At 56.8% G+C, this 53,440-nt stretch overlaps 3 protein-coding genes, 2 long non-coding RNA genes and 1 pseudogene across 13 annotated transcripts; 4 read left to right on the top strand and 2 right to left on the bottom strand.

Annotated features, from left to right (window-relative positions):
* The first annotated feature begins 4,507 nt into the window (after positions 1-4,507).
* On the top strand, positions 4,508-6,483 carry TMEM141 (transmembrane protein 141). Of its 3 annotated transcripts, none has more exons than XM_001162853.7 (5): positions 4,508-4,650; positions 4,937-5,003; positions 5,173-5,256; positions 5,477-5,584; positions 6,045-6,483. In XM_001162853.7, the coding sequence occupies exons 1-5, from the start codon at positions 4,597-4,599 to the stop codon at positions 6,056-6,058; spliced, it is 327 nt and encodes a 108-aa protein (XP_001162853.3). In that variant the 5' UTR covers positions 4,508-4,596; the 3' UTR covers positions 6,059-6,483. The 3 variants fall into 3 exon arrangements, with proteins under 3 accessions (XP_001162853.3, XP_016817663.2, XP_016817662.2); XM_016962173.4 differs by having other exon boundaries at positions 4,543-4,650; positions 4,856-5,003; XM_016962174.4 differs by lacking the exon at positions 5,173-5,256 and having other exon boundaries at positions 4,539-4,650; positions 4,856-5,003.
* A 2,899-nt stretch (positions 6,484-9,382) lies between these two features.
* CCDC183 (coiled-coil domain containing 183) lies at positions 9,383-20,641 on the top strand. Of its 5 annotated transcripts, XM_063787377.1 has the most exons (15): positions 9,696-9,824; positions 12,034-12,101; positions 12,452-12,573; positions 13,097-13,174; positions 13,386-13,553; positions 13,773-13,877; positions 16,050-16,172; positions 17,412-17,537; positions 17,672-17,726; positions 18,257-18,357; positions 18,978-19,138; positions 19,404-19,572; positions 19,657-19,767; positions 19,870-19,966; positions 20,472-20,641. In XM_063787377.1, the coding sequence occupies exons 4-15, from the start codon at positions 13,169-13,171 to the stop codon at positions 20,588-20,590; spliced, it is 1,341 nt and encodes a 446-aa protein (XP_063643447.1). In that variant the 5' UTR covers positions 9,696-9,824; positions 12,034-12,101; positions 12,452-12,573; positions 13,097-13,168; the 3' UTR covers positions 20,591-20,641. The 5 variants fall into 5 exon arrangements, 4 of the variants coding, with proteins under 4 accessions (XP_016817672.1, XP_009456023.1, XP_063643447.1 ...); XR_010148528.1 differs by lacking the exon at positions 12,034-12,101 and having other exon boundaries at positions 9,383-9,824; positions 19,695-19,767; XM_016962183.3 differs by lacking the exon at positions 12,034-12,101 and having other exon boundaries at positions 9,383-9,824.
* Positions 18,548-20,472, bottom strand: LOC107976827 (uncharacterized). The gene is made up of 3 exons (XR_001721107.3): positions 20,161-20,472; positions 19,729-19,863; positions 18,548-19,437 (listed from the first exon to the last, which is right to left on the bottom strand). It is a non-coding gene; the product is annotated as an uncharacterized LOC107976827 (long non-coding RNA).
* Positions 20,642-20,806: 165 nt separating the features above from the next.
* Positions 20,807-53,199, top strand: RABL6 (RAB, member RAS oncogene family like 6). Of its 3 annotated transcripts, none has more exons than XM_016962178.3 (15): positions 20,807-21,218; positions 36,114-36,248; positions 38,513-38,560; positions 41,225-41,277; positions 42,122-42,213; positions 44,451-44,591; positions 45,009-45,114; positions 47,784-47,887; positions 49,363-49,679; positions 49,883-50,036; positions 50,935-51,147; positions 51,248-51,512; positions 51,720-51,891; positions 52,173-52,228; positions 52,338-53,199. In XM_016962178.3, the coding sequence occupies exons 1-15, from the start codon at positions 21,089-21,091 to the stop codon at positions 52,536-52,538; spliced, it is 2,187 nt and encodes a 728-aa protein (XP_016817667.1). In that variant the 5' UTR covers positions 20,807-21,088; the 3' UTR covers positions 52,539-53,199. The 3 variants fall into 3 exon arrangements, with proteins under 3 accessions (XP_016817667.1, XP_016817671.1, XP_054514578.1); XM_054658603.2 differs by lacking the exon at positions 20,807-21,218 and adding an exon at positions 37,822-37,975; XM_016962182.4 differs by lacking the exons at positions 47,784-47,887; positions 49,363-49,679; positions 49,883-50,036; ... (3 more) ...; positions 52,173-52,228; positions 52,338-53,199 and adding an exon at positions 45,766-46,064 and having other exon boundaries at positions 20,820-21,218.
* On the top strand, positions 22,151-22,887 carry LOC134807618 (uncharacterized). Its single transcript, XR_010148529.1, has 2 exons — positions 22,151-22,325; positions 22,586-22,887. It is a non-coding gene; the product is annotated as an uncharacterized LOC134807618 (long non-coding RNA).
* On the bottom strand, positions 25,512-28,446 carry LOC129135990 (nucleolin-like; annotated as a pseudogene).
* Positions 53,200-53,440: the final 241 nt, after the last annotated feature.

Raw genomic sequence — 53,440 nt, 5'->3', positions numbered from 1 at the left:
ACACCCCAGTTTGTTGCGAGGCCTGAGGCTGGCCCCTCTTCCAGTTTTGCCACAATGGTTGCCCATTTTTATCAAATTTAGAACGACATTGATTAGCCCAATGTTTTCCTTTTCCACATCTTGGACACAGGCCAGGTGGCTCTTTATTTTTGGCTGTAGTCGTTTGATTTGTTATATTTTGTTTATTTAAGACTGGGCAATTCTTTTCTAAATGACCAATTTGACCACAATTATAACATTTTCCCTCAAATGTTCTAACTTGTCCTCCTAAAGCAACCCCAGTTTTTGCTGGAGCCATTAGCATGGCTTTATGCATAGCCCCTCCAATTCCATCATAGGCTTTTACATACTCTGAGACTACATCTGACCCTGCTGGGACATTCCCTTTTCATGGCTTAATGGCTGATTGACACTCAGGATTGGCGTTTTCATATGCCATCAACTCCACTATGACCTTACGGGCATTCTCATTGGCCATTGACTTTTGAGCAGCATCTTGGAGCCTTGCCACAAAATCAGGGTAGGGCTCTTTAGAGCCTTGTCTTATTGTATTGAATGAGGGGCAGGTGGTTCCTGGGTCTTGGATTTTTTTTCCCAGGCTCTAAGGCAGATAGCTCTAACTTGCTCAATGGCCGCATATTGTATTATTGCTTGTTGATTAGTAGTGCTCCAATTTTGACCTGTTCCTAATACTTGATCTGCATCTGTGTTAACTGGAGGATTGGCAGCCCTATTTTTTCGGACCTGTTCTTGTGTCCCATCAATCCACCAGGTCTTAAATTGTAAAAATTGAGGTGAGAGTGATGATTTGGCCAAAATCTCCCAATCATAAGGAATGAGTCTATGTCCATGAGCAGTGGAATCTAATAATGTTCTTATATAAGTGGAGTTGGGTCCATACTGTTTTACTCCCTCTTTCATGTCTTTTAGCATTTTCATAGAAAAGGACTCATTTCTGGCATCAGCTCGGGGAGGCGCTCCCTCTTGGGCCCCTTTTCCAGGTGGTATCGGCTCTAATATTACCGGGGTCTGCCACGCCTCAATATCTCCATGTTTTGTCTTTTCAATAATTTTATGTAATGCATGACCCTGTCCACTAGGTGGTGCTGTAGGATTACGTCTCATAGTGGGCGACTGCGGCTATAGCGCCCTGCCCTGCGGTGCTGGAAACATCCTGGCTGTCCATACTGATACTCTGGGGGCGGCCGATACTGAAGTTTGGCTGGCGGCCAGTATTGATAGGCTACCGGCAGTTGGGTCTTATTTTCTACCAGCTGATGTTGTGGATACTGTATCTGGATTGGCATTGCTGGGATAGAGACTCTTTCCTTTTCTATTTGATATTCTCTTGGGGTTTGTACTTGTCTAACCTGCATTTGAGGTTGTAATGTTACAGGCATCTGAACCGCGGGAGGAGGAGTTGATGGCCATCGTGGTTTAGACTCTGATGGCCCCAATAATTCTGGACCTTTTCCCCCCAATTTTAATGGTTCAGAATATATTACCTCCTGTAATTGATTGTAGTCAACATTTTGTGCTGACCGAGCCATTACAGACTCTGCTACATATTTACAATGTGAACTTTCCATTCCTTTCTCAAATTCTATCCCTGCCTCTTCTTCACAATCTATTACACAGCTTTCAGGGGCATCAGAAACTGAAACGCTATCTTCTCCTGTTTGAAACGATTCTAAAGCTGCTTTAATAATGGCCCAATCATTCCATACTGTAAGTGGGATGATTTTACCTTCCCTATTTGCTTGTTTTAATTCTTTGCCAATTTTTTCCCAATCTTTTAGATCTAAAGTTCCTTGTTTTGGAAACCATGGGCAGAATTGTTCTATTGTTTGAAATAGTGTAATTAGATTTTCTGTAGAGGCTCTACCTCCCCCTCTTCTTAAAAGAATTTTAATGAAGCTGAGATAAGAGGCATATTTACTTTCAGTTTGTCCCATTGTTATCCTGGGTTCCTCTGAGCGCACGGACGTACTCGTTTTGTCCTCAACTATCACACCATAGCGTATGTTCACCTTACAGAACGGAACCCACGATGGGTGCCAGATGAAGGGGGCCTGCCCCTCCACGCCTGTGGGTATTTCTCACAAGGTGGAGGCGAGAGACAGAGAAAAGGAAATAAGACACAAAGTATAAAGGAAGAAAAGTGGGCCCAGGGGACCGGCGCTCAGCAAGTACAGACCTGCGCCAGCACTGGTCTCTGAGTTTCTTCAGTATTTATTGATCACTAGCTCTACTATCTCGGCGAGGGGGATGTGGCAGGACTATAGGGTAATGGTGGGGAGAGGGTCAGCAGGAAAACGTGAGCAAAGGACTCTGTGTCATCTGTGTCATAAATAAGTTTAAGGCAAGGTGCTGTGCCTGGATGCGCACGTAGGCCAGGTTTATGTTTGACTTTACACAAACATCTCAGTGCAGTAAAGAGCAGTATTGCCGCCAGCATGTCTCACCTCCAGCCACAGGGCGGTTTTCTCCTATCTCAGTAAATAGAATGTACGGTCGGGTTTTACACCGAGACATTCCATTCCCAGGGACGAGCAGGAGACAGATGCCTTCCTCTTATCTCAACTGCAAAGAGGCCTCCCTCTTTCACTAATCCTCCTCAGCACAGACCCTTTATGGGTGTCGGGCTGGGGGACGGTAAGGTCTTTCCCTTCCCACGAGGCCATATCTCAGGCTGTCTCAGTGGGGGGAAACCTGGACAATTCCCAGGCTTTCTTGGGCAGAGGTCCCTGCAGCTTTCCGCAGTGCACTGTGTCACTGGTTAATGGAGAATGGAGACTGGCGATGACTTTTACCAAGCATACTGCCTGCAAACACATTGTTAACAAAGCACATCCTGCACGGCCCTAAATCCCCTAAACCTTGAGTCAATACAGCACATGTTCCTGTGAGCACAGGGTTGGGGCTAAGGTTACAGATTAACAGCATTTCAAAGCAGAAGAATTTTTCTTAGTACAGATCAAAATGGAGTTTCTTATGTCTTCCTTTTTCTACATAGACACAGTAACAGTCTGACCTCTCTTTCCCCACAAATGGCATTAAATTATTTCCATATATTATAGAGTAGGTCCTTCCACATTTTGGAGAGTAGCAAATCTAGCTTTTTTGTACAGACTTAGAAATTATCTAAAGACTTCAGCCTTTTTTTTTTTTTTTTTTTTTTTTGAAACAGAGTCTCACTCTGTCGCCCAGGTTGGAGTGCAGTGGCACGATCTTGGCTCCCTGCAACCTCCGCCTCCCAGGTTCAAGTGATTCTCCTGCCTCAGCCTCCCCAGTACCTGGGATTATAGGCACCTGCCACCACGCCCGGCTAATTTTCGTATTTTTAGTAGAGACGGGGTTTCACCATCTTGGCCAGGCTAGTATTTAACTCCTGACCTTGTGATCCACCCGCCTCGGCCTCCCAAAGTGCTGGGATTACAGGCGTAAGCCACCGCGCCTGGCCAAGATTTCATCTTTTTACCTCATATTTCTTAGGAATTTAATGGTTATATGTTGTCTTTTTTCCCATGCCTTTTGGCTCAAGCAACACGTGTATCAGTGTTGACTTTTTCTTTCTTTGATCTAGTTAAAAAAAAAACCACATAATAATTCTTTGAAGAAAGGAAGGGGTTAATTTTTTCCCCTAGCACTTTCTTGAAGATCAAGGACTTTATCGATGAAAAAGTAGTAAATAGTTATTTGTAACCTGTGTGAAGCAGCAGCCTGACTTGAAGTCGTCCGTTCTTGCTAATGGTTACACCAGTGAATACTAGTGGAATTGTTTGGGCTGATTTTAGTTTCTCTTAATCAAAATTACTAGATGATAGAATTCAAGAACTTGTGCATGTTATTACTTGGTGTATCGATAATTATTTAAAAGTAAAGACTCTTTGTCATGCAAAACAAAAGGAGTTTGAGGCTCAGCTACTAAGCTGCTGGTTACAGAACCACTTTGCTAAACAGTAATTTTATACATCCCCACTCCGTGGTGGCTTATGAGAAATTCAATCCCTGATTGTAGTCCTCAAGCAAAATAACTCTTGACAATCATTAGGCCTCTGCAAGTGTGGGAATGAGGCCCGGCCGGGGGGAGGAGCGCACGCTCTCAGCCACGCCCCGCCCGGTGCCCGCCTTCGCCCCGCCCAGTCGTCGCCGGAGGTCACAGGGCCCAAGCTCCTAGAGGCGTGGCCAGGCCCCAGGCCCCACCCCTCTCCCCTGCGCTCTAGCAGGCTCGATCCATGCTCCGCCCCCAATCCAAGGCCCTGGCCCCTCCGCCTGCACCTGGCAGGCCCCGCCTCTTAGAACCCGACACCTCCGCCTGCGCAGGCCCGCTCCCCGGTCCTGTCTCTCAGGCCCCGCCCCCAGGTCGCGTCTCCAAAGTCCCGTCCCTCAGGCCCCGCCCTCAGGCCCCGTCTCCTAGGCCCCGCCCCCTCCGCCTGTTCCAGCGCGCGCCCGTCCCTAGGCCTCGCCCCCAGATCCGGGCCCCACTCCTCCGCCCGCAACTGCGCAGGCCTGTCCTCTAGGCCACACCCCCAGGTTCCCGCCCCGCCCTTCCGCCTGCGCCTGCGCAGGCCCGCTCCCCGAGCCCTGCCAACCATGGTGAATTTGGGTCTGTCCCGGGTGGACGACGCCGTGGCTGCCAAGCACCCGGTGAGAAGGCCGGTCTGGGACGCGGGCCTCAGACCCCACAAGCTGACCTGAGCGAGACGGGGGGCTGGGGCGTGGGGGTGCCTTCGTCAGGGAAGAGTGGCGGAGGCTGGGGGCACTCTCTTGCTAAGGGGCTCAGGGCGTCCGGGTTGGCATCGGGGAGGTGGGACGTGTCCAAGTGCCCAGGGTCTCACTCCTCCACAGCCAGGGTGTGCCCAGAGGAGGGACAGGAGAGGCGGTGAAGGAAGAGGGCAGGGGATCGAGCCTTCACCCGCCTCTGCCACCCCAGGGACTCGGGGAGTATGCCGCATGCCAGTCACACGCCTTCATGAAGGGCGTTTTCACCTTCATCACAGGTAGGCTGCGTCCAGGTGTCCTGCGGCTGGGAGAGAACGCACCCTCCTGCCCTGCCCTGGCTCCCCAGCAGGGGGCGCCAAGTCACCTGCCCGCAGGTGCTGGGGGCCTGGCAAGGTGGGCCCTGGCCATCCCCGGGTACAGGTTGATGGGGACCTCGGCTCTTTGCAGGCACTGGCATGGCCTTTGGCTTGCAGATGTTCATTCAGAGGAAGTTTCCATACCCTTTGCAGTGGAGCCTCCTAGTGGCCGTGGGTGGGTACTCCAGGGCCCCTGCCTGGGCTCTTTGAGGGGTGGGTTTCTGCTAGGGTTGGGGCTGTGGTTCTGCGTCCCTGACTCTGACGTGGAGCCCCAGGTCTCGGCGGGAGCCCCACCTGAGCCCACCCACCACGTCTGTCAGGAAGTAGCCTGTGCCCGGTTCTCTTAGCCTGGGAAGCACAGAGGCCCCAGCCCTCTTCCATTTCCTGCTCCACAGTTGCAGGCTCTGTGGTCAGCTACGGGGTGACGAGAGTGGAGTCGGAGAAATGCAACAACCTCTGGCTCTTCCTGGAGACCGGGCAGCTCCCCAAAGACAGGAGCACAGGTGAGAGAGCCTGGGGGTTAGCGAGAAGTGAATGCCACAGCTCCAGCACCCAGAGTTTTGGGCAGCCAAGCCTGGGTGCACCATGCGATAGCCTAGACAAGGTCCCTCCCTCTGGCCCAGCCTCCTCAGCATGTGACTCCCAGATGGGTTGGAGCTGGGGGTGGGCGCAGTAGACAGATCTTGGAGAGCTCCCTTTGAGGAGAAAGAACCAAGAGGGGCTGGGGTGCCCCTGAGATTGAGAGGAAGGGTACAGAGTGAAGGGTGTGGCAAGGCCACAGCAACCACGTGGGCACCCAAGAGGAGTGAGGCTGGACTGAGAAGCCCCGCATTGGACCCAGGCCTGGCCCCCACTGCCTGTTGTCCTTGTTACGGAACCCAGTTTCTGCCATGATAAAATGGGCACAGGGATGCCAAGCCACGATGGATGTGGTTCGAGCTTGTCTCTCTTTGCCTTTTACAGATCAGAGAAGCTAGGAGAGCTCCAGCAGGGGCACAGAGGATTGGGGGCAGGAGGAGTCTGGAACACAGCCTTCATGCCCCCTGACCCCAGGCCGACCCTCCCCACACCCTAGGGTACCCCAGTCGTATCCTCTGTCCGCATGCGTGGCCAGGCCTGACAAACACCTGCAGACGGCTGCTGCCCCAACCTGGGACCTGCCCAGGAGGTTGGAGCAGAAAGGGCTCTCCCTGGGGTGGTGTTTCTCCTCTAGGGTATTGGGATGCATGTTCTGCACTGCCAGCAGAGAGGGTGTGTCTGGGGGCCACCACCTATGGGACACGGGGTAGAAGGGGCCTGTACACTCTGTCATTTCCTTTCTAGCCCCTGCATCTCCGACAAGTCCAAGGTGACAGCTGGTGCTAGGGGCGTGGGGTTAATAAATGGCTTATCCTTCTCTCCACCCAAGTTTCCACCTGACCAGGTGAAAAACAAATCAGAAGGGTAAGATGATGACAGGTCACATGAAACCTTTATTACCCTGCAGTTGATACATGAGGATCACATGCAAGTTACATACTGAGGATGTACAGGGAAGTTCCCAGCGCTGAACCCCAGAATTAGACGTTCGCACCAGCCCCGTAGGCCACGTGACACCACCACAGCCTCTCTGTATGGGGGTCTGCCTCTGTAGCACTTGGCATGTAGGGGCAGAGCAAAAGGGGCCAGGCTGGCCAGAGCCCGGCTGCCGGGAGAGGAGGGACTTGTGGGCCACGCCCACCTGCCTATCATTCCCCACTCATCTATTAGCCAAAGTCACTCCCCAGAGGCAGAGCTAGCCTGTTGTAGCCGTGTCTGTGTGGAGGGAAAGCTTCTGAGTGGGCAAGCCTACACACAGCCCCGAGCCCCAAGAGGAGGAAGAGGTGGAGACCAGACGGAACCTCCACAAGTCCATCGTGGTTACAGCTGGCTTCCCCGCAGCACCGCTGACCCACAGCATGGGCCCTGCTGCCCCCGACCCAGCTCAGCTGCCACGCCTCACCTTGCCAGACACTGGAAAGAAAGTTTATTGAGTACCTACTGGGCCTTCAGAGTGACAGGAAGCTCAAGGTGACAGTGGCTTCAGCAAGATGGAGCTTTATTTTTCTGTTTTTTGTGTTGTTGTCGTTGTTCTTTGGAGACAGAGTCTCGCTCTGTCACCCAGGCTGGAGGGCAATGGCGTGATGTCGGCTCACTGCAACTTCCACCTCACCAGTTCAAGCCATTCTCCTGCCTCAGCCTCCCAAGTAGCTGGGATTACAGGCACCCACCACCACGCCTGGCTAATATTTATTTATTTATTTATTTTGAGATGGAGTTTCACTCTTGTTGCCCAGGCTGGAGTGCAGTGGTGCAGTCTCAGCTCGCCACAACCTCTGCTGCCCGGGTTCAAGCGATTCTCCTGCCTCAGCCTCCCGAGTAGCTGGGATTACAGGTATGCGCCACCATGCCCAGCTAATTCTGTATTTTTAGTAGAGACGGGGTTTATCCATGTTGGTCAGGCTGGTCTTGAACTCCCAACCTCAGGTGATCCACCTGCCTCGGCCTCCCAAAGTGCTGGGATTACAGGCGTGAGCCACTGCGCCTGGCAATTTTTATATTTTGAGTAGAGACGGGGTTTCACTATGTTGGCCAGGCTGGTCTCAAACTCCTGACCTCATGTGATCTGCCCACCTCAGCCTCCCAAAGTACTGGGATTATAGGCGTGAGCCGCTGGGCACCGCGCCGAGCTGAGCTTTATTTTTCTTTCATGTAAAAGTCCAAGTGAGTGGTCCAGGGTTGACAGGGAATCAGGGACCAGGCTCCTTTCAGTCTGCTCCCTGCTGTAGTGGTCTCTGTTCCCAAATCTGCCTCATGGCCCCAGGCGGCTGCACCAGCTTCGGCCATTGTGTCTTTATCTCATTTAAGAGGCAAGAGAGAGGGCAGCTGGCCTGCCACTGCTGCTCTCACTCTGTTGGCCTGAACGAAGTCATCAGGCGCATCCAGTGCCAGGATGCTCAGGAAGGCAGAGTTGCTCTGGGCAGCCATGCGCCCACTAAAATTCAGGTGTTTTGTATCTGAGGAAGAAGGACAGCAGGTAGGCTCTGCCTCAGCTAGATTCCAAGCCTGGCCCCCAAGAACGAGGGGGAGGTGAGCAGACCACACCCTTAGCAGGAAATCCCAGCACCCTGAGGGGGAGCTCCCGCCTGGGTGGGAGGGAGAGAAGGGAGAACCTGGAGTTTGCCTGGACTGGCTTTCCAAAAACAGTGACCAGAAAGGGAAGGGATCTATGTGACAGCACATGGGCAAAGGCCATTGTCGGGCTGCCTTGGGTCCCCTCAAATTCCTGTCCCCCAGGACCTCTGCATGTCTCTGTATTTGAAGACAGGGGCTTTCCAGAGGTCGTTAAGGTAAAATGAGGTCATTGGGGCGTCCTCATAAGAAGAGGAAATTAGGACACAGACACACAGAGGGACGGCCACGTGAGGACACGGAGAAGACAGCATCTGCAAGCCAAGGAGAGGGGCCTCAGGAGACACCAGCCCTGCTGACCCGTGATCTCAGCCCCCAGCCTCCAGGCTGCTGTTCACATCCCCCAGTCGGTGGTGCCTTGTTTTTTTGTTTTTTTGTTTTTTGTTTTTTTGAGATGGAGTCTTACTCTGTCATGCAGGCTGGAGTGCAGTGACGCGATCTCAGCTCACTGCAACCTCCACCTCCTGGATTCAAGCAATTCTCCTGCCTCGGCTTCCCAAGTAGCTGGGATTACAGGCGCCCACCACCACACTGGGCTAATTTTTGTATTTTTAGTAGAAACAGGGTTTCACCATGTTGACCAGACTGGTCTTGAACTCCTGACCTCAGGTGACCCACCCACCTCAGCCTCCCAAAGTGCTGGGATTACAGGCGTGAGCCTCCACACCTGGCCGGTGGCACCTTGTTATGGCCGCCTGAGCCTACTAAGGCAAGGCTGGGAAAAAGTACCCCATCTCGTGTGTACCCCATCTCGTGCATACGCCACAGAGTTCCAGGCTGCCTGGGGCTCCAGGCACTCCCCTCTAAGGGAAGGGTGGAGGGGGTGCAGAGATGGAGAACGCACCCCTTTTGGAGTGACACATGAACCCAAGACCCAGTAATTCCCAAAGGAAAGTGGGGGTGAAGCAGGGTGGGCTCCAGACAGCACAGAGAGGTCAGGGACAGAAGTCAGAAGAGATAAGGCGGGGGTGTCCCAAGAGCCAGGTTACCCAGGGCATGGAGCTTGGACTTGGGGCTGGAGGTGGGGGGTGCAGAGGGAGGTCCCGTAAGGCAGTATCAGAATCGTTTTAGGAGGCTCGTCCTGCTGCTTTGTGGAGGATGGCTTGGGGCATGGGAGGGGCCAGGGAGGGAACCCAGTGCAGGCGTGAGCTGCTGGTGCTGCAGACCCACCACAAACCTCCCCCTCAAAGAAAGCACATCCGCCCGGCAGAGCTCCTAAGCCTCGAGCAGCTGCCAGGAGACTCATTTCAATTAGGACACATGTCTGGAGGCCACCCCAAGGTGGCTGGGGGCAGAGTAGGGCAGGAGGCCCTGCAATTCCAGGGTTGCCCAGGCACTGAGAATCCTGGCTCTCATCATAATGGGCTGAGGTTCTGGGGACAATCTGAGTGGCAGCTCTGAGCAAGCTGAGCCCAGGGAGGCTTTGAGGTACACAGGGTCCCTCGGGGGGCCTGAGAGCAGCCATGAGGAGGCACAGTGAGACAGATGTGGAAGAGCAGACCCAGGAGCTGAAGACCATCACTCAGCTCCAGGGTGAGCCTGCACCGCCGTGACCAGTCTCCCTTTCCCGTCTAGGGGTTTCTGGGTGCACAACTTTTTGTGGGGAAAAGAGAGATCAGATTGTTACTGTCTATGTAGAAAAGGAAGACATAAGAAACTCCATTTTGATCTGAATAAGAAAAATTGTTTCTGCTTTGAGACGCTGTTAACCTGTAACTTTAGCCCCAACCCTGTGCTCACAGAAACATGTGCTGTATTGAATCAAAGTTTAATGCATTTAGGGCCGTGCAGGATGTGCTTTGTTAACAATGTGTTTGCAGGCAGTATGCTTGGTAAAAGTCATCGCCATCCTCCATTCTGGATTAACCAGGGACACAGTGCACTGCAGAAAGCCGCAGGGACCTCTGCCCAGGAAAGCCTGGGAATTGTCCAAGGTTTCCCCCCACTGAGACAGCCTGAGATATGGCCTCGTGGGAAGGGAAAGACCTTACCGTCCCCCAGCCCGACACCAGTAAAGGGTCTGTGCTGAGGAGGATTAGTGAACGAGGGAGGCCTCTCTGCAGTTGAGATAAGAGGAAGGCTTCTGTCTCCTGCTCGTCCCGGGGAATGGAATGTCTCAGTGTAAAGCCGACCATTCCCATTTGTTCTATTCTAAGATAGGAGAAAACCGCTCTGTGGCTAGAGGCAAGATATGCTGGCAGCAATACTGCTCTGTTACTCTTTGCTACACTGAGATGTTTGTGTAACGTGAAACAAATCTGGCCTACATGCACATCTGGGCATGGTACCTTTCCTTGAACTTATTCATGATAAAGATTCCTTTGCTCACGTTTCCCTGCTGACTTTCTCCCCACCTGTTGCCCTGCTACACTCCCCTCACCAAGATAGTAAAAATAATGATCAGTAAATACTGAGGGAACTCAGAGACCAGGGCTGGTGCAGGTCCTCGCATGCTGAGTGTGCCAGTCCCCTGCGCCCGCTGTTCTTTCTCTATACTTTGTGTCTTTTTTTTTTTTTTTTTTTAATGAGATGGAGTCTTGCTCTGTTGCCTAGACGGGAGTGCAGTGGTGCGATCTCGGCTCGCTGCAAGCTCCGCCTCCTGGGTTCACGTCATTCTGCCTCAGCCTCCCGAGTAGCTGGGACTACAGTCACCCACCACCATGACCGGCTAATTTTTTGTATTTTTAGTAGAGATGGGGTTTCACCGTGTTAGCCAGGATGGTCTCGATCACCTGACCTCGTGATCTGCCCGCATCAGCCTCCCAAAGTGCTGGGATTACAGGCGTGAGCCACCATGCCCAGCCTCTGTGTCTTATTTCTTTTCTCAGTCTTCATCCTACCTGACGAGAAATACCCACAGGTGTGGAGGGGCAGGCCCCCTTCACTTTTAGGGGATGTTTGTTTGGAGACAGAGTCTCGCTCTGTCACGCAGGCTCGAGTGCAGTGGCATGATCTCGGCTCACTGCAACCTCCGCCTCCCGAGTTCGAGCGATTCTCCTGGCTCAGCCTCTTGATTAGTTGGGACATCAGGTGTGCGCCACCACACTCAGCTAATTTTCGTATTTGTATTTTTATTTATTTATTTATTTTGAGACGGAGTCTCGCTCTGTCACCCAGGCTGGAGTGCAATGGTGCAATCTCAGCACACTGCAACCTCCACCTCCCGGGTTCAAGTGATTCTCCTGCCTCAGCCTCCCGAGTAGCTGGGATTACAGGTGCCCACCACCACGCCCAGCTAATTTTTGTATTTTTAGTAGAGACGGGGTTTAACCATCTTGGCCAGGCTGGTCTCAAACTCCTGACCTCAGGTGATCCACCCGCCTCGGCCTCCCAAAGTGCTGGGATTACAGGCGTGAGCCACCGCGCCCAGCTTATTTATTTTTTTGAGACAGAGTCTCATTCTGTCGTCCAGGTGGAGTGCAGTGGTGCAATCTCAGCTCACTGCAACCTCCACCTCCTGGGTTCAAACAATTCTGCCTCAGCCTCCTGAGTAGCTGGGACTACAGGCACACACCACCACACCCAGCTAGTTTTGTATTTTTAGTAGAGATGGGGTTTCACCATGTTGGCCAGGCTGGTCTTGAACTCCTGACCACAGGTGATCTGCCCACTTCGGCCTCCCAAAGTGCTGGGATTACAGGTGTGAGCCACCGCTTCTGGCCTAGGACTTTTAGTTTTAATACAGGGACAATCCAGGACATGGAGGGGAAAACAGACCCCCCCACTGCCCACTCCCTGACAGAGCTGGGAGAAGGGATCAAAGGGACCTGCATGGAGGGACTAAATCGGAGAGAGGGGCTTCAAGGAGACGTGAGCATAAGAGCAACACGGGCCCCAAAGCCAGAATGGACAGGAAAACACCCGCCTGCTTCCATGGGCAGCAAATCTGGAAGGGACCACAGGACCCTGCCATCCCTCTCCTTTGCCTCACCCTCCCCACCTGTCCACCTCCCCGCACCTGTCCACTGAGAGCCCTTCAGACAGCTGCTGCTGGGCAGTGGAGCGGTGTCCCCCAGGACAGGGCGGGAGGAGGGATCTTGGCCATGGAGGTGGCATCCCCCTGGACCCTGGGGCCTCCCTGATGCGAGCCTCCCCCGGGGAATTCCAGGCCAGGCCCTTGGCCCAATCCTGGCCACTGTGTCCCCTCCACCTGCCCACAGAGCAGTGTCGGGCACTCCAGATCCAAGGCGTGAAAGAGAATACGGACCAGAACAAGGCCACGCTGGCCCTCCTGCGCAGCAACATCCGCCGCGGGGCCCAGGACTGGGCTTTGGCCAAGAAGGTGCACAAACGCCGCCCCTCCCCTCTGCCTGGCAAGCAGGGCAGGAGCTGAGTACACACACACTGGGAGGGCGGGCACCGCCTCTCCACCCCCACCCCAATCTTTCGGGCACCTCCTCTCCACCCCCACCCCAATCTTTCTGGATCCAGGGGGCATGTGAGGAGGGGCTCTGCTAGGACCTGTGCCCTGGGCTCCAGTCACCCCAGCATCCGGTGGGCAGGTTTCCCACCACCCAACCCAAGGGCTTGGCATCTGTGAGCCCACATCCTGCAGCAGGGGCCCCCTCTGGCTCTCCGGCCAGCTAGGGGACACCTGGGCCCTCCTCTGCATACCCCCCTTCCACGTCGCCTCCGAACTTGGATGGCCAGGATGGGGTCCCGCGGCTCTCTGCTCCTCGTGGGAGCAGGGATCTCGCTACTGGGCTAGCGTGGGATACAAGAGGCCCTGGGGAGAATGCCTGGAGGAGCCAGCGGCTGCGGGTGCGCAAAGGGCCCGCTCTAGCTCAGCCGTCGCCGCTCCGCAGTATGACCAGTGGACCATCTCCAAGGCCTGTGGGAAAAACTTGCCTTTGCGACTGGCGCACTGCCGCAGCACCATGGAGGTAACCAGGCAGGAGGGGCCTCGAGACCCAACCCTCCCCACCCCTGCCAGCACCCCCCCACTAGATGTTGCGGAGCCGACGAGGGACGGAGCAGGTGCCCAGCCCCAGGTTCCCTGTGGGGTTGCCACAAGCCTCCACCCGCCCGCCTGCTGGCGGGCTCCATGGCGGCCCCCTACGCAACCACGAGTGGGCGGTGCCCTTCCCGACCCAGGTGGTGCAGGAGAAGCTGCGCAAGTGCGTCTTCGACCGCGTGAACATGCACAACCTACTGATCCACCTGGTGCGGCGGCGCGGGCAGAAGCTGGAGAGCATGCAGCTGGAGCTGGCCAGCCTGCGGAGCCAGCCCGACGCCAGCAAGGAGGAGCTGCGGCTGCTGCAGGTGGAGAGGCGGGGCTGGGAGGGCGGGGCGGAGTCCACTGGGGCAAGACTCACGGGAGGGGCGGGGCCACCGGGGGGCGGGACTTGCGGGTCCCCTGGGGAGGACTCACGGGGGGGGCGGGGCTAAGAGAGCACGACCCTCTCTGGAGAAAAGCCAGCCCCGACACCCTCCGGGCGGCCGGTCCCCACGCCCTCTCACTGCGCCCTCGGTCCGCCCCAGATCATCCGCCAGCTGGAGAACAACATCGAGAAGACAATGATCAAGATCGTCACCAGCCAGAACATCCACCTGCTGTATTTGGACCTGCTGGATTATCTGAAGACAGTGAGCCCAGCGGCCCGGGAAGGGCGGGGGTCAAGGGCTGGGATCTGGGAGGGGCGGGAGCGTCCTGGGGCGGAGCCGCCCCGCACCCGCCAGGGAGAGGGAGCTCTGCCTGACCACCGGCTACGCAGGACGCCGAGGCATGTGGAAAACGTTTTTTTAAACTTCATTTTTGGCTATTCCAAAAAAGCATATCGTGGGGTATATCAGAATTCTTCGGACTTTCTTGCACGTATTAAATGATTTGGTATTGTTTGTACCTTGCTTGTCATTTTCTCATTGCCTGGGCCTCTGAGAGTCAGACAGGTCCTGCACCCTCAGAAAGTCCTTGCACCTTTGAGGGTCCGCTGGGCCTGTAAGCAGGGCTTGCTGCCATCCCAGCCAGCCCACCCGCCCTGCTCCCTGCAGACGAGGCCAAAGGCAGCCAGCAGTCCGATTGTGAGGGAAGACCCCCTTCATGGGAGGCTGAGCACCGCCCCTCGGGCTGCCAAAAAGCAGAACCTACTCCAGATGGGCTGTAGATAGGGAGGGAGAGCACAGGAGGTGCTAAGAGGAGCAACCTGTGGATGGGGCGGGGAGCCAGCTGGAAACACCCTCACCCTAAGACTGGGCAAAGGGGAGCTCTGGAGAGCCATGCTTCGGGAAGGTGACAGCATGGAAGTGCAGTTTAGGAGGAGTGGTGGACGGGGGCTGCATCGCAGCTATTTCCTGCTGCGGTCCCAGCCCAGGTGGCTCTCAGCACCGTCCTCTGCTTGTCCCTCTTGCCTTGGCCCCTGGTCCTATTGGCTCACCTGGAAGCCCTGCCCCTCTATCCTTCCTGGGCCCACCCCTCTCCCCACCCCTCTCCATGCCCCTCCTTCGCCTGGGTGCTTTCTGTCCCCCTGGTAGCGCCTTCTTCTGTTTAGAACATACACACTTAAAAAACAATTATTCCCGGCCTGGGCATGGTGGCTCACGCCTGTAATCCCAGCACTTTGGGAGGCCAAGGCAGGCGGATCACTTGAGGTCAGGAGTTCTAGACCGGCCTGGCCAACATGGTGAAACTTCATCTCTACTAAAAATACAAAAAGTAGCCTGGCATGGTGGTGCGTGCCTGTAATCCCAGCTACTCGGGAGGCTGAGGCACGAGAATCACTTGAACCCAGAAGGCGGAGGTTGCTGCAAGCCGCGATCGTACCATTGCACTCCAGCCTGGGTGATAGAGTGAGATTCATTCTCAGAACAAAGGAAAAAACAAACAATAATTCCCATAGTCATCCATATTTTTAAAAATGAAGATTCTACACTTGTAGTTTTGTTTTTTTGTTTTGTTTTTTGAGATGGAGTTTCACACTGTTGCCCCAGCTGGTGTGCAGTGGTGAGATCTCGGCTCACTGCAACCTCCGCCTCCCGGGTTCAAGCGATTCTCCTGCCTCAGCCTCCCGAATAGCTAGAATTACAGGCGCCCACTACCACGCCCGGCTGATTTTTTTGTATTTTTAGTAGAGACAGGGTTTCACTATGTTGGCCAGGCTGGTCTCTAACTCCTGACCTCATGATCTGCCTGCCTCCGGCCTCCCAGTGTTGGGATTACAGGCGTGAGCCACCGCACCTGGCCTATACTTGTAGTTACAAAAAACAAACCACTATAGGAAAGCTATCCTGAGCACGTATGTACCTGGTTCTGGGCTAAATAATTCCTTTTACACTCAATTCATCCTGATGGCAACCTTCTGAACGAGCCATCATCTTACAAATGGGGACACTGAGAGAGATTAAGTAACTTTCCCAATGTCACACAGCTAAGCTAGCTGGTCAGAAGCTGCCTTGGCCTTGAATCCTGACTCTCTGACCCCAAGCCCATGTCTTGAGCCCCTCTGTTTCACTTCAAAGCAGAGCTGTCCCCAAACCTCCCCGGGTTTCAGTCAGCCTTTTCTGCAGAGCATTTCATCACAAACTCTCTCAGTCTCTCTGGGTTGTTGGACCCTAGGTGGTGAAAGAGTCCACCAGGCCAGCACTGTCCACTCCCTGTGAAACACCTTTCATCAGCGTTGTGCCCAGCGGGGAGTGGGGGAGGTGGCTGGGGCCACAGAGCAGAACCTATCACTGTTCTCAGGGCTCTTAGTCGGGGGATAAAAGCTCGGGGCAACTGCAGCCCACTCTGTAGGGGCCACAAGAGAACCCCATTCAACACAGGTGCTGGCAGGATACCCCATTGAGCTGGACAAGCTGCAGAACCTCGTGGTCAACTACTGCTCAGAGCTATCGGATATGAAGATCATGTCCCAAGATGCCATGATGATCACGGATGGGGTCAAGGTGAGCTCAGGGCCCAGGGCTGGGGGCCCTCCAGGGCTGGCTCTCTTGTGTCTTCCTGGCCAGGGTCTCTCAGGAGACCCCCATGCCCACACTGCCTACAATCCCCGGAAGGATCCAGTGGCCAGCCCGGCCAGCCTGCTCTGCTCACCCACTGGACAGAGCGGGTCCCATCCAGCACAGGAGCCATGAAGTAGAGGAGAGGGAGAGAACTGGCCGGGCCAGGGCGGGGGTCACCTATTCACCCAGTCTGTGCCAAGGTCCCTGCAAGGCTCTGGGGATACAGCAGGGACCGGGACAGGCAGACCCTGTCCTCCTGAAGTGGGTGGCACTCATCCAGTAGTCCATGAAGAAATGCCACACAGCCCCTGAGCCAGCTCGGCAGAGACAGGTGGGGTGGCAGATGGCTTTCCAGGAAGACAGTGCTTGAGCTGGGCTGAGGGATTGAACCTGCAAAGGTCAGGTGTGGCCAGGGCTAGGGAGGAGGAGGTACAACTTGGGAAAAGGCCCTGGGCTGGGAGGGGCGTGATACATGGAGCAGCGTGTGGCCAGGGCAGTGGAGGCTGCAGAGGCACAGGCCCCAGGAGTCCACGGAGGCGGCTGGGCTGGGGGCCCAAGGACTGACCTGGAGCCCTGGGAGGAGGTGGAGGAAAGATGTGACCAGGTCTGTGCTTCAGAAAGGGTGTACTCAGGCTGCAGGGACTGGAAGGTGCCAGGGCAGAAGCGCTGATCACCTGGGCATGCCCGGGGTGGAGAAGGGGTGGCCAGGAGCGACGGAGCTGAGAACTCAAGAGGCAACCACACTAAGCGCTGGCAACGCGAGTGGCGAGGGTGAGAGCAGTGTCTGGGGTGCGTGAGCAGGGGTTGGCAGATGACGGTTTTAGCTGCCCAAGGGCACGCTGGAAGAGGCCAGGTTTTGGGGAAGAGGATGAATCTGTCTTCAGGCAGGCTGAATGCACTTCCGTGAGTTCTAGGTGGACCTGGCCAGGAGGCAGCTGGGGGCCAGGGGCTGGAGGGCAGCAGAGCGTCTGGGCTGGCACATGCTCTGAGGCATGGGCAAGGAGGGCCGTGAGCTGAGGAGCCACGGGCACAAGTGGTTTAGGAAAAGGGTGTTGCCATTGGCCGGGGATGCAGTTCCAAAGTCTAGTAAGGTGAGCATGGCCAACTGCCCGCTGGCTTTACTGCCATTAGGGGCCTTGTTGAGACAGCTCCCCAACCCTGTGCCCACCCACGTGTCCCCAGAGGAACATGAGGCAAAGGGAGGCGTCCTTCATCGAGGAGCGCCGGGCAAGGGAGAACCGGCTCAACCAGCAGAAGAAGCTGATCGACAAGATCCACTCGAAGGAGACCAGCGAGAAGTACCGCCGGGTAAGCCCCAGGCCAGGGCCTGGCTGGCTGCCCATCCCCATGACAGCTGGGTGGACACAGGCTCAGGGCCACCACTCAGGGCCCACTCCCTGCAAAGGATGTCTCATCCCTTCCCCGCCCCCACCTCCCATCAGGGCCAGATGGACTTGGACTTCCCCTCGAACCTGATGAGCACAGAGACCCTGAAATGTAAGCGCTCAGCTCCCCACCTGCCCCCAGCCAGGGTCCCAAGGAGAGGCTGGCACTGATTCGGGCCAACGGATCAAGTCACCCTGAGGCCAGGTGTGACATGTGGTCGCCAGGGTGAAGGGAAGGACAGGTCCCTGCCTCTCCCTCCAGAGGCTGAGAGCCTGTAGCCAAATGTGGCCTCAGAGATGCTGGCCCCAGCACCCAAGGGCCCTGCACCAAGGGCCCAGTCTCCAGTGACTCTGCAGAGGATGAGCATCCTGACCCCTAAGCTGCCTCTGAGAAGCACCACCGGGCCCACAGTGCTGCGCCACTCACTCCGGGTCCGCCTCTGCTCTGGGGCTGCCTGGGGCGTCCCTGCAGGGCTGGGCTGAGGAGGGAGCAGGTGGGGGTGGGGCAGGCATCTCTGAAGGATGCCTGTGTCTTGGGTGGCCTCCCCAGCAGCTGGGCAGGTACAGAGGTGTCTGACAGCCTTACACAGAGCCCCTGAGCCATCCCTGCATGCTGACTGCCCCTCCCCTCTGCTCTGCCAGTGAGGAGAAAAGAGACCTCCACAGGAGAAATGGAATACCAGGCGGGCGTGACTGCTGTGGTGGAGAAGGTCAAGAGTGCTGTACAGTGCTCTCACGTCTGGGTAATGCCCCTGGCGCTCCCAGAGAATGGCAGGAGGGTGGCTGAGCCTCTCACGTCTGGGTAATGCTCCCTGGCACTCCCAGAGCATGGCAGGAGGGTGGCTGAGCTGGGCTGGGGTCTGAGGCGCTCTGAAATGGACATACAAAGTGGCAACTCCCTCGGCCGCCCCAAATCCTTTTATCTTAATCCCATCTGCGTATCTGCGTTTATTATTATTAGGCCTTGAGCTCCCAACCACTGCCCTGACACAAGCTTGTCCACTGTCAGACAAGTGACTCAAGTGACACAACGTCCTTCAGTGATGATCTCCTTATCTCTACATGGGGTTATCTACTCTCTCTGCCTGCCATTAGGGTCGTGTGCAATGACATCCACAAAGCGCTTCACCCCTGCTAAGTGTGGTGGCGCACACCTGTGGTCCCAGCTACTCAGGAAGCTGAGGTGGGAGGATCGCTTGAGTCTGGGAGGTTGAGGCTGCAGTGAGCTGTGATCGCACTTGTGAATGAGCACAGAGAAAGTGCACTAGCCTCTAGGAGGGGCCCAGAAGAAACCAGTTCTGTGAAGCCCCCTCTGCCCACCTTCCCAGCCCACACCTGCTTCTCTCTCCCCCGGACTGGCCAGGACATTGCTAGCCGCTTCCTGGCCCAGAGGAACACGGAGGAGAACCTGGAGCTGCAGATGGAGGACTGTGAGGAGCGGCGGGTGCAGCTGAAGGCCCTGGTGAAGCAGCTGGAGCTGGAGGAGGCCGTGCTCAAGTTCCGCCAGAAGCCTAGCTCCATCAGGTGCCCCGGGCTTCCGGGGCTGCGGGCCACCCACCCCAGTCTCACGAAGGCCCCGGGCTGCAGCCAGGCTGGGAGCTGGGAGTGTACCCACTGCCAACAAGCCTGTGTGTCCCACAGAGGGGCCAGGGGGCTCCACTTGCACACACCTGAGCTTCCGAGTCCCTGATTCTGGCACAGCACCCAACTCAGGACTGGGCTCCTGGGTGGCCCACCATGGCTCTCGGGGCTGTGCCCCTCACTGCTGTGTCCCTATTGCCTTCTGCAGCTTCAAGTCCGTTGAGAAGAAGATGACAGACATGCTAAAAGAGGAAGAAGAGAGGCTCCAGCTGGCGCACAGCAACATGACCAAGGGCCAGGAGCTGCTGCTGACCATCCAGATGGGCATCGACAACCTCTATGTCCGGCTGATGGGCATCACCTTGCCTGCGACCCAGGTACCAGGAGTGAGGCTGAGCTGCCACACACCAGGTCCCTGGGCAGGGCCAGAGGGGAGATGAGACCCTCCTCCCGGCCTACAGAGAGAAGTGGTGCTCTCCGACACCCTCGATTTGAACAGCAAGCTGGCGTACTGCGAGGGGAAGCTCACGTACCTGGCTGACAGAGTGCAGATGGTGTCCAGGACCGAGGAGGTAGCCCCGGGCTGGGAGGAACCTGCACAGCCCACGTCCCCTCAAAGCTGACAGGCTCCCGTTCAGAGTGTCTGCACGGCTGAAGGGGGCTTTGCCCTGCAGGGCGACACAAAGGTGAGGGACACCCTGGAGTCCTCGACTCTGATGGAGAAGTACAACACTAGGATCAGCTTTGAGGACCGGGAGGAGGATATGATCGGTACAGGCCCCGGAACTGGGGCCCGGGCTGCAGGCGGGTGGCTGGAACAGAGGTCGGGGTGGCGCCGGCTCCCATCCCACCGGGACATCCTGGAGGGACAGCGGGGCTACAGGATGCATCAGTTGTACCTGCAGGACTTTAATTGATGGAGGTGACTTAGTGATGCCATGGGGAGGCTAAAGCCACTGAAATACCTTGTTAATTTCTCCGAAAGGAGGAGGCATGCCATGCCAGACAGGCCCGGAGGAGAGGCACCAGGGCTGGAGCAGGGAGGAGCGCGGGGAAGGCCTGGGCCGGAGCTTCCACTGGGGGTTCTGCGGGAAAGGCTAGGCAGGGCAGCGTGAGCCGCTGCGAATGGGCTGGGCTGAGTCCTCCCGGCACGCTGGGGCTGTCCCTGGGGCAAGGCACCTGGCCCGGGTCGGTGGAGGGCGGGGGCGAGAAGCGGGTCGGGCGGCTGCGCCTAGGTGGGGTAGCCCCGTGTGCGAGCCGCCGCCTCCGCCCGCAGACACCTTCCAGTTCGCCGACATGGACCACAGCTACGTCCCTTCGCGCGCCGAGATCAAGAGGCAGGCGCAGCGGCTAATCGAGGGGAAGCTCAAGGCGGCCAAGAAAAAGAAGAAGTAGCCCCGCCGCCCCGCTCCCTGCTTTGCTACACAAATAAACATTTTTCCAGGACTGCTGCGGACGCTGGGGCGACCGGGGTCTCGGAGAGCAGCACGGGACACGCAGGATCGGGGGAGGTTCTGCGTAAGGAGGTAGCCCGGGCCGGGAACTGCGCGCCAGAACCGCGTGCGCATGCGCCGACCGCGCGCGCCGCGGCCCTCGCGGCGCCCCGTAGCCGCGCGCCCCTCCCGTCCCGCCGAGCCGGCGCCAAGATGGCGGCGCTGACGCCTGGAGAGCGGCCGCGCCGGAGGCCGCGGGGGCCGGATCGGAGCAGCCGCGGCTGAGGTTCCCGAGTCGTCGCTCGGGGCTGCGCTCCGCCGCCGGGACCCCGGCCTCTGGCCGCGCCGGCTCCGGCCTCCGGGGGGGCCGGGGCCGCCGGGACATGGTGCCAGTCGCACCCCTTCCCCGCCGCCGCTGAGCTCGCCGGCCGCGCCCGGGCTGGGACGTCCGAGCGGGAAGATGTTTTCCGCCCTGAAGAAGCTGGTGGGGTCGGACCAGGCCCCGGGCCGGGACAAGAACATCCCCGCCGGGCTGCAGTCCATGAACCAGGCGTTGCAGAGGCGCTTCGCCAAGGGGGTGCAGTACAACAGTGAGTGCGGCGGGCCGGGGGGGCGCGGGAGCGCCGCGCGGGTCTCCGAGCCCAGGCCCAGGGCGCCGCGCGGTGGTGGGTGTCGGTCTCGCCTGCTTGCCGGTTGTGGGGTGCGCTGGGCCCGCCGGGCGCTCCGGGAGCGGGGGCGCGGGCCAGGGGACGCGAGGAGAGGCCAGGCCAGGCCAGGACCGGGTCCTCGCGGCCCCCGAGCCGCGGGTCGTTTCCCAGCCGCACTCGCCTGCCGCGTGTCGCTCCCGCCGCGCTGTGCAGTGGAGCGGGTCGGCGGCGGCGGGGTTGGCCCGGCTGCCCGGCCCGGGGGTGATTACATAATGCCAAGCAGGGCCCGCCGGCCCGGGGCGCCGCGCCCCCGACGCTCCACGGTGCCCAGCCCCGGGCACCACTCACCTGCAGGAGGTGCGGGGAACCCAGCCGGCCTTGGCGCTTTCAGCGGGATTTTTCTTTGTTGACTTCCTACTGAGTTTGAAGACAGAATATTAGCTACGCCACACATTCTCGCCTTTTTTTTTTAAGAAGCGTTTGTAAGAGACGTATCTAGAAAAGCTCCAGAAGGCACGGGCTGACTTGCGACTGTAGGAGACATCCCATTTCTCGTAGGAAGGAGGAGTCATTTACGGACTCCTGAGTGCCTGAGACGCTCCATTCCTTTGTTACAAATTGTGTAAATTGTCCTCGACCTCTTATGAGTTTTTCTATCTTGCGGGCTCTTTCCCAGTAGTTTTTGAAAGCTTTTATGTGGTTCCCTGTTTTGACATTGCTTCCCTCTTAGCCATTTCCGTATGTTTCTATGAGGTTTTAGGACGCTACGCCTATCCAGTTTTTTGGTCACTTTAAGGGGAGCCTTAGAGCCTCCGTGATATTTCCGTGGTAATGTAGAATTTTAAGAACTAATGATCAGAAAGACTCTTGTGCAGGTTTAAAAGCAAGTTCATGAATTCGCCTGCCGTGTGCACGGAGAGAGGCCGTAGTTCCTGGGGCTGGAGCTAGTCCAGGAGGACAGTGAAGATGTCGCCTTCCTTAGTCCCCCGGCCTGTGAGCAAGAGGAAGCTGCAGACCACTCGGGCCACCCTCACCCAGACACCTTTAGCAGTAAGCAAGATAAAACAACTTCTTAAAGATAAGTCTGAGCATCTAGGTATGAAGGTTGGTGTCCGGGCCGGGCACGGTGGCTCATGCCTGTAATCCCAGCACTTTGGGAGGCCAAGGCGGGCAGATCACGAGGTCAGGAATTCGAGACCAGCCTGGCCAACATAGTGAAACACCGTCTCTACTAAAAGTACGAAAAAAAATTTTTTTAAAGAAAGTTGATGTCCGAAGCAAGGGCCGTATTGGCCTTTCTTATACTTTAGAACATACGACGACAAAGACGATTTTGATGAAGTTCAAATTAGAGTCAGCGTGCTCATCAGAAAGAAGGCGCAGCCAACACGTTTAGGAACAGAAACGGATTATGTTGAAGACAAACAATCCATTGCATTTGTGTTCAGTAACCCAAGCATCAAAGGAACTTGTGGCTGGGGAGGAGGCTTGACTGTCTGAAATCTCAGGACTCCTCTGTCCAGGAGCTCCCAGACTCCCGCGGAGTGGAAGCCTGGGGGCTCGCTGAAGAAGTCACGTGACTGGACGTGCTTAATGCGTGGCTGTCTGGTAAGGAAAATAAAGTGGTGCATTTTGAATAAAAATAAAAGCTGATTTTAAATGTGTTATAATTGAAACTTTATACATAGCTGGCATTCGGAGAAGAGAATATTGAGTCAAAATAACTGAGTTTACGCCAGTTTTTAGACTCTGCATTTGGATCCGTTATTTAATTTTATTGCTTACAGTATTGGCTAAGCTCAGTATTAGTCCCTGGGAAATCAGGCCTGGACCTGGAACACTGTTCACCTTCTGAAAAGGCTCCCCGAGGGTCCTGGGCGAGGTCCACCTCATGCACCAGGACCACCCCTGTGTGGTCCTGGGCGAGTGTGACTAAAAAGGGCAATGGGGTCCTTCCAGAGGAGAAAAGCCAGTCTCCAGTACTTGGAGAACAGGTTATGATCTCCTAGAACTGAATGAAAGGTGGTGAGACAGAGAGAAATTTGAATTTGTACCTAAATTACATTTTAGAAAGGTGCTATCTTTATAGTTGAATAACATGCAATTTAAAAACTTTTGAGTTTCTGTGTTAGAATAGAAAGTTTCTAGTTTTTCTTTTCTTTTCTTTTGTTTTTTGAGACAGAGTTTTGCGTTTCGCTGTGTCGCCCAGGCTGGAGTGCAGTGGCGTGATCTCGGCTCACTGCAAGCTCCTCCTCCCAGGTTCACACCATTCTCCTGCTTCAGCCTCCCGAGTAGCTGGGACTACAGGCACTGGCCACCACGCCTGGCTAATTTTTTGTATTTTTAGTAGAGGCGGGATTTCACCGTGTTAGCCAGGATGGTCTCAATCCCCTGACCTCGTGATCTGCCCGCCTCAGCCTCTCAAAGTGCTGGGATTACAGGCGTGAGCCACCATGCCCGGCTTTCTGGTATTTATTTTCTCAAATATTTTACAGAGCGTAACAGACCAGCAATGTGATCAAGACAGAGTCGAGGGTTTTGGGGGTGAGAGTTTCTGGGAACTGCTGCGGGTTTCCCGGAGTCTGGGCTCTCCTCCTGGGCCCTGCATTTGCTCGGAGTTGCTAGTGGTCCCGGCAGACGTGTGGGACACCCATTGGTTGTAGAATAAAAACTCGAATGAGACATTGGACCATAGTGGATGAAAAAGTCAAACTCTGTCAAATATTTGAAGAGATTTATTTTTGAGCTGAATATGAGTGACCATGGCCCGTGACACAGCCCTCAGGTGACCCTGAGGACATGTGCCCAAGGTGGAGGGCACAGCTTGGTTTTATACATTTTAGACATGAGACAGTAATCAAATACATTTAAGATATATGTTGATTTGGTCCACAAAGGCGGGACAACTTGAAGTGGGGGCTTCCAGGTCAGAGGTAGTTTAAAAAAATTGTGTTTTTTTGCCGGGCGCGGTGGCTCACGCCTGTAATCTCAGCACATTGAGAGGCCGAGGCAGGCGGACAACCTGAGGTCAGGAGTTCAAGACCAGCCTAGCCAACATGTCGAAACCTCGTCTCTACTAAAACTATAAAAATTAACCGGGTGTGATGGTGGGTGCCTGTAATCCCAGCTACTCAGGAGGCTGAGGCGGGAGAATCGCTTGAGCCCAAGTGGCAGAAGTTACAGTGAGCTGAGATTGTGCCACTGCACTCCAGCCTGGGTGACAGAGTCAGACCGTCTCAAAAAAAAAAAAAAAAAAATTGCACCACCACACCCAGCTAATTTTGGTATTTTTTAGAGAGACAGGGTTTCACCACGTTGCCCAGCTGGGCTCAAACCCCTCTACTCAAGCAGTCCGAACCCCTTGGCCTCCCAAAGTGCTGGGATTACAGGCATGAGCCACCGCGCCTGGCCAGATTATGTTTTTTATCAGACTTAAAGTCAGTGTTGATGTTAAATGCTGGTGAGCTTTTCCTGAATTCCAGAAGGGAGGAGGCCACAATGAGGCCTGTCTGACCCCTCTTCCCATAATGGCCTGAACCAGTTTTTCAGATGAAATTTGGATGGCCCTGGCCTAGAAGAGGAAGTCCATTCAGATGGTTGGCAGGCCTTGGGATTTTAATTTTGGTTTACACAATTTTGAAATTATTTGCATATAAAATTATTAGGAAAATTATTTGAAATTATTTGGAAGAAAGATTGTTGCCTGAGTTGGTCTGTCCCTTTCTACTGTGACTGGACACAAAATATCAGTTGTATTTGGTGCAGAATTTTTCTGTGGAGTTGCTCCTGAGTGAGCATTATTGTGCAGCTCTGATACTGGCCTGGCCCAGGAGCTCGGACAACCAGAGTCCTCTCTGAGTAGACACTGGTGCGAATTTAGAAATGGGACTTAGCAGGCCGGGCACGGTGGCTCACACCTGTAATCCCAGCACTTTGGGAGGCTGAGGTGGGCGGATTACATGAGGTCAGGAGTTCAAGACCAACCTGGCCAACATGATGAAACTCATCTCTACTAAAAATATGAAAATTAGCCAGGTGTGGTGGCGTATGCCTGTAATCCCAGCTACTCGGGAGGCTGAGGCAGGAGAATCGCTTGAACCCGGGAGGCAGAGGTTGCCGTGAGCCAAGATCACACCACTGCGCTCCAGCCTGGGCGACAGAGTGAGACTTCATCTTAAAAAAAAAAGGAAAGAAAAGTTTATATGAATATCCAGTCAAAACCAACAAGGAAGGTATTACCCTTGAAATGTTGTCTATACGAATTTCCAAGGAGACCACAGGACTGTAGACTGTCTTGGAATGTCCTCAGAGAGCTCTGTCATTGATCAGGTAACGGAATAAAAACCCCAGCGTCCTTTCTTTCAAATGGGAGAGGGAAAGACAAAGGGACAGAAGCCGTTCAAACTTTGTCTTCTTTCCTTGTGGCTTGTGGTCACCTCTGCCTCCCCAGAAGCTGCCTCGCCCACCAAAGCCTTCCTGGCTTCTGCCACCACGTCATCCTCCAAAGCTTCCTCTACCTCCATCACAACCCCAAAGCCACCTTCGCCCTTAGGTTTGGCCCAGTCCAAGTTACCTTTGTTTCCCTCAATTTCACCATCTTCCGCGGCCTCCTTGGCGCCTTTGGCATCCTCCTCACTGTTGCCATCTACAGAGCCAAAGCCTTTGGGGCACCCGGTTTCCTGGTTGGTGACTACCCTTGCCCAACAAAGCCGTCGAATGACTAAAGCCTCTTCAGTGGTGTCCTCAGACAGGCCTTTGACAGACAGTTTTAGATGGCTGGCTCCTGGCATGAGGTGGTCCTTGCAACTCCAGCCTGATTGCCCTGCCCCCAGTTTCCCTTTTATTACAGGAATTTAAAGCTGCTTTATCATCTTCAAATGAAGCGAACTGTAAGTGCATGCACACCCTTTAGATTTGCCGTTTTGGTTCTGGGGCACTTTGATAAAAGTTGCCTTGTCTCAGATTCTTTCTGAAGAGTTTCTTCTGTTGCACTGTAGGAGAGGTTGCTTAAACCAGAGTTTTTGATTCACCCCTCCAAGTGGTCTCTCTAGTCTTGATTTAGATCTTTCTCTCCATGATAGTGCAGGGAAATAGATCGGCCATCGATCTCTGTTCCCTGCGTTTCTTCAGAAGTTTTCTCTGCATTAGCTTCTGTCTTAACCTCAATATAAGCAGTCCCTTTACTCTTCCCATCCTTGCTGACTAATCCGATCTCCACAGCATCTTCAAACACTTTTTTTTGTTTTTTGAGCCAGAGTCTCGCTCTGTCGCCCAGGCTGGAGTGCAGTGGCCGCGATCTCAGCTCACTGCAAGCTCCGCCTCCCAAGTTCGCGCCATTCTCCTGCCTCAGCCTCCCGAGTAGCTGGGACTACAGGCTCCCGTCACCACGCCCAGCTAATTTTTTGTATTTTTAGTAGAGACGGGGTTTCACCGTGTTAGCCAGGATAGTCTCGATCTCCTGACCTCGTGATCCGCCTGCCTTGGCCTCCCAAAGTGCTGGGATTACAGGCGTGAGCCACTGCACCACTGCGCCCAGCCAAAACACTTGTAATTCATCCTGAGTGACTTTGTAAGGGAGATTTGTAGCCAAAAGTATTCTCACATCTTGCTCTTTCTTACTGTCTTTTCCTTTTGGTTTCTCTAGTTTAATTTCATTGCCAAAGTCTTTCAAACCAGCGAGTTCCAAGGCTCTTTCCAGGTCTTCAGCAGCTTGAAAATCCACAGTCAGATTTCCTTGTCATACCCATTCTGACATCCACAACAGCAAGATCATTTTTAGCAAAAATATCATGGATACTAGTTTTTGTTTTTCTTTCTTTTTTGAGACAGGGTCTTGCTCTGTTACCCAGGCTGGAGTGCAATGGTGCTCACTGCAGCTTCCACCTCCCGGGTTCAAGTGATTCTCCTGCCTCAGCCTCCCCAGTAGCTGGGACTACAGGCATGCACCACTACGCCCGGCTGATTTTTGTATTTTTAGTAGAGACAGGGTTTCATTATGTTGGCCAGGCTGGTCTCAAACTCCTGACCTTGTGATCTGTCCACCTCAGCCTCCCAAAGTGCTGGGATTACAGGCGTGAGCCACCAGGCCTGGCCTGTGGATACTAGTTTTTAACTCAGGAGCAGACTTGTTAAAGTTCAGGTTTCCAACAAAGACTGAAAGACGTTCCAGCCTGGCCAACATGGTGAAACCCCGTCTCTACTAAAAATACAAAAATTAGCCGGGTGGTAGTGGTACACGCCTGTAATCCCAGCTACTCAGGAGGCTGAAGCAGGAGAATGACTTGAGCCTGGGAGGTGAAGGTTGCAGTGAGCCAAGATTGCGCCACTGCAGTCCAACCTGGGCGAGAGAGTGAGACCCTGTCTTAAAAAAAAAAAAAAAGGCGCAGTTGGTTCTGTGCTTCTCACTCTCCACTTTCTGTTTCTTGGCTCCAGAAGCTGCTGTTTGGTCATTTCCTTCATTTTCCAGGTGCTTCTTTGACAGACCCTTCCTCCTCTTCGTCGCCTTCATCACTTCATCCTCTTCATCATCGTCACCCTCGTCCTTGTCCTCATCATCCTCTTCATCTTCATTCCCAGCCATCCTCTTGGCTTTCCCAGGAACAGCATTTGTAGAAGCTTTCTTTCCTTTGGCTGGTGGTGTTTCCGTAGGTGCCGCTTCAGAGCCATCTTCCTCAGCATCGTCCTCATCGTCCTCGTCCTCATCCCCTGAGGCAGGGGCACCCGCTGCTGCCTTCATCACTGCTGGTTCAGAGTCATCCTCCTCCTCATCGCTGTCTTCCTTCTTGGCATTCTTGCCATTCTTTGCGCCCTTGGCTGGGGTGCCCCTTCTTGCCAGGAGCTGCTGCCAGTGCTTTGCCTGGTATGGCTCCCTTCTTGGCAGGTGTGGCGACTGCTTTGCCTGGAGTGACAGTTGCTTTCTTGGTGGGTGTGGCACCTGCAGCCTTTTTTGTTGGGGAAACTGTCACCTTCTTGGCTGGGGTTGCAGCAGCCTTCTTGCCTTTCTCCTGAGGTGTGACAGTCTCTTCTCCACAGCTGTCATCTTCTTCATCTTCTGACATTTCCTCATCTTCACTTCCTCCTTCTGCCTCCTTTGGGGGAGCAGCCATTTTCTTGGGGTCACCTTGGTTTTTACCTGCCTCGACACCAAGTAGTCTGAAGCCGCTGAGGATGGGAAATCTTTGCAGGGTGCAGAGTGGGAGAGGAGCAAGGTGTGGCTGACACCAGCTGCAGCACAGGCTGTCAGGGTGGGGAGGCGGCTGGGCCCTTGTAATGGGCCCAGGAGATGCTGCTGGCACTGTGAGAGGGCCTGGTTAGGAGTTAAACCTTCATGCATCTGAGATAAATCATAAGCTCTTCTTGGTATGAAAATGTAAGAAAATTATTCCATATTTTGCAGGAAAGCTGCAGGAATGTGAAGGAGTTAAATTGAATCAGGGTAAGAAAGGCTCAGGGCCTCAAATAGAGCTCTGTGTTTCCTGCATTGTATCTTCTAAAAGAAGCTTAGAACAGAGGTCGTGTTCACATCCCGTTGAGTAAAAGAGCAGGTTTACCATGAGGTTAAGTACAGGTAAGTACAGGGCTTCTTAGCGTTTCTTGGATGAATCCTAAAGGTTTTCCAGGAGAATCACTTAGCTTATTGCAGCCAACATTTAAGATTCTGAAGTTAAGCAGAAAAAAAGAAAACAAAACCCAAGATCAAGGGACCAGCAGGAGAAAAACAAGATTCTGAAATTGATTTTATTTATTTATTTATTTGATATAGGGTCTTGCTCTTTCACCTGAACTGGAGTGCAGTGGTGCAATCTTGACTCACTGCAGCCTTCACCTCCCTGGCTCAAGCAATCTTCCCACCTCAGCCTCCTGAGTAGCTGGGACTACAGGTGCACGCCACCATGCCTGGCTGAGTTTTGTAATTTTTGTAGAGACAGTGTTTCACCATGTTGCCCACGCTGGTCTCAAACTCCTGGGCCCAAGCGATCCATCTGCCTTGGCCTCCCAAAGTGCTGGCATTACAGGAGAGAGCCACTGCGACCAGCCTAACTTTTTAACTTAAAAGTAGAGGTTAAGTTGGGCATGGTGCCTCACTCCTGTAATCCCAGCACTTTGGGAGGCCGAGGTGGGTGGATCACTTGAGGTCAGGAGTTTGAGACCAGCCTGGCCAACATGGCAAAACCCTGTCTCTACTAAAAATAACAAAAATTAGCTGGGTGTGGTGGGCACATGCCTGTAATCCCAGCTACTTAGGAGGCGGAGGCAGGAGAATTGCTTGAGCCTGGGAGGTGGAGGTTGCAGTGGGTCGAGATCGCGCCACTGCACACCAGCCTGGGTGACAGTGAGACTCCGTCTCAAAAAAAAAAAGGGGGGGGGGGGTTAATTTTTTAAAATAATTAAATCAGATTATTTTACTTGCCTTATTTCTGATGTTACAGGATTTCTTGTAATTAGCTTTTTTAAAAAAGAGTTTGTGGCCATATAGTAGGTGTGTATATGGGTAATTAGCTTTTAAAAGGAGTAAATTTCATTTCAAGGGAGAGAAAATAAGACTCTTCATTCTCAAAATGTGAAGATAATAGAAAACAAATGTATGTTAAAATTGATAAAGATGTAAAAGGAAGCAACCTTAAGACTAGTCAAGACTGTATGCCCATGATATGTGCAATTATTATGTCAATTATAAATAAAACAATACAAAAAACCATGAGCAGACAGTTTGTGTTTGAAAAAGAAACAGAATGAAAACCTCTAGAAATGAAAAACATAGTCATTAACGTTAAATCAGTCAGCAGCAGGAGAAGCAGCACTAACTCGGCTGAAGAGAGGAGCAGTGTCGGGAAGAGATGTGCGGCCCAGGGCGGAGGCGATGCCAGCCCACGTCCAGTACAAGTTCCAGAAGGAGAAGAGAGCAGGAAAGGAGAAAGGGAAGACTGAGGACTTTCCGGAGTTCATGAAATACAGGAAACTCCAAGAAGTCCAGAGTTTAAAAACATCCACAGCTAGATACATCATTGGAAATTTTCAAAACATTAAAAAGTAAACATCTTAGATGCAACCAGAACAAAAAGACTTCCCTGAGAGGAGCATGCGGTGGACTGGTGACCAGCTCGCAGCAAACCTGTGGTTGAGGGGAGGCCGACGTGGGCCGAGGGGAGGCCGACGTGGGCCGTGGGGAGGCCGACATGGGCCGAGGGGAGGCCGACATGGGCCGAGGGGAGGCCGACGTGGGCCGAGGGGAGGCCGATGTGGGCTGAGGTCTCTGTCTGATGAGCACTTGGGAGCCGTGTGACTGGCTCCACTTCGGCCGAAGCTTGAGGCTCACTGTACAAAGGCTCTTGTAGAAATAAATACTGAAGGTTATTCTTCAGAGAGGTGGAGTTGAGCTCGAAACACAGGAGTGGATTTCAAAAAGCAAAGGGGGCCGGGTGCTGGCTCACACTTCTAATCCCAGCACTTTGGGAGGCTGAGGCAGGTGGATCACTTGAGGTCAGGAGTTTGAGTCCAGCCTGGCCAACATGGTGAAACGCTGTCTCTACTGAAAATACAAAAATTAGCCGGGCATGAGGGCAGGCGCCTGTAGTCCCAGCTACTCAGGAGGCTGAGGCACAAGAATCGCGTGAACCCGGGAGGCACAAGTTGGAATGAGCTGAGATCGCGCCGCTGCACTCCAGCCTGGGCAACAGAGCAAGACTCCGTCTCAAAAAAAAAAAAAAAATGACGGGCGCAGTGGCTCACGCCTGTAATCCCAGCACTTTGGGAGGCCGAGGCGGGCAGATCACGAGGTCAGGAGATGGAGACCATCCTGGCTAACACAGTGAAACCCTGTCTCTACTAAAAATACAAAAAATTAGCTGGGCGTGGTGGCGGGCGCCTGTAGTCCCAGCTACTTAGGAGGCTGAGGCAGGAGAATGGCGTGAACCCGGGAGACGGAGCTTGCAGTGAGCCGAGATCCCACCACTGCACTCCAGCCTGGGCAACAAAACCAGACTCTGTCTCAAAAAAAAAAAAAAAAAAAAAAGCAAAGGTAAGCAAAGAAACTGGTAGATATGTGGTGAAAATGAAAGAAGCGTCGGTGTGTCCGGTGCGGTGGCTCACACCTGTAATCCCAACACTTTGGGAGGCCAAGGTGGGTGGATCACGAGGTCAGGAGTTCAAGACCAGCCTGGCCAACATAGTGAGACCCCCATCTCTACTAAAAAAAATACAAAAATTAGCCAGGCATGGTGGTGCGTACCTGTAGTCTCAGCTACTCGAGAGGCTGAGACAGGAGAATCACTTGAACCTGGGAGGTGGAGGTTGCAGTGAGCCAAGACTGCATCACTGCACTCCAGCTTGGGCAACAGAGTGAGACTTAATCAAAAAAAAAAAAAAAGGAAAGAAAAGGAATAAGCGTTGGTTATGTTAATCAGTGGTGATCATGATTTATATAGGGTATATAAAAGAAGAAACTACCAGAAGTAACACAGCCCAGGGTGAAGCTGGACAGTCAAGGCGTTCAGATCTCTATATTATTATTAAGAAGAAGTGTTAACTTCAGACTTCACTGCAGCAGATGTGAGTGTTGAAAACTTAAGGGTTCCCAAAGTGTAGAAACAGGTTGCAAATCTTCCAAATAAATACCAGGTAGAAAGAATACTTTCTGAAAACCACCTTGTCCAGCTTTAATCAAAGGCATAGAAGGCTGGGGGAGGGGCAAGGGAACCAGAGCTGTAACTAAAAATCATAAAATAACATGGCAGCAGCAGTTGTCAGTAAACAGAACTCACCAGCTCGAAAGAATGTGAGATTCGAGGAATTTTTTTTCTTTAATTTGGCTATGTGGTGTATAAGAGACACATCCAAAACATAATGGTGTCGAAAGGTTGAAAGTTAGGAGTTGGAAACAAGACACTAGGTAAACATTAACCATAAGAAAGCTGCTCTAGCTATAGTCCTAGTGCCACAGCGACAGTGATGCCATATGCAGAATATACTTCAAAATGAAAGAGAGCGGGTAGAAATGTGAAGGGTTACCGCAGGCTCAGAGAAAGTCTCTGGACCTGAAGGCTCAAGGAACATTGATTAAAGTGGACCATCCTCACTGGTGCCGTGGCTTATACCTGTAATCCCAGCACTTTGGGAGGCCAAGGCAGGAGGATTGCTTGAGCCCAGGAGGTCGAGACCAGCTTGGGCAAAAAGCAAGACCCCGTCTCTAAGAAAAAAATAGTAAAAAGAACTAGGCATGGGGTGGTGGCTCACATCTGTAATCCTAGCACTTTGGGAGGCCAAGGTGGGCGGCTTGCCTGAGCTCAGGAGTTTGAGACCAGCCCGGGCAAAATGGTGAACCCCTGTCTCTACTAAAATACAGAAAATTAGGCATGGCGGCATGCGCCTGTAGTCCCAGCTACTTGGGAGGCTGAGATGGGAGAATCACTGGAATCCAGTAGGTGGAGGTTGCAGTTAGCTGAGATCACACCACTGCACTCCAGCCTGTGCGGCAGAGTGAGACTCCATCTTCAAAAAAAAAAAAAAAAAAAATTAGCTGGCAGATGTCTGTAGTCTGAGCTACTTGGGAGGCTAAGGTGGGAGGATCACTTGAGCCCAGGAGATTGAGGCTGCAGTGAGCTAGGATGGTGCCACTGTGCTGGCTCTAGCCTGGGTGACAGTGAGACCCTGTTTGTAAAAATAATTTTTTTTTTTTTTTTTTGAGACGGTTCTGCTCTGTTGCCCAGGCTGGAGTGCAGTGGTGTGATCTTGGCTCACTGCAACCTCCACCTCCTGGGGTTAAGCAATTCTCCTGCCTCAGCCTCCTGAGTAGCTGGGATTACAGGTGTCCACCACCACACCCGGCTAATTTTGTATTTTTAGTAGATACGGGGTTTCTTCATGTTGTCCAGGCTGGTCTCGAACTCCTCACCTCAGGTGATCCGCCCGCCTCGGCCTCCCAAAGTGCTGGGATTAGAGGCGTGAGCCACGGTGCCCGGCCAATAATAATTTTTAAAAAGCAAAAATAAAATCAAAGGAAGGTTTAGAAAATAAAGGGAAAATCTCACAGCAAAATGACAGCTGGTAAATGATATGAAAAAAATAAATAGAGACTGAGTGTGGGTGTTGCAGTATCCGAATAATATATATTACGAAAAGAGAAAAATATCAATGGAAATTCAAGGAAAAGTGCGGCCAAGACGTCCTTCAGTAGATGAATGGATCAACTTCGTGCATCCAGATGGTGGAACATTATTTAGTCCTGAAAAGATGTTCTCAAGCCGTGGAGAGGCCTGCATGAGCCTTAAGTGCGTATCGCTGAGTGAGAGAAATTATTCTGTGTGACCCCAACTCTCCGACATTCTGCAGAAGCCAAACTGGCCAGATCCCTGGAATGAGCTCCCCACGTTCATGAGGGCTGGTTTCCGGCAGTGGCATTGGGAGGCTTTGTTAACATTGATTCTTGTGCTTGTCTACCTTGTTTAAGTTCCTTACAAAGAGCATGTGCCATTTTTACAAAATGAAGAAAGTGGGTTCTGTCCTGTAGGGTTGAGGAGCCGAGATGCGGGGACCAAGGGACGTTAGCGCGTTGGTTCTGGCCGCGGGAAAACGGGCGGTCGCTGTGACCGTCTCTGCGCTCTCCGCGTTGCTAACGCCCCACCCCCGGGAAAGACCCGGAGACGGGACCACCGCATGTGGAAGCCACCGGGAAGCACAGCGCGTGGGCCGCCTGAGCGGTGCCGGGGCGGGGAGGCAGGGCCGCCGCTCAGGCCGTGGACCTCGGGGCTGCGGGAAGGACGTGGATGGCGCCGCCGTTCTCTCGCGGGCCCAGCGAGGCTATGCGTGCGCGGCCCGGGCAGTCCCTGCGAGCCCGGGCTGCTGCTCATCTGGGGGGACGGCGGCCGCCCGACTGAGCCCAGAGCTGTGGGCCGCGCCCGGGTTCCTGCCTCGGGCCGGAGGAGGGAGGGCGCCGCGGCCCGTCTGGGGCCTCCCGCCGCGCTGGGGCCTGGCTCCCTCCCGGCTGCGCTGAGCGCCTGCGGCTCCGCTTGGGGCTGCTGTGCTCTCCACAGGCCGGGCCGCCGGGCTGGAGGGCGCTGCAGGCGGCCTCTGTTCTCCAAGTTCTCCGCGGGAGAGGGAGGGGAACGAGGGCCCAGCCTTCCGCGGGGTGGGCTCGGCCGGGAGAAGCGCGGAGCCTCCTGGCTGCCCCCAGCCGGTGCGGCCGCCACCGTGGCCGTGAGGGCGCCTGGGTCCCCTCTGGAGGTTTTGCCGCAGCGCTGGCCGGCACCGAGATATGACCAGAGGCGTTGAAAGTTGGCGCGTTGAGGTACCTAGGATGGGCGAGGAAATGAACAAGCTTCAGGGGAGAAGAAATGACTGTGGAAACAGGTGCCTTGAGGTAGAGGGAGGGGACTGGGCCAGGAGAGAGGAGCCGGGTGGGGCACAGGGACAGCCCAGGGTCCCTCAGAGCTTCGAGGTCGGGCGCCCTCTGCGTTGGGAGCTTGGGGTCCCCCTGACAGAAAACCTGGGGGGGCGTTGCGGGAGTGAGAGGAGGCTGCAGACCTGACACAGATGGGGGAGCGGGCGGGAGGCCTGAGACCTGGGGAAGTGGGAGGAGCCTGCAGACCTGCTCCTTGGTTGCCTCTGCTCCCACCACCCGACTCCCTTCCCTGGCTTCCCTGGCTCTCCCCTCCTGGAAACGTGGAGGACGGCCAGGGCTTCTCTCTCCCCCGTGCCTGTGGTGGGTTCACCAAGGCCTGTGTGAGAAGCTCTCGGGGTCTGCCCAGGTCCGAGGGCAGCTGTCTCAGTGCTGGCTGCTGCGTCCGCACAGCTTCTCGGTCATTCTCGATCCTGTTCTTCCAGCACCTCCGCAGGCTGTCTGTTCTTAGTCCAGTCGGGTGCCAGGTCCATCCCCATCTCCACCCGTTCTGAGCCACCTCCCGCATTTGCTAAGTCCGTGCTCCCCTCCCAGCTGCCCTCCCTCCCCCATCACATTTTCAAAACAAGCTGGGCAGTGGCCTCTCCAACCCAGCCCCGGAGCAAGCAGGCCCAGGCCCGGGGCTACCCGGCACACACGCGTTGTGCGTGAGCTGGGATGCAGGCCCCGCGTTCTGCAGAATTGTGCACTGAAGACGCCAGGGCTCGCAGTGGCTCACGTCTGTAATCCCAGCACTTTGGGAGGCCAAGGCGGGCGGATCACGAGGTCAGGAGATCGAGACCATCCTGGCTAACACGGTGAAACCCCGTCTCTACTAAAAATACAAAAAAATTAGCCGGGCATGGTGGCGGGTGCCTGTAGTCCCAGCTACTCGGGAGGCTGAGACAGGAGAATGGCGTGAACCCGGGAGGTGGAGCTTGCAGTGAGCCGAGATAGCACCACTGCAGTACGGCCTGGGCGAAAAAGCGAGACTCCGTCTCAAAAAAAAAAAAAAAAAAAAAAAAAGACTCCAGGGCTGCAGAAAACCTGGTTAGGAGCAATCCGCAGAAGCCTGGGGTGCTGTAGAGAGCTCCTCAGGTGGTGGGCCCTGACCCTGAGGGTCACCAGGGATCCCAGGGGTGGGCTCTAGGGCAGAACCACGTCCTCCAAGTAGAAAGCCTGACCTGGCTTGTGGCCTCCAGCAGCCCAGGAGGACCCCCAGCTGCCCCCTGGGCCCTGGTCGCCGTCGATGCTCTGTGTGCCGCCAGGTGTCCTCCTGATGGGAGAGGTTGCCATGGTACCCACCCACCGTCTTCCTCCCCTGCCTGCCGGTCACCTGGTCTGATTCTAGCAAGAAAGATGAAACAGGTGGCAGCAGAACCGGCTCTCCTTGTAGTTGCTCTTACAGCTGCAGCTTGGGTTCGGTTGGTTTAATTTGCCTTTTCTTCTTCTCTTCCCGTCCCCAGTGAAGATAGTGATCCGGGGCGACAGGAACACGGGCAAGACAGCGCTGTGGCACCGCCTGCAGGGCCGGCCGTTCCTGGAGGAGTACATCCCCACACAGGAGATCCAGGTCACCAGCATCCACTGGAGCTACAAGAGTAAGTGTGCTGGGTGCCCCCGTGGGTTCGGGCTCCAGGCTTCTCCTCCCTCAGCCCTGGTTCCTGGGAGATGCATTCCCCAGAGGGGGTCTCCCCAAAGAGTTCTTGTCTGTGAGGGACCCTGCTGACGTGGGGGTCCTGGCGTGAACTCTGGGGCTCTTTTGGGGTGGATCACCCTGCTGCCTGAGTGAGCTTCATGAAGCCCCACTGACCTGGGAGGCTCAGCCTGGGGCAGCGTTGGCCGCAGGTGAGTGGGCACGCGGGCGCCTCGGGGGCTGAAAAGAGGTACATTCCGAGGAGCATTCCGTTGCCTGCACCCTCTTGGTGCACATGGTGTTTTTTCTTGGGCCCCAGCCCGACATCTTCTCCACCACCAGAAACAGTAATAAGACCTTCGTTTGAGCCTTGCCCTTGAGGAAAGTTGGTGTCACTAAAAGGTTCAGTGAGGTGGGCTTGATGGTGGGATAGACCCCTCCCCCAGGTCTCAACTGGGTGTGGGTGGGCTGGGCCTGGGTAGATGCGGGAAGGTGGGGGAGGTGACAGCTGTGGCGAGGCTCCTGCTGTGGGAGGCAGAGCAGCTGCCCTGTGTGTTCAGAATCGTGACAGCAAAAAGCCTTGGGGCTGGTTTTTTTGTTTGTTTGTTCGTTTGTTTTTTGGTTTGGTTGGGTTTTTTTTTTTTTTTTTTTTTTGAGACAGAGTCTCACTGTCGCCCAGACTGGAGTGCAGTGGTGAGATCTCGGCTCACTGGAACCTCCGCCTCCCGGGTTCAAGCAATTCTCTGCCTCAGCCTCCTGAGTAGCTGGGATTACAGGCGCCCGCCACCACACCCAGCTAATTATTTGTATTTTTAGTAGAGACGGGGTTTCACCATCTTGGCCAGGCTGGCCTTGAACTCCTGACCACGTGATTCACCCACCTTGGGCTCCCAAAGTGCTGGGATTAGAGGCGTGAGCCACCGCTCCCACCCAGGGCTGTTTTAAACACCTTTCCTTTTCACTGCAAAAAAAAAAAAAACTAGTGGGTTACTAGTGGGAGGCAAAGATGAGTTTCAGCTGCCACGTGGTGACAGCTGACACTTGGACTGCTGTGCAGGAACAGCCGTGGAGTTGCTGGGCATCTGCTGCCCTCTAGGGCCTGGGAGGGTGGTGCTGGGCTGACAGGACACAGAGCCCACAGGGCCGGCGCACAGAAGCTCTACCTGCCAGCGCACCCTCTTCCTGGTTTGGGGTGAGGCTGATGGCAGCGTTCATGCCCCTCTGCTCAGGCGACGTGGATGTGATTGGTGTGGGGGCAGATGCCTGGCTGTGTGAGGGCCCCGGGCGTGCCTCTCCCCTCTGGTTCTCCCTTCCCCTTGGAATCCTTGGGTGGGCGGGAGGCTCCATCCATCAGCTCCCCCAGTCCCCAGCACGCCCCACAACAGAGCACAGTCATGGGAGCTCAGGAGGAATGGTTGGCACCAGCAGGCCCAGCTGCGATGTTGCGGTGTGGGGCAGGCCTGGGGCCTCTCAGGTGGCTCCGAAGGGAGGGTCCGGCCTCCGCCCTCAGTGATTACTTACATCCCGCTCCCTCAAAGTGAACTAGAGGCCAGTCACTGGATGAAGAAACAGGGTCAGAAGGTGACACAGGCGGGCCCATTCATTCGCACCTGTCAGCAGAAGCGTACCTGCTCTCATGGAGTCCATGGGCAAAAACACAGACATCGACCCAGCCAGGAGGGTCCCCTTCCAGTATGCTGAGGCCAGGAGGGGCCATGCCCAGGATCGGGGCCGGGGAGGGAGGGGCCGTGCCCAGGATCGGGGCCCGGGAGGGAGGGGCTGTGCCCAGGATCGGGGCCGGGGAGGGAGGGGCCGTGCCCAGGATTGGGGCCCGGGAGGGAGGGGCCGTGCCCAGGATCGGGGCCCGGGAGGGAGGGGCTGTGCCCAGGATTGGGGCCGGGGAGGGAGGGGCCGTGCCCAGGATTGGGGCCCAGGAGGGAGGGGCCGTGCCCAGGATCGGGGCCGGGGAGGGAGGGGCCGTGCCCAGGATTGGGGCTGCGGAGGGAGATACCATGCATTCAGTTTGTCACTGAAGCTGTGTCTGAGCGAAGGCCTGAAGGAGCCGCCGTGTGGTCGTCTGGGGAGGACACATCCCCTGCTTCTGGACACTCGGAAGTCCTGGTGGGAGCTGGTGGCTGCGGGGCACAGACAACCACACCAGCTGGACCGCTTTGTGCCACCTTGGGAACTTCATGTTGGGCACTAATTTTAGGATTCTCCCTGTTTCAGCCACGGATGACATCGTGAAGGTTGAAGTCTGGGATGTAGTAGACAAAGGTGAGGCGTCTCTGTTCTGTGTCTGCTTCTCTCTGGGACTGTGTGCTCTGCGCAGAGAGGCTTCCTTTCTTTCCCCCCGGCGCCCATGCATCACCCACCATCCTCGTGGACGGTGCCCAGGGTCTTGCTGCTCTGCTCCCCTCCACATCCAGTGGTGACCCCGCAGCGTGGCGCAGCCCCTCCTGTGGCACTGCATGCTTTGCTGCTTTAGCATACTCCCCGCCTCTGAGTGACCGCGTGCACGGTGGCGGCAGGTGCAGCCGGGGGGTGTGCTTTGAGCCCCAAGGCCCAGGGTGCTATTTTGGGAGCCCTCCTCCTGTACTGCCTGGCGGAGTAGCCCAGCACCAGGCGGCCCCCTGCCCATAGCTGAGGACCCAGCTCCTGCGATCCTGTCCCTGCCAGGGATCCCCAGCGACACAGACCTGCACTCTGGGGACCGTGGGAGGGCAGCACCAGCCCCCAGGGTGTCCTCGACATCGTTGGTCTCCTCCTCAGCCACAAGGTCATGAGTTCCTCTAAGTCCTCAGGGTGGAGCTCATGGCCCTCCCCGGGGCCCATGGTCCGTGTGCATGTGTGGTGTGTGCAGGGCTGGCCACGTGCACGCCCCGGCCTCACAGGCCTGGCTGTGGCCTCGTTACGAGGCTCTGCTGGAAAGGCGGCCGCCGCCTCTGTGTGATGGTGTCTGTTCGGATGGCGCATGCTGCCTTCCCTCCACCTGTGCTTTGTTGGGGTGGGTTTGGCCATGGGGGTTTAGAGGCAGGTGCTCATGCAGTTCCTGCAGGGGTGCTGGGCCCCTGCGGCTCCCACCATATTGCGCTGGACTCTTGTGGCCCGTGCTGACCTGGTGTTCCAGATGCTGTCTCTGCAGAGCTCTGCGTGGTCTCTGGTGTTAGAGAGGTGGCCACCCACCGCCCTATCATTGTCCTCGTCCCCACTGTGAGGAGAAGCTATCAGATCTGCCTGTGGCCCCCAGGTGGCTCAGGAAGGGCCGTCCTGACCCCCATCCTGGCCGCTTTCGGAGCTGCAGAGATTTCCTGTGCCTCCAGCTCTGGCTTCCTGGGTCTGTCCGTGCATGGAGCGGGCACAGGCTTCCCGTAGACACGGTTGCCCAGAGTGGGGTTCATAACTGGGCACTGTAAAGGGTGTGGTCTCCACGGCTTAGGATGGGCCCCCCCTCCTGGTGGCCTGCTGTGCCCAGGGCTGGTGTGGAGGCGTGTGGGTGCAGAGGCCGCCCAGCCCTGGGCTTCCTCTGGGGTTACATGTGTACCCTTGCACCCACCTGTTAGCACCCACCGGGAGAGTCTCACTCAGCCTAAACCAGGGCCCCTCAGGAGGAAAAGGTCCCCAGCTTCATGATGGGGCCCGGTGTGCCTTCCATCCCCGCCCTGACTCAGTGCCCACTGTGCGAGGTGTGAGCACTGTACACAGCAGCCAGGGCGGCTGGTGGGGAGTGCAGTGGAGGGGGTTGAGGCCTCTTGGGCACCTGGTGAGTTCTCAAGGGTGAGAGGAAGCCGAGGCCATCAGGCTTAGCTGACGCTGCATGGGGCAGGCTGCCAAGAGGGAGGCTGAATGGAGCAGCCTCAGGTGAGCCGACAACCCTCACCTCCGCCTGGTCAGCCAGGACCCGGCTCCCCTCCAGTCCCGCCTGCTTTCCCCAAAGCAGATCCGGCCAGTCTCAATGGCTCGTCCGGGGGGTGCTGGTTAGGCTGTGAGCATCCTTCCTGGGTGCAGGCCCCCGACAGCCAGCAGTGCTGTGCTGTGTGTGTGTTGGGGACTCTGCTGAGCCCTTTGTGGCCAGACTGGGGAGGCTCCTCCGGGCTGGCTCTGTCCCCTGTACCTTGTGAGGGAGGGGCTGACCCCCGACTGGGTTACATCGTGGTGAGCGGTTCAGAAACAAGCTGTGGAATGAAGTGGACGTGGCGTTTTAAACACATGAGCCCGTCTGTTCTTAGGGCTTTTGTTTGTTGTCCCAGTCCGTGACTCCAAGACTGGGACCCCCAGAGTTCCCAGGATGGTCTGGAGCCTTTATCCTCAGGTCAGCATTGTGGAGTTAAAGGGAGGGGACCACGGCCCCTCATTCTCAGCAGAGCCATGGTGACCTTGATGGCGGAGGCTCAGGGGGACCTGGACCGTGGACACCACACAGCTGCCCTCCTCCCTCCCGAGGCCATTTCAGGGCTGGAATCCCTGCCCTCCTCTCCTTTCCTCCCGGGCTGGTTGTTGCCTTGAGAGTCCGTGCGCTCATCTCCCCACTTTTACCCCAGGGGGAGGCCCCTCACCTTCCCACCATATCCCTTGTACTTCCTCCCACCCTGGACTTGGGGGAGCTGGGGGGAGGGGGCCCTTCCTTCAGCAGCAAACCCTCCTGGTGTAGGGCTGTGGGCCATCCCACCGCAGCCTGTCCAGGAGCTGCTGAGCCCGTCAGCCCCAACTAGCACCTCCTGTCCAGGCCCGGCCCAGCCCTGCCTCCAGAGCCTACAGAGGGGCCTCGCCCAGGTCCTGCTGCTCCAGAGCTTGTGGGTGCCCACGCTGCAGGCTGTTTGGGGTGGTGGAGCAGAGCACCCGCTGGAGCTGGGGGCTGAGTGGCCGTGGGGGGACCATGCTCCTCCTGTGGCCCAAGGCCCAGGGGTTCCACCTCATAATTTTTGTTTGTTTTTAAACAAGGAAAATGCAAAAAGCGAGGCGACGGCTTAAAGATGGAGAACGACCCCCAGGAGGTGAGTGCCAGGTACACAGTGGGTAGCAGTGGTTCAGGGCCCCGGGGTGCGTGAGCCGGTGCCCAGCGCTTCACACGCCTTTGACCCCAAGCACCCCAGTTATGCTGTGGCCACGGGTGCCGCTGGCCTTCCCAACTGCTCTGAAAACCCCACACTGCCATGGCTGTATCTGGGGGTGGCCGGCTCACCTGCACTCGACAGACATCACGTTGGACTGACCCCTGTTTGCATTTGACTGACCTGAGAGGTATTTAAGTGAACTCGCCAAACTTTTATCCCAGTCTCGGTGGGCTCGGCGCTTCAAGGCACAGGACACATCTCGCAGCGCCATGGGCGTGGGTTTCACTCACCGGAGCCACCTGGGGCCAACCCAACCTGAGCCCGACACACCCAGGGCCTCGCACCCTCCGTGCGGCGCCTCCCACTCCCTTTAGAGCACGGGGTGGAGTGACTGCCCACAGCACTGCAGCTAAACCTGTGTGTGGGCACTGGAACCTTCCGGAACGCACATCTAGCCGAGGGCAGCTGGTAGTCCAGCACCCACTTCTATTTTCGAGTGGTGGTTTGGTTATCCGTGAGGCCTGGGGCGGACACTGCTGTGATTAGTGGGAGGTCCTGGGTAGGGGGCTTGTTCAGGGAGCCATCAGCGAGGCTGGTGTTGACCGTCAGACCCTTTGGGGCAAACCTATGTTTAGCTATCCCATCTCTTCAGCATATCGTTTCCAAATGGAAATGGCTGTTATCTTTTCAGATTAGAAGACTATCCAGCCTTTTCTAAAACTGTGGGCCACATGGGTGGGGCCCAGCCTGGGCCAGTCTCACACCTGTTCCCTCCTGTCCCCAGGCGGAGTCTGAAATGGCCCTGGATGCTGAGTTCCTGGACGTGTACAAGAACTGCAACGGGGTGGTCATGATGTTCGACATTACCAAGCAGTGGTAAGAGGGAGCTGGTGGGGGCAGCTGCCTGTGACTCTCACCCCCCTAGCCCCTTGGGCGCCCTCTTTGTGCAGCAGATAATGGTTAGAGCAGCATCGTTCTGCAGGACCGAGGGACTCTTGCTGGGCAGCTGTGGCAGCTCAGCCACAAGGGGCACTGGCCTGGATGTCAGGCTGGGCAACGACTATGCCTGTGTCTATGGGGCGGGATGGCGTGGGCCGGCTGCAAAAGGCATCTGGGGCAAGGCACGCACCTTCCATAGCCCCACTGTTCTTCCTGAAAACCCATCTGAGACTTGGCAGAAGCAAGTGGCTGCTTGTGCTGGGGGCTCCCCGCGACCTCCGTCTTCATGACCTAGGAGGACCCACAGCCAAGATTCATTCTAGCAAGAAGATGACAGCGAAATCAGCTAAGGGCAGTGGCACACAGGACGATCTCTGGGGGACCAGGCGCAAGCCCCCAGAGTCCACTGTGGAGTCGCATGGGATCCACTCAGCTCCTCAGGAGTGCAGTGTCCCCCAGGACGCACCGGAGCCCCAGCGGGGGGGTGCTGCGGACGCACACTTGGCACAAGGCTCCTAGAAGAATGAGGGCCGCGTGAAGACCAGTGTCCTGGTGCAGGGCCCCTCCTAGCCACAGCCAGTGCCCGGAGCACCAGGAGCAGCGTGCCCGATGCGTCCAGGCATCTGCTCTTCCCAGCAGTGGGTCTGGCCTGGGGGCCTAGTCAGCAGCTTCTCTTACTTGGGAAGACCCCCACACCAGGGTTAAGCGTACCGCCTGTCACGGGGCCGCACACTCAGCATGCATCAGCAGCCCAGGCCTGAGGGCGGCTTGAAGCACCTGACCAGCCATGCTCTGGGCCTCTGCCAACCTTTGCCAATGCTGGGAACCGTGCCTGCCCTCCCAGCCTTCAGCACCACCACCAAGGACTGACCGCAGGCACCCTCAGGAGAGCCCTCGGTGGGGGTGTGGCACACGGATGGCAGGAGAACCACACACGGGGCTGGCGGCCCCACCCAGGGCACAAGTTCAGCTCGGGCGCACACACGCTGGCCTCACCTGGGCGAGCAGTGGTGCTCCTCTCCCTCCGGCCTCTCCTGTCTAGGCAGCAGGCCAGCCTGGTGGGTGGGAAGTGGCTTTTCCCAAGCGAAGTTGAGTGTGGACACAGTGTGGCCTCCACGGCACCTCCCACTGCTGCCACAGGAACGGCCTGGAGGGAGCTGCAGCCGCCTGGGCTGCCATGCGAGGAGTGGGCAGGAGTGACAGCGAGACTTGAGCCAGCCTGAGAAGACGTGGCAAAGGTGCTTACCTGTGGGCCCGGAGACCCTGTTGGCAGCACCAGCCTGGGCAGGCGATGCCTATGGTAGCAATGCTCTGTCTGGAGCCCCTGGTGCCCAGCAGGAAGGATGGAAAACACTGGCTCAGACAGCGGCTTCAAGCACCACGCAGGCCTTTCACAGCCACGAGAGGCAGGAGACACCAGAAGGCCACCTGCTTAGGAGGCCAGAGGTGCCCCTGGGCCGGCCTTGGTGAGGGGCCCGTTTAAATGACTGCGTGTAAATGAAAGAAAATGAAGTTAGAAACAGGATGTTGCATTTTTTACTCCCTTATGTTGGCTTTCAGTCGTGGGGAAGTTTTGTCACTTGAAGCGCTGGTTATTTCTTCACAAGCCATTTGGAAAACCATGCAGCTGGGAAACTGGCAGTTCCGCGCCAGGCAGACTCTGGAGACTTGCCGTCCGTGCCAGGAGATGTCTGCTTAAGACAAGGCTCTCCAAACAGCCCGCTTCACCGGCAGCCGCAGAGGCACCCCAGGGTGTCCTCGGCTGCCCCGGTGGGCAGGGAGCCTGGAGGACCAGCCACAGGGTCGACACCAAGGGGCACAGAGGACAGTGCAGAATGAGGGTGGACGCAGATGAAGCCAGAGGTGGTTTTGTAGGGATGCGGACACGGGGTGCTCTGAGGGGAGGCAGGGATAGGCAGGGGCGTTCCAGTGTGGGGTGCGGTCAAGTACCTGCCATCAGGGAGAGGGACGGGCGGGGGCTGCAGGCTGAGGGGTGCGAAGGCCCTCGAGGCACTTCCCTCTAGCTCTGCATGCACGAGGCATGCTTCTGCTGGGTTGGATGTTGGAAATGAGAAGCAGCCACCATCCTCGGGCCTGGGTGCACAGCAGCTTTCCAGGGAGGGACAGGGCGTCGCAGGGCTGAAACTAAGCCAGGTCCTCACCTGTTCTCCGAGGACCTTCAATTACATTCTCCGGGAGCTTCCGAAAGTGCCCACCCACGTGCCAGTGTGCGTGCTGGGGAACTACCGGGACATGGGCGAGCACCGAGTCATCCTGCCGGACGACGTGCGTGACTTCATCGACAACCTGGACAGGTGGGTGCAGTGGCCCTGCTCCCGAGGGACCCTGCGCGGTGCTCCGGTGTGCGGGGGAGGGTGCTGAGGCAGAGGCCCAGGGAGGGGTTAACGTTAGCATGGGGCCCGGCGGATGTGGGTCTCGCCGCTGAGTGGGGCTCACTGAAGCCTGGGTCTCCCCGATGGCAGGGCCGGGAACTGTGTGCTGGGGAACTGTGTGCCCAGGACTGTGTGCCAGGGTGAAGTGCTGGCACTGTGGGGTCACCTGCAGAAGGGCACTCGGCTTAGCTGCTTAGCAGGGCTCAGCAGGGTCCTGTGGCCTCAGAAGCCTGCAGGAGGAGGGAGGGCAGTGCGGACCCACAGCTGTGGGCCCAGGGGTGATCCTTGGCACCAGGGCAAGGGTCTTTCTCTTGCATCTTTCTTCCTTTCTGAAAGCAGACCTCCAGGCTCCTCCTACTTCCGCTATGCTGAGTCTTCCATGAAGAACAGCTTCGGCCTAAAGTACCTTCATAAGTTCTTCAATATCCCATTTTTGCAGCTTCAGGTAAGCACTCACCACGTGGGGTGGAGTGGCTGCTGGTCTCTCACCTCTTTCCAGGTGTCTCCTGTGTAGCGACGGGTCTCCCTCCTAACCCCTGAGAAAGCTGTGGGCCTGCTCGGAGGTTGGCTGCTGGCAAGGGCCCAACGTTCTGCTGCACCTGCCTGCTCTGGGTGGCAGAGGGTACAGGGTCCTGAGGGCTAGACCCAGTCCCAGGAGCCCCTCCACCTCTGCGGGGACCCCTTGCTCAGTTTCCCCCAGTGTTTTTGGTTGTTTTTGTTTGTTGAGATAAGGTCTTGCTGTGTGGCCCAGGCTGGAGTGCAGTGGCGCAATCATGGCTCACTGCGGCCTCAAACTCCGGGGCTCAGGCAGTCCTCCCACCTGTCTCCCAAAGTGCTGGGATGCCAGGCGTGAGCCACCGAGGTACTCGCTGTTCACATCTCACGTTTCCCTGGTGCTTGTGTCAAAACCAAGGAACCAACTTTGGCCTACGGACTAAACTCACTTTCCCTTGTGGAAACAAGGGCCAGGCCAGCTGTGGCTGCAAAGTAGCCCAGCAAACGATGAGGCTTGAACCTCCTCGCCCTGGGCTGCCCCGCCTGGGTCTGGGGGACCTGGGGCCCAGCCGCAGCTGCAGCAGCCTTGGTCTTTCTCCAGAAGGATGTCAGGCTTGCCCAGGAAAGGGGCTGTGCTGTCGTCCTGGTGTCAGAAGAAGTGAGGATGCCTGCAGGCTGGGACTGCTGCTGGGGACGTTTGGGTTGGAAGGAAGGCGGCAGTCAGACTTGCCCTGTGCCGGCACTGCTGGGGAGGCCCCTCCTTCCTGCAGAGCCGTCCCCTCGTCACTGGGTTGATTACTCCTTAGAGAGCTCCCCACTGCTCAGCTGCTCCATTCCCTAATGGTTTGCCCTCCAAACCCTTCCAAAGCCTCCCAGGGAGAGAACGGGACCCTGGACAGAGTCTTGAGCTGGAAGCGTAGGGCTGAGCTGTGTGTGACTATCCTTTTGCTATGGATGTGTTCAAGCAGATCTGATGTCCTCGCCTGTCTCAGCAGCGGGACCCATTTCCTCTTTGTCTTGCCCCTGGATTGCCTGGAAGCAAATTTCAGGCCTTCTTTATGTCACCTAAAAATATTTCAAACACATCTCTAAAAAAATCAGTTGTTTTTTTAACCTGACCGTAGTACCTAATGTAATACCGCCTGTTAAACTCACAGAAGGTTTTTCTTGGAGAAATAAGCCACAATAACAAATTGAAAAAATAAAATTCCCAAAGAGTTCTTCCAATCGTCAGATATTTGGTCAGTATTCAGAGTAGGATCCAGAGTTCACACATTACATTTGGTTGACAAGTCTGTAGATTTCTCTTTGTAAATCACATTTTTTTGTTGTTGTTATAGCCTGGGGACCTTAATGACTTTAATACACTCTTTTTTTTGGAGACGGAGTCTCACTCTGTCCAGGCTGGAGTACGGTGGTGCAATCTCGCCTCACTGTAACCTCTGCCTCCTGGGTTCAAGCAATTCTCCTGCCTAAGCCTCCCAAGTAGCTGGGATTACAGGCGCCTGCCACCACGCCTGGCTAATTTTTGTATTTTTAGTAGGGACGGGGTTTTGCCATATTGGCCAGGACGGTCTCGATCTCTTGACCTCGTGATCTGCCCGCCTTGGCCCCCCAAAGTGCTGGGATTACAGGTGTGAGCTACCACGCCCAGCCTCACATTTTTATTTTAAAAACCTCTCCAGGCTGGGCGCAGTGGCTCACGCCTATAATCCCAGCTGTTAGGGAGGCAGAGGTGGGAGGACAGCTCGAGCCCAGGAGTTCCAGATCTTCTGCCTGGGCAATATAATATAGCATGACCCTGTTCTAAAAAATATATATATATATATATCTCTGAAAAAGATGATTCAAAAAAAAAAAGGAGAGGCCAGGCAGGTAGCTCAGGCCTGTAATTTCAGCAGAGGCCAAGCTGGGAGGATCACTTGAGCCCAGGAATTAGAGACCAGTCTGGGCAACATAGCGAGACCCCATCTCTATTAAAAAAAAAAAGAAGGGGCCGGGCACGGTGGCTCCCGACTGTCATCCTCGCACTTTGGATGCTGAGGCAGCTGGATCACCTGAGGTCAGGAGTTCGTGAGGCTCCGGCGTTTGTATTTCATTTGAATCTAAAGTGAGCAGCCACAGGGACCCGCAGCTCATCAGACCAGCCTGGGGTTCCAGGCCAGGAGGGCAGCGGTTTGCTCCAGAGCCAGCTGCTTGTGGGTGTGGGACGGTGGCGACGCGTGTACCGGGGCTGTGTCCTGCCACCAGAGGAGGTGTGCGTGGCGGGGAGCAGAGGGGCTTTGTTTCCCAGGTGAAGGTGCGGCTTCTTCACCCTTGGAGGTGCGTGTGTGGGTGGGGGTGCTTGCTGTTGAGGTTTATGCCTGTGGCTGACAGCTGTCCCCCAAGCCATGCTGGCAGCGTGTAGGTGTCGTGCCGGCCACCGCAGAGGAATCCTCTGGGCGTCTGTGGTTCAAGTGGGGCCCAGCCCAGAGCTCCATGACTTGCTGAGCAGCCAGCCCTGCAGCATCTCCTGGTTTTGTCAGCAGGAGGTGTCCCCTGTGCATTCAGGGGCTGTGGGGCCGGGGCACTCGCAGCAGGAAGGAGCCCTGCTCAGGCCTGCGTGCTCCCTTTCCGCAGAGGGAGACGCTGTTGCGGCAGCTGGAGACGAACCAGCTGGACATGGACGCCACGCTGGAGGAGCTGTCGGTGCAGCAGGAGACGGAGGACCAGAACTACGGCATGTACGTGGCCGGACCCGCCCGTGCGGGCGGTGTGGGGGCTGCGGGCGTGGCCGTGGTGCAGGGCCATGGGCTGCACCAAGGAGACAGCAGAGGGGAGTGTCCCCTGTTTGGGGTAAATTCGTCATCTTGGGGCACGGGTGGAGGAGGACTCAGGTTTGCACTGCCCCCAGCAGCCCCCTCACAGTCACCCCTGGCATGGACTCCTCATACAGGTCATGCTGTGCCTGCCACTCTGAGCACCGCTGACCGTGGCCAGGTGCTGGTGCTCGTGGAGTGCATCAGGGGCTTGGCCTCCCAGATTGATGCCAGCATGGGGTGTGCTTTCTGGGGAGCTGCTTGACTTTGGGAAGCTCCCTGTGTTGAAGAGGCATACAGGCCAGGACATGGAGGTCTCTGGTCCTCGACAGCAGAGGGCGGCTCAGAGCATCCTCCTGAGTGGGCGTGGGCAGTGCATAGCTCCGGGGTTGCGGCCAGTGGGACAGCTGGCCCGTTCTCTGCCTCAGGCTCCTGCACAGCTAGGGGCTTGGTGCCTCCCCTGGGACCCAGGCAGGGACCACGGAATCAGTGGCCCTCCTGAGGCCCCCCAGGAGGTCTCTGTTTCCAGGAGAGCCCTGTGGGTAACCTTGGATCTGGCTGTTGGCTCAGACACACCAAGAGACTGAGAGGGAAGGCAGTTTGATGCCTGGAGAGGGACCCGTGGCTTCCAGCTGCCAGGCCAGCCCCAGATTGGAGCCCCCCGCATGGGCGCTTCTCTGTTGAACCAATCCTGGCATTTCCTGGGCCTGAGAGTTGGGTCAGCTGGATGCTGCGATGGCCACACGTGCTCCACCAAGCCCCAGCCCCCTCCTCTTCCCAGAAACCCCCGCTCACGGGAAGGTCCAGTTGCTGCCATCTGGCCACCTCTGCATGGAGCCCCCAACAGCTGTGCCTCAGAACAGATCTGAAGTGACTTTCAGGGGAGCTGGACACATGCACGCTGGTGCCTGCTGTCCCCACCCTTCGGCACTGCTGCTCTTTTTCTGAGATGGAGTCTCACTCTGTCGCCCAGGCTGGAGCGCAGTGGTGTGATCTCGGCTCACCGCAAGCTCCGCCTCCCGGGTTCACGCCATTCTCCTGCCTCAGCCTCCCAAGTAGCTGAGGCTACAGGCACCCGCCACCACACCCAGCTAATTTTTTTTGTATTTTTAGTAGAGACGGGGTTTCACTGCGTTAGCCAGGACAGTCTCCACCTCCTGACCTCGTGATCTGCCTGCCTTGGCCTCCTACAGTGCTGGGATTACAGGCATGAGCCACCGTGCCTGGCCGGCACTGCTGCCCTTGGAAGTGGATGGGGATGATGGCCCCTGTGGGGCGGGTGGCCCAGAACACAGCGGCTCTTCCCAGCCCCAGCAGCAGCAGCAGAGAGCCCCCTGTCACCTGAGGGCCTCAGGGAGAGGCAGGGGAGCCAGGCTTCTCACCCGCCTTCTGCCTTTCAGCTTCCTGGAGATGATGGAGGCTCGCAGCCGTGGCCATGCGTCCCCACTGGCGGCCAACGGGCAGAGCCCATCCTCGGGCTCCCAGTCACCAGTGGTGCCTGCAGGTGCCGTGTCCACGGGGAGCTCCAGCCCCGGCACACCCCAGCCCGCCCCACAGCTGCCCCTCAATGCTGCCCCACCATCCTCTGTGCCCCCTGTACCACCCTCAGAGGCCCTGCCCCCACCTGCGTGCCCCTCAGCCCCCGCCCCACGGCGCAGCATCATCTCTAGGCTGTTTGGGACGTCACCTGCCACCGAGGCAGCCCCTCCACCTCCAGGTAGGCCCTGGAGCTGCCCCCCCCAAACTGGTCCCAGACCCCCAGGCCCTCCCTCACAGGTGGGGCCCTGGATTTCGGAGCGCTCCACGCTTCTTCCTGCTTGTCCCAGTCCCGTGGGTACATCCCAGGTGGGCCTGGCTTGGGGTTGGGGGCAGTGAGGGTTCTGGAGCCGAGTGAAGAGGACCCGGCATCACTGTTCACAGAGCCAGTCCCGGCCGCAGAGGCCCCAGCAACAGTCCAGAGTGTGGAGGACTTTGTTCCCGACGACCGCCTGGACCGCAGCTTCCTGGAAGACACGACCCCTGCCAGGGACGAGAAGAAGGTGGGGGCCAAGGCTGCCCAGCAGGACAGCGACAGGTGAGGGGTGGGCCTGGGCCTCCTCTCCCATTGCCCCCCAGCCTCCAGGGTGCCCGAGCAGCAGGTGGGGCTGGCTTTCTAGGGGCGCAGAAGGGGCCCCCCGCCGGCTGGTCACTGTTGGCTGAGGACAGAGCAGCTCTGTGGCTGGAGCAGACGAGGGAAGGGTTTGGACGGGGCTTCCAGACCCGTCAGAAAGGCCTGGCCACCTGCTCTGCCCACACCCTGGAGAGGACAGGGGCACCTTGGGGTCTTCTGTGGGCAGATGCCACATGGAAGTCATTGGAGAGGCCACTGCAGGTCATATGGGAGGTTCAGGCCACCAGATGTGGTCTCCACAGGGCCAGGATCCAGGTGCTGCAGAGACAGGGGCGGCTTCCTGCAGGTCCTAGAGCTGGGAGCTAGAGCCGCCTCCCCAGCCATCTGCCAGCCCCTCCCACCACTCTGTCTGCCAAGCTGCCCCAAATTTTGCCTGCAGCAAAGCCCTGCATTTGGTCCCAGGACAGCCCTGGACAAGCTCCACCCACAGTGGCCTCAGCACCTCAGCCTCACCCATTGCTGTGGGGCAGCGGCTTCCTCCAGAAATACACAAAGGACAGAAAGCCCCGTGGCCCTGAGCTGGGCCCGCCTCCTCCACGAGCGCCCACTTGTGCGGCTCCACATCCTTCACCCACTGAGCGGCCGCAGGGCAGCACTGTGTCCAACCTTGTGCCCCCGACCCCTTCCTGCTCAGAAGCCCTGTGACGACCATGAGGGGGCCTCTGCACAACACAGCACCTGGGGTGGGGTGGCCCCACGGCCAGGGTGTGCTGGGTACCAGGGCGCCTAGAACCAAGGCCCGTGAGCCCGGCCAGCCATCCCTACCCCGTGGCCCCTGACCGCTTTGCCCCCTGCTTTGCAGTGATGGGGAGGCCCTGGGCGGCAACCCGATGGTGGCAGGGTTCCAGGACGACGTGGACCTCGAAGACCAGCCACGTGGGAGTCCCCCGCTGCCTGCAGGCCCCGTCCCCAGTCAAGACATCACTCTTTCGAGTGAGGAGGAAGCAGAAGTGGCAGGTCCCACAAAAGGCCCTGCCCCAGCTCCCCAGCAGTGCTCAGAGCCAGAGACCAAGTGGTAAGGGCAGGTGTCCCCACGGGTGCGGCCTGGAGACCCGGGTGGGGCAGTTCAGGACGCCTCCAGAGGACCCTGACTGACCCTCTGCTTGTCCACAAAGGTCCTCCATACCAGCTTCGAAGCCACGGAGGGGGACAGCTCCCACGAGGACCGCAGCACCCCCCTGGCCAGGCGGTGCCTCTGTTCGCACAGGTCCGGAGAAGCGCAGCAGCACCAGGCCCCCTGCTGAGATGGAGCCGGGGAAGGGTGAGCAGGCCTCCTCGTCGGAGAGTGACCCCGAGGGACCCATTGCTGCACAAATGCTGTCCTTCGTCATGGATGACCCCGACTTTGAGAGCGAGGCATCAGACACACAGCGCAGGGCGGTAAGACGAGTCCTCCCGGGGCAGAGGTCAGCCAGGTGGCCAGGGTCCCTCCCACAGGCCTGATCTGGGTGGGTGCACTGGGAGGAGGCTTCTGGAAGAGGCATCTCATGTCCCCACACTTGGGCCTTGCCGGCCTGGTTTGAGATCCCACAACCCCTGGGGGTGTGGGAGGGATGATGGCCTGACCAGTTGCTCTCCCTGCTCCAGGATGAGTTTCCCGTGCGAGATGACCCCTCCGATGTGACTGACGAGGATGAGGGCCCTGCCCAGCTGCCCCCACCCCCCAAGCTCCCTCTCCCCGCCTTCAGACTGAAGAATGACTCGGACCTCTTTGGGCTGGGGCTGGAGGAGGCCGGACCCAAGGAGAGCAGTGAGGAAGGTGGGTGGGGGCACCAGAGTGCGGTCAGCCTGCTGGAGTTTGGGTAGAACGTGGGCCTCCTCCCAGCTGCTGGCCGGGGTCCTCTCCTGAGTCCAGGATGCTGTGCCATGCTCCTGGCAGCCCCCTGCAGGAGCTGATGTTTGCAGTGTGGTCCTGTCCATCAGCAGGGCCTCCTGGAGGGCTGGGGCTCACTGCTTTGTGAGTTTCTAGAGAAGTCCTGTCACCCAGCTTGGGGTCCCCGTTGGCCTGAGTTTGAGCCACTGTCTGTCCTGTCTGTGCAGGTAAGGAGGGCAAAACCCCCTCTAAGGAGAAGAAGAAGAAGAAAAAAGGCAAAGAGGTACTGGCTACTCCCCTTCCTGGCAGGCCAGGACTGGGTGGCATGTGGTCCTGGGACCAGGGCTGTGGCTTCCTGTGACTCCATGGCGCCCCCTCCTTGTGCTCCTCAGGAGGAAGAAAAGGCTGCCAAGAAGAAGAGCAAACACAAGAAGAGCAAGGACAAGGAGGAGGGCAAGGAGGAGCGGCGGCGGCGGCAGCAGCGGCCCCCGCGCAGCAGGGAGAGGACGGCTGCCGATGAGCTGGAGGCTTTCCTGGGGGGCGGGGCCCCGGGCGGCCGCCACCCTGGGGGTGGCGACTACGAGGAGCTCTAGGCCAGTGCGGGCAGTGGCCGCCCTGGGGCGGGGGGGCGTGCCTGTCACTGCCTGGGGAGGCATTTGCCTCTGTACCATCGCCTTTGCCGCTGCCCTGTGGCTGCCGTGTGCGCTTCTGAGCTGGAAGAGGCCGGGCATCGGTGGTCCCCAGGCTGGGCCCTGCAGGTGCTGGGCCTTCAGGCCCAGTGTGAGCCTGCTCTGCAAGAAGGGAGGGGACAGCTGGCTTCAGCCAGGCTCAGTGGACACCCTGGCCCTCTCGGGGCAGAGCCGCCAGTGTTTCTCAGGGATGTGACTGAGGCCCAGGAGGGACCTGTGAGGGTCTGTTTACAGAGGCTGGGCAGGGGCCGCTTGGCTGTGGGGTGTGCGCTGCCCCGGCACCTGCTTGCTCTCCGCGCTCACCTGGGGCCGCAGCATGCCTATGGTTCCGCTTCCGGCCGGGAGCCCTGAACACGGGTGTGCAGACGCACCCTAAAGGGCGGCCCAGGCCCCACGCTAGAAGGCTGGCGAGACCGAAGGCAGCATGTGAGGCCTCTCCTGGGAGTGGGGGTTGTGTTTCCCACAGTGGCCTCAGCTGCACCCCCGCTCAGGTGAGCCCGAAGGCAGGAGCCGGGAGGCACTCCTCCCAAACACTCCACTCAGACCATAAAGCACTCCTGTTTCACTCCGCGTGTGTCTGTTCTTCTCCCTGCACCTCTGCTCCCGCTGACCCGGGCCCAGGCTGCCGTGGGTTGGCAGGAGGCTGCCCAGCAGTGGTGTGAGGACGTCCCACCAAGTCTGGCCACACCCTGGGTACATTCCAGCCCACCTGTGCCAGGGCTCAGCAGCTGCACGCAGCACGCTTGGCGACCTCAGCCCCAGGAGGTGGAAGTCCACTCTGCAAGGCTCCCAGGCAGCCGCCTGCA

This window comes from Pan troglodytes, chromosome 11 (genome assembly GCF_028858775.2).
Source record: "Pan troglodytes isolate AG18354 chromosome 11, NHGRI_mPanTro3-v2.0_pri, whole genome shotgun sequence".
NCBI lineage: Eukaryota > Metazoa > Chordata > Mammalia > Primates > Hominidae > Pan > Pan troglodytes.
This window is presented reverse-complemented; position numbering and strand designations above follow the sequence as displayed.

Bases quoted from the DNA above. Each gene is read 5' to 3' on its own strand.
- RABL6 (XM_016962178.3), top strand. From the start codon at position 21,089: ATGTTTTCCGCCCTGAAGAAGCTGGTGGGGTCGGACCAGGCCCCGGGC. The intron at 36,249-38,512 runs GTAAGTGTGCTG...TCCCTGTTTCAG, and splicing joins CATCCACTGGAGCTACAAGA to CCACGGATGACATCGTGAAG. The intron at 51,513-51,719 runs GTAAGACGAGTC...TCCCTGCTCCAG, and splicing joins CAGACACACAGCGCAGGGCG to GATGAGTTTCCCGTGCGAGA.
- CCDC183 (XM_009457748.4), top strand. From the start codon at position 9,755: ATGAGGAGGCACAGTGAGACAGATGTGGAAGAGCAGACCCAGGAGCTG. The intron at 13,878-16,049 runs GTGAGCCCAGCG...CATTCAACACAG, and splicing joins TGCTGGATTATCTGAAGACA to GTGCTGGCAGGATACCCCAT. The intron at 17,538-17,671 runs GTAAGCCCCAGG...ACCTCCCATCAG, and splicing joins CCAGCGAGAAGTACCGCCGG to GGCCAGATGGACTTGGACTT.
- TMEM141 (XM_016962173.4), top strand. From the start codon at position 4,597: ATGGTGAATTTGGGTCTGTCCCGGGTGGACGACGCCGTGGCTGCCAAG. The intron at 5,004-5,172 runs GTAGGCTGCGTC...GGCTCTTTGCAG, and splicing joins CGTTTTCACCTTCATCACAG to GCACTGGCATGGCCTTTGGC. The intron at 5,257-5,476 runs GTGGGTACTCCA...CCTGCTCCACAG, and splicing joins GAGCCTCCTAGTGGCCGTGG to TTGCAGGCTCTGTGGTCAGC.